We start from the raw sequence: 72,089 nt of genomic DNA, 5'->3' as shown, positions 1-72,089 counted from the left end.
ACTTCGACAATGGCCCAATTACATTGTTTTGCTTGATTTTATGGTTTGAGCCTGTAACCCACATATTTTAGAATTCAATCGCAGATAAATTTACCTGTTTTGATGCCGATTCTTGAAGATTATGACGGCGGAATTATCCCCCGCTCATAATGGCTTGCGTCAAATCTCTTCTCGAAATCTCCACCGTCACGTAATGCCAAAGACGATTTTTGATTGTCCCCGAATGGTCTTCCAACGTAAACAAACTTTTGCTTGCTTGTAATTGAATTGAAACAATCAATCGACCAAACTGCACAACAATGAAGTGGTTGTTTTTGCAAGCTGTCATTTGCCACAACATACATTTATGAAATTTACAGTTTTTCAATATTTGCATGGACTAATTTTACATCGGATTCATCTTTTAAATGCTTTTCATTCATTCAAAGTTGTTGTTTTTCCCAAACATAAAGTTGATTACATAGAATTTCGTCGTTACATCAGATTTAAATTTACATGATGATCCTTTAAATAGTCTTTAGCACTTAATTTCAATTTGCTGAGCATGGTTTTCAAATTTACACTCCGAGCCTCTGGTTACCTTATGCGAGAGCACTTTAGCTTCTCGCGGATAAATATTTTTTTTCGCGAGAATTACATCCACGAACTCCTTGGGTGGCACTAGGATGAAGAACCCAGTCACCACTACCTTGACCGGAAGGTTTTCCGGTGAATCATGCGTGTAGTACAGAATGTTTGCATCTTTCAGCATTTTCTGTACTTTTTCGAAACGCGGACGATCTCGCATGATGATGTTTACGGACGACTTGTTAATACGCATGAGGTATTGACAGTCGGCATCCGCTAATGCCCCCTCGATTTCAACAGCCGGGCGACCAGGCACTGTAATCGGTGGCATTTTTTGTTCGATTTTTTTTCCCACTTGCTCCCCCACGGTGGAGGTATCCTTAGCCTGCGACGGTGTAGTAGTAACACCATCGCCACCACTGACGTCGTCGTCGTCGTCTTTATTGTTGTCATCAGACAACACAGCGAATCCGTTTGAGGTTAGAACCGTCGTCGAGGAAGTTCCCGGCTTGTTGGTGGACAATCCACTAGTTCCAGGTTGATCCGGTTTACCGAGTGCCACCGATCCACGCGTTCGTATGGGGCTACGGGCAGGTACGAAGTTGGATGGCAGCTTCAGCAGGTTTTCCCGATGCTGCTGCAGGAACTGGCCCGGCCACGTCCTCGAGTTGCACTCGAGTTGCCACGGCCGCGGGTGTTCCTGCCCATCGTGCGGGGAAGAACTCGCAATTAATCAACGCACTTTCACTGTAAAACGAGAAAAAAATCGCGGAGCATCAACACAGGCGATGTTGCTGCGAACAGGGTAACGACCCCAATGAGTCTTCTTATTCCAATATTGTCAAACTTACGGACCCAATACTGCAAGAACCTGATTGAAAAAATAGTCAAACTTTGTTGTAAATAACTACGAAGACAATAATTTAGGGGATGAACAAAAAAATATATCGACAGTTCCCGTAGTTTTGAAGATACTAAAATGTCTGTAACAGAATTCTGGGTGCAAAAGCTATGGTTGATGTGTACCGTTAAAAATCAAAAAATGTCATAGATGTGGCGTGTATTTTTGTTTCAGTGTATTTTTTCAGGAAGCCCGTCCAATTTCTTACAAGTTTGTCTTTTACCACTTTTTGATACGACGCAACGGCTTCGAGATACAGTAATTTTTAGATTACAAAATACAAAAATATTTAAATACCTTACGCCCTTCTCAAATGTTATTTTCGAGTACTATTGGCTCCATATACACAAAAATGGCTTATATAGGCCTAGGATAACATGTCTACAAAGTTTCATTGAAATCGGAGAGGGTCGGGTACAAATGTACCAGAAAAATACCTGATTTGAGCTGGAATTGCTCTATATTGTACATAAAATAAGAACTTTTTGAAGTGTCAAAACCATTGTTTGGTATTCCTTTAAAGAATTTATAAAGAAAAAATACAGCAAAGTTGAACTCTTTAAAACTGATTGAATATAAATTGAATTGCTCAAATGATTCAAATCAGTTATGGTCTACAAAATGTTATTTTTCCGTGTCTTCGTCCAAATCCAATCGCAACTAGTTCGGATGATTTGAGCCTTTTAGTGAGCTCCTTCACATACTCCACCTCCCCCAAAAGGATTCCTCCACAAGACACAAATAATTTAATTAAACCCAATCTTAGATTCCGCCAGTCGTCGTCAGACCAGCGACAATCTGGTGGCAAGCACTTGAACCTAAACCCCGCACGCCAGCCAAAGTAAATAATTATTTTGGACGGTCGCTGGCGTCTTGCGTCCTAATCTTGGTCCTGGTCTAAGTAAATTCACTTGTTCTCGAGTTTGTTGTTGTCCTCTAAAAGAGCAGATTCGATTGCGGTTTAGACACATATTGACTGGAACTTTGGAACCGCAACGCCATCACGTCGCAGCCAAAATAGATTAGGATGGAACTATCTGAAGACGATGAGCGTTGTCTTGGAGTTTGGCTTTGTCTAAGAAAGGAAGGGTGTTTTGTTAAGGATTTGTGAAGTAACGTGATTATTGCAACGGGTGTAACTTTGTGGTCACTTTTGTGTAAAGTTTGGAAGACTTATTGAAATCCACATTCATGTCCTGGAGCTTGGTATTGAAAGGGCAGAAAATAATGCATAAAAACAAATTATTCATTCATTACATTCTAACAAAACCAGTTGCAACACCCATCACCACCTCATCTAAAAAGACCAGTCTCAAAGTGGCGTAGAAAACAAGTCACATTCTAATTTGAGCATCCTCATTAATCACACCTTTCGAGTTGAAACGAATCGCGACAAAGGGCTTACACTGGGTCTTTTCTTCAAGGATGTGTTCACAAATTTTCCCGCTGACCCTCGCCGGGTCAGTTTGGCATAAATTTCCCTTCCCAAACCAAAAAAAGGGATGACTTCGTTTTGGTCAGCAACAAATCGCGCACCATCAGTCACCCTTCTCAAACTGGCACCACCAAGGGAAGTCAACTTGCATCAAGTGAAGATGTAAGGATTTCCCCCCGGACAACTACACAGGTTGGGCAATGTGTCACTTTGTAGCAAGTTTAGAACCAGTGTCCCTCTCGATTTGTTGAACACCTCTCGCATCGCTGGTGTCCAGTACATAAAAATGCAAACAGGTACATTCCTGAAGGGAAGTGTCTTTTGTGAAATGGGAATTTATCCCTCCTTGTCTTTTCATTCCCGTCGGGATCAATTTTCGGCAAACTTGACCAGACTGGACAGAGAGAAAAAAAACTGGAAGAACCTGTCCCGTTTTCTGAGGTGGTCAATGACGGGAAAATGTGTTGGTTCGGTTATTAGCCTAGCATTTTTTTTTTTGCTTACTGAAATTTATGAATACATGCGAATGCAAGATACATTTTATTCAAACAATGGATTTTCTTTGTTCAAAGAGGTTTTTTTCAAAAATTTGAATTTTCAAAACTTTTATCGTAAAATCACGATAACTCGTGATGTTTATAAGCAAACCCGATATGGTTATACATCATTTTTTTGTAATTGTTTGCTCTACAACTTTATAGAACATTGTTACACTCTAAATATGAACCCTGCAAAGTTAGAAAAAATACGATATTTTAAAATGTAAAATTTTATTCTAAATGAAAAAAATACACTTCTGGATCAATGTAGATTAAAAAAAACATTAAATTTCCCTTAAAATGACATGTTCCATGTACATGTAACGGAAAATGGCAGTGTTTTTTAAACTTTTTAAGTTTTTTTTTCGATGACAAATACGTATTTTTCGGAATATTGAGTACGCCATCAATTGGGCGTCCAATTTTACATAAAAGAGCAATTCCATGTCAAATAGGGAATCGGTTGTACCCGACCCTCTCCGATTTCAATGAAACTTTGTAGACATGTTATCCTAGGCCTATAAAAGCCATTTTTGTGTATATGGAGCCAGTAACACTCGATAATGACATTTGAGAATATTTTTGTATTTCGTAATTTAAATATTGCTGTATCTCGAAGCCGTTGCGTCGCATCAAAAAGTGGTCAAAGACAAACTTGTAGGAAATTTGACGGACCTTTCGAAAAAAATACCCTGAAAGGAAAAAGCACGCTACTTTTATGAGATTTTTTGATTTTTAAGTTTAAAGTCAAATTTAAAGGTGAGCCCACGATTTTTTTTCGTTCAAAATTTTTGAGAAAATAACCTAAGATGTTACAAAAAGACTCACGAAAAATGCAGGATGGAGCAACTCCCCTAAAAAAAATACAAAGATCATTTACTGAAACTGTTTTTTTTTCAAAAGTGCTCTAAACGTCAAAATTTTCAAAAACCGAACACAAGAGTCGATTCTCCAGACAATTTTACATAAAAGTCTCCATATTGACCATTGTCCTAAGTCCAATCCTTGTGAAGTTACAGCGGTTTTAAAAATAAAAATGCTGAAAAATTAGTTTTTTGATGGTTTTTGGCAATTTCTATATGACAGACTTGATTTTTCAGTCTCGAAAATATTTTTATCGGAAAGCTCGTCCAATTTCCTATAAGTTTGTCTTTGACTACATTTCAATTGGATGCATGGGCTTGCAGTTATAAGCTAATTTACTATCTAGGTTACCGTAAACTGGGGTCAATCGGGACACATGGGGCGAATTGGGACAGCAGTTTTAACCATGTTGGAGCACAATATTTAGATTTTTCTGGTTGGTTTCGGTTAGAACAGACTCAGGCAAACAAAATGTGTACATCCATTTCCAAATTTAAAAGCTTAAAGTGCTCTAAAAACTACTGTCCCTATTCAGACTGTAGTCCCGATTCACCCCAGATTACGGTACTACACTACACTGAAAAAATATTATGTTTTCAGTTATGAGCAATGTAATTAGCTTATATCTGTAAGCCCATACATCCAATTGAAATGTGGTCAAAGACAAACTTATGGGAAATTTGACGAGCTTTCCGTTAAAAATATTTTTAAGACTGAAAAATTAAGTCTGTCATATAGAAATTGCCAAAAACCATCAAAAAACCTATTTTTTCAACATTTTTATTTTTAAAACCACTATAACAGAGATTGGACTTCAAGACCAATATGGAGATTTCTCAAAGTGTCTGGTGAAACGAAACTGTTTTAAGCACTGAAAATAAAAGTTTCAGTAAATGATCTTTATTTTGGGTGAAGCCCACTCCATCCTTCGTGAGTCTTTAACATCTTATTTTCACAAGGTACAAACGAAAAAATCGTGAACTCCTTCATTGACTTTAAGCTTAAAATCAAAAATCTCATAAAGTAGAGTCTTTTCCTTTCGAATTATTTGGTCCGTCAAATTCCTGGTTTGTCTTGACCACTTTTGATACGATGCAACGGCTTCGAAATTCAGCAATATTTAAATTACGAAATACAAAAATATTCAAAACACTTAAGCCCTCCTCAAATGTCATTATCGAGTGTTACTGGCTCCATATACACAAAAATGGCTTTTATAGGCCTAGGATAACATGTCTACAAAGTTTCAATGAAATCGGAGAGGGTCGAGAAAAAAGTACACTAAAAAATTCCTGTTTTGGGCTGGAATTGCTCAAAAGTCCTTTAGGTACCACCTTGTAAATTTTTGAAAAACACCTCTTTTTTCGCATGCTCAAAAATCGAAGGGGTCGTACCGTTCTTCCGTCACGTATTTTTTTAGGAAAGCCCGTCAAATTTGCTACAAGTCACGAGATATCAAAAAACGGACCTCAGATTCGTGATCAGGGACAAAAGTTACCCCTTAGGTCAAAGTTTCACGCAAATCGAGGGGTCGGGGCAACTGCTGTGAGAATTGGCGGAGAATTACCCAATTCGATTTTTTTATTGTTAGCATATTTGAAATATTTATGAATTTTGGTTTTGGTAGCAATCGGGGTAACCAGGTCTGAACAGAAAATAAAATTAAGCAAAACAATCTGGAAAAATCTGGCAGTCACTTTTCTCAAATTAATGAACAAAATGTTGTTCAAAAATTGTGTATTTAAACTTTTATAATTAAAACTATACAAAATAAGCGTTATATAGGCTAAGCACTCGCTCCTAACTCCATCCAAATTTCTGATTTTCACTATTTAAACAACTAATTTTCAAAAACTTTTAATAGAAACTTGTTTGCTCACTTCCTATTGAGCTATTTATCATTTGATTTCAGTGGAAAACGCTTTTAATGAGCTGTAATAAAATGTCAAAGAGCTGATATGGCAACATTAGAGGCACGATGGAATTGGATGCTGTTTTCATACATTAATATAATTTAGTCTGGAAGATTTTGTTGTTAAATAGTCACTCAAAAAATCCAGCAATGCCAATTTTATTTGGTAACCTGGCAACAAAAATGGATATTTGCTTGAACAAAAAAAAAAAAACTATTTCTAAAGAATTTTGAACAAGAGCTATTAGTTTACTCTACCACTTTTTTTTAAACATTTTGGCAAAAGCTGATAAACTTAGTTAAACAAACTTTTAATTGTAAATTTTCAAACTTCAATTCAGGACATTATGTGGCCATTAATTGAATTATAAACTAAAATCTTATAAATGTCACCCGGGTTAACAGTACATTGATCTAGACTCGAATATCTGAAGTCTTCGCAAAAATAGCTAATAGCCTAATTTATCTTTCCAAAATTATAATTTTTGATGAAGTCATGATTTTTCAAAAACATTGAAGAGCACTGTTAAAAAAATCAAAAAATCATTTTAAAAATTGTAGTATTGAAACAATTTGAGGATTATTTTAACTAAAGCTTTTTTTCAATTTTAATCAATGTCCATTTTTAAAGAAAAATCTTCTCTGATAGCTTACAAAAGTATCTTTTTGAATTTTGGACATTTTATAAGTAACAAATTGACTGAAAAATGTGTAATGCAACGAACTTGAATTTAAAATGAAGTTTAATTCAAGTTTTTTTCAATTATTTTTTAGATAAATGATACCTCAGAAACGGTCTCTTTATTTATAAATAATGCACATTTGTGTACAATCCTTTACAAATGTTATATCTGATTTAAATGTATCGTTAGAAGGAAAGTTGTAGTTTGTGATAAGGACTTAATTAAAATCAAAATTTAAAGTCATTTTTTGTATCATCACAAAAACTTGATTTTTTTCATATCGAGTCGTTTGTCTGAATTTTAAATCGATTTTTGATGTCAAAAAATGAAACCTGTGTAAAATTTTCTCAGTTAATCTTTTAGAATGTCAAAATCAAGACTGGCGTTTCACATCAATGAACCATACTTTTTCCTCACCTACAACAAAAAAGCGGAAATTTCACAAAATTAGATTTTTTTTTCTCGTAATCTGATATCATTAACGCCTTTAGACGGGCTTTGATTGAAAAAAAATCGCCAAAATCAATTTTCCAACCAATTTTTGAAATTTAAAAAAGCATTGGAAAGAAGACTCTTAAATTTTTTGAAAATGTATGGGTTGGAAGTTTTACCTGCCATTTTTTAAAAAATGTAATTTTTGATGGGTCAACTTTTTCTGTGTTTTTTTACTAACATTTCATAGACTTTAAGTAAAAAGAAGTGTGCAGTAATTTTTCTAGTACCCCAGACTATGCCTCTACGCATTTATTTACAATTTAAATGATAATGGTGCCATTTTATAGCAGAAAATGTTAAAAACATGCAAAAAAATTAAAAAGTTACTGTAAAAACATGGAAAAATGGATGGGCAAAATGTAATGATAGGCGGTGGTACAAAAAGCCAAATACTACCGAAAACAAACATAAACTTAACAAGATAAATGCAAATTCAAGTACTAAAAATGAAACGAGAAAAAGATAAAACAAGAGAAGTAACGTTTTTCGTAGAAAAAAAGTTGCTCAAAATGACCTCCTGAACACGGGAAAAATAAAAATATTCGAAAAAAAATTTGGGCAGTAGACGGTTAACATAATATCTACTCCAAGAAGAAAATTGCGCAAAGCATCAGACAATGCATTCCGATCACTGATTTGCATTAATGTTTAAAATCCAAATCTTCTTAAAATATATCAGATTTCAATTCCTGAACTTGGCATATTTTTCAGACTAGGCCAGTACAATTTTTTTAATGTTGTGCAGAGATATGCCCAATTTTGGTAAAAAAAAGTGACTTTCTCTAAAATTTCTTGATTTAATTCCCTTTTACAACGCTTACTCAGATAATTTTAATGATGATAAAAAATGATTTGTTGAAACATGAAAATTATATGAAATTTTAGTTGACCCAGCGGCCGGCTGAATAACTCTATAATCAAGAATTAAAAAAATGAAAAATTTGAAGATATTCATGGAAAATATTTTATAACAATCATAAAAAAAAACAAAGTCTGTATGCGAGGTTCGTCTTGTCAAAGGGAATTTAATCAAGACAATGATTTTTATTCTGTTTTGTTGGCTGTTACAAGCTTTGATTTTGAGATAAACTTGGTCCGTAAATATGTTAATTGTAGTCCCTCAAGGCATATTCATAAGAAATTTGATGGATATCAACATGAGTACATCGATATTAAGCGATATTTTATGAAGAAATATTCTATAAAAAAAAATTTCAAAAAAAAGTTGCTCTAGACCCCTTGACGAAATATTTTGCTATACCCCGCAAAATGTTCGGAAAGAGCCCTTCTTTAATGGTGCCAAATATCAGACCTGCCGATTTTTTTAATTTTAAGTTTGTTCATAAGAAACACACCGTGCTGAAGTATCACAAATTAATTGACGTATTTGACTATTTTGAATGGTGAAATATCATCACAAATAATCCAAACGACGATTTTTTAAATCGATTTTAAAATAACAATAATTTGTAATGAGTTCGAGACAGCATTTTGCCAATTTTTTCTACATTTTAATAAAAACTTAAATTTATCTTTTTATATTTATATCCTTTTAGTAAAATATGATTTCCATTGAATTAATCGTTCCTCTGTGAATTATACTTTCCAGATTCCAATCTTCCAATCGCCAAAAAGGGTGCCTTGCAGCTCTCGAGGACCCTTCTGTCCATTCTGTCACATAATCCTGCTGCAACCTGCGTCGCCGTATTTCTTTGTTGCAACAAGCACACCTGGGGACTAGTTTTTCCCTCTTTGCGACTGGCAGACATAAACAATTTAAGCAAATTTTACGATATTTGATGATTATTGAAGTCGCACGCCGTCCCTTGCAAACAGCAGCCGAAAGAATGAAATATGAAGTAAAGGATGAAGGTTTTTGTCTATACTGTTCTTCCTTTTTCAAGAGAGGGAAACTGCCAAACTTAAACATCGATTCCCACGTGGATTTCACTGGCAAGTTAAGGTGATGCAAGCAGCAAAAAAGTGAATCCATAAAACGACGGGAGTGGTCCCGTAAAAAATACAGTGCTGCACAAAGTGCAATAAAATTTTAAGTCCAAAACAGAGGGAACACACAAAAAAGACGAGGAACTTAAAAATGGGTGACGAAATTGAATTGAATTTAGGAGCTCATTTCCACGTTGGAGATTTCGCCGGTTTTTTGCTCCAAGTGTTTGCGGAAATTTCTGTTTAAGGCGGAAAAAGCGCAAAAGTACAAGGTTGTCTGTGTTGGACTTTTGAACAAGCAACGGGAAAAAGTTTCCATAAAAGCTGCATCGCAGCAACTGTAATGAAACTTTGCTCGTTTTCAGTCCGGTTAAATAGTTATTTGCCACACGGGTTTTAACTGCTTTTGTCGGATCATTTTCCGCTGGCAGCACTCGTGACAGCGAGGGTGAAAATTGGACGATTTCCTTGCAATTGCAAAAGCAGTGAAACTTTTTGATGAGCTGTGGAAAGCGAGTTGTAAAACATGATTGGAAGTTTTAAATCCTGCTTTAATGGAAGGGATTAAAGTGATGTTTGGTATTGGATTTAGTACTTGTATCATTTGGCATATATTTTTGTATTTTTGTATTGAATGAATATTTATTCATAAAATTTTTACTTTTTCTAAAGCAGTCAAATATTTAAGATGCTACAAACCATTCAAAAACCATCTGGCAAGTCCAGAATAACTCAATGTTGCCTCCAGGACATTTACCCTCCGTCAACACAGGAAGTTCAAAGCTTAACTTTTCAATTAGTCCGAATTTACACAATCCAATAAAATTATTACCCATGACCAGCACCAGTTGTTGTTTATTTGCTTTCCGGATTAAAAGTACACACTCCATCCTCATTTCGAAAACCTTCCGGAAAAACTGGATCAAACCACGTTTTAAACAATGTCCCTTGGACAAAACTTCCACACGTGCCACTCCCAAGTCGAACCCTTGGATTCCTTAACAGCGGAAAACTTTTTCCCCCCTCGAAGGCATTCGAAGGTTTCGCCACAAGAATCTCCTTATTACAATGTCATCACACGGGAGGACGCTACAAAATGCGCATTTAATTAAAATCATCGCTTTTCCCCAAGAAAATCACTAATGCCTCAAGAAATCTTAACCGCTTCGTCATCAAAGGATAATTATTTTCCCGAGGAAAATCGGGATCCTCGAAGAATTTTGCCCCTCCCCCCACCCATTAGTGCTAGTTTGGTGCCATTAATTGACTTCTGGTCAAAGGGAAAAAGGGTTCTGGCATCTTTGTATCTTCTTTTCGACAGGTTCCGATTGTTGTTTTTGAAAGGGTCAAGTTTTTGGCTGGCGATGAGATGGCTGATTTTCCCGGACAGGGCAAAAGGATTCCCGGATTTCGGAGATAATGGATTCGGAATGTGAAATTATGCAAATGAAGCTGCTAAGGGCATGGAAATGACTGTTTAATTTCTATTGTGATTTGGATGGAGTTATCTTGAGATGGGAAAGGATTTTTCCTTTATCTTTGAAGTTTTCAATGTGTCATTGACAAACTTTGAAAGAAAGAGATCCAACAAAAAATTGATACTTAAGTTCCTGAAGAAGATTTTTTACAAATTTAATTTGCTAATTTGCTAATTTGTTAATTTCTTAATTTGTTAATTTGTTAATTTGTTAATTTGTTAATGAGCAACTCTCTACGAAATCGGCCGATTTCGACCATTTTTATTTTTTGTATTTTTTGATTTGACTCAAACTTTGTGGGGGCCTTCCCTATGACCAAATAAACTATTTTGCGTCATTGGTTCACCCATACAAGTCTCCACACTAAAATGGTATTTAAATATTCGAACAGCTGTAACTTTTGAGTGAATTTTCTGATCAATTGTTAAGGACTTTTGAGAAAAAAATAGGTACACGGAAAAAAAAATGCAGATTTTTCCATCAACTTTTTTTTTCACTAAAACTCAATTTCCCAAAATACATATCTTTTGATTTTCGAGATTTTTTGATATGTTTTAGGGGACAAAAATCCGCAACTTTTGAGCTATAGAGAAACATGGTCAAAAATCTGCCGTCGAGTTATGAATTTTCGAAAAAATAGTGATTTTTGGAAAAAATCGAAGTTTCATGCAAAAACAAGTTTGACATCATTTTTTAATGCAAAATTGAATTTGCAATCGAAAAGTACGCTACAAATTTTTTGATGAAGAGCTCCGTTTTCAAGATATAGCCACCGAAAGTTTGTTTTTCGCGAAATATTTGTAGTTTTTCAATTTTTAAATATAGTGACCAAGAATGACAGTTTCTAAAAATATTTTTTTTGAAAAGTTCAGAAAATTTGCTATAAAATTGTCTAAGAGGCATTGAAGATTGGACCTCGGGTTGCTGAGATAGAGCCGCTTTAAGAAAAAGAAACACGAAAATTGAAGTTTTCTTAATATCACCAAAAAAACACACCATTTTCTAATGACGATATCTCAGCAACTATTGGTCCCATTTTCAATGTTGATACATGAAACATTCGTGAAATTTTCCGATCTTTTCGAAAAAAATATTTTGAAAAATTTTAAATCAAGGCTAGCATTTTAAATAGGCGTAATATTCAATGTATGGCCCTTTAAAAATTTCACGAATGTATCATGTATTAACATTGAAAATCGGGCCATTAATTGCTGAGATATCGTCAATAGACAATGGTGGGCTGTTTGGGTGAGACTTAGAAAACTTCAATTTTCGTGTTTCTTTTTCTTTAAGCCACTGTATCTCAGCAATCAGAGGTCCAATCTTCAATGTCTCTTAGACAATTTTATAGCAAATTTTCTGAACCTTAAAAAAATATTTTTAGAAATGGTCACTCATGGTCACTATTTTTAAAAATTGAAAAACTGCAAGTATTTCGCTAAAATCAAACTTTCTGTGGCTATATCTTGAAAAGGCCTTTATCAAAAATCTGTAAAATCTGTAATTCAATTTTGCATTAAAAATAATGTCAAACTTGTTTTTGCATGAAACTTCGATTTTTCCAAAATCACTATTTTTCAAAATTCATAACTCGGCGGCAGATTTTTGACCATCTTTCTTTATGGCTCAAAAGTTGCGGATTTTGTCCCCTAAAACATATCAAAAAATCTCGAAAATCAAAAAATACGTATTTTGGGAAATTGAGTTTTAGTGGAAAAAAAGTTGATAAAAAAATCTACAATTTTTTTCCGTGTACCTATTTTTTTCTCAAAAGTCCTTAACAATACCTACAACTTTGCCGAAGACACCAAATTGATCAGAAAATTCACTCAAAAGTTACAGCTGTTTGAATATTTACATACCATTTTTGTATGGACAGCTGCCAAAATTGTATGGGTGAACCAATGACGCAAAAAAGCATATTTGGTCATAGGGTAGGCCCCCACAAAGTTTGAGCCAAATAAAAAAATACAAATAAAATCCATTTCCGGTTTTGGTAGAGAATTGCTCTAATTTGTTAATTTGTTAATTTGTTAATTTGTTAATTTGTTAATTTGTTAATTTGTTAATTTGTTAATTTGTTCATTTGTTAATTTGTTAATTTGTTAATTTGTTAATTTGTTAATTTTTTAATTTGTTAATTTGTTAATTTGTTAATTTGTTAATTTGTTAATTTGTTAATTTGTTAATTTGCTAATTTGTTAATTTGTTAATTTGTTAATTTGTTAATTTGTTAATTTGTTAATTTGTTAATTTGTTAATTTGTTAATTTGTTAATTTGTTAATTTGTTAATTTGTTAATTTGTTAATTTGTTAATTTTTTAATTTGTTAATTTGTTAATTTGTTAATTTGTTAATTTGTTAATTTGTTAATTTTTTAATTTGTTAATTTGTTAATTTGTAAATTTGTAAATTTGTTAATTTGTTAATTTGTTAATTTGTTAATTTGTTAATTTGTTAATTTGTTAATTTGTTATTTTGTTATTTTGTTAATTTGTTAATTTGTTAATTTGTTAATTTGTTAATTTGTTAATTTGTTAATTTGTTAATTTGTTAATTTGTTAATTTGTTAATTTGTTAATTTGTTAATTTGTTAATTTGTTAATTTGTTAATTTGTTAATTTGTTAATTTGTTAATTTGTTAATTTGTTAATTTGTTAATTTGTTAATTTGTTAATTTGTTAATTTGTTAATTTGTTAATTTGTTAATTTGTTAATTTGTTAATTTGTTAATTTGTTAATTTGTTAATTTGTTAATTTGTTAATTTGTTAATTTGTTAATTTGTTAATTTGTTAATTTGTTAATTTGTTAATTTTTAATTTGTTAATTTGTTAATTTGTTAATTTGTTAATTTGTTAATTTGTTAATTTGTTAATTTGTTAATTTGTTAATTTGTAAATTTGTTAATTTGTTAATTTGTTAATTTGTTAATTTGTTAATTTGTTAATTTGTTAATTTGTTAATTTGTTAATTTGTTAATTTGTTAATTTGTTAATTTGTTAATTTGTTAATTTGTTAATTTGTTAATTTGTTAATTTGTTAATTTGTTAATTTGTTAATTTGTTAATTTGTTAATTTGTTAATTTGTTAATTTGTTAATTTGTTAATTTGTTAATTTGTTAATTTGTTAATTTGTTAATTTGTTAATTTGTTAATTTGTTAATTTGTTAATTTGTTAATTTGTTAATTTGTTAATTTGTTAATTTGTTAATTTGTTAATTTGTTAATTTGTTAATTTTTTAATTTGTTAATTTGTTAATTTGTTAATTTGTTAATTTGTTAATTTGTTAATTTGTTAATTTGTTAATTTGTTAATTTGTTAATTTGTTAATTTGTTAATTTGTTAATTTGTTAATATGTAAAATTTGTTAATTTGTTAATTTTTTAATTTGCTATTTTTCATTTGGTATTTGTGAAATGAGATTTGATCTTAAATAAACTGATTCTAATCCAAATCATACTGTCTTAATTTGATGAAAATTCGCTGACGATAGTTCAAAGGAATCCACTATCATGCTATCAATTATCTTGATTAATAAATTGCAAAAGTTTTCCCGTGGCTTAGCAGAAGATTTAACTCAACAATCCCACTGCAATCATCCATCGAAAGCAGTTTCATATCTGCCTTGGAGCATCATTCATTTAATTCCGGTGAAAGTTCTCTCGCGAAAGCTATTCAATTTAATCAAACTCGTCTCATCCTTGGCGCGCACTAATATTTGAAAAGGATGAGATCGTCACTACTGAGGAACGACGAAAATTTCTTCCCAGTCGAGAACTGATATGGCAAGTGTATGTGCTTTAATAATTAATCGTTCTTGGGCGATGAGATTCGTCGCCTGTTTGGTTTATCGGAGATGAGAACAGATCTGTTTTTTGTGTCAATTTTTTTTTCGTTTTAATTTAAAAAAAATGAATAAACATTAAAATTAAATTTGCTATCATTTTGTTCGAATGTCAGAAAATTCTCTTGCCTGACTCCAAAATATCCCAATCCAATTTGCATACAACATATTATTGGCCCATGGCAGCCAGCATTCCATTCCGATAGATGTCTCCTCCTTTTCCTCCACAGTGCAGTGTCATCCCCCAGGGAACGGCAGCAACACGACGCGAGAAGAGAGATTTATTGACCAACTGTAGATTATTTAAAATCGGTGTGACATGTTGGCAGGTGGTTTCAATCTATTTAATGCATTCCGAGACTTCACGGTGAATGGCAAATGGGAGAGTGCTGCTGCTGCATGTTGCTGATGGCCGTCCTTTCAGACAGGAGGACGAATATTTGTCATGTGTCCGGCGTTCCGGAGGTTTCCGCAGGACATGACACACACCTACTACGTATGTACTCAACAGGCGTGCATTGTTGAACCTGCTGCTGGAGGGACAAACATATATCCTTGGCATGACATGACAACTTGCGGTGGTTATGCTGGGAGCAACATTGCAGTTTGAAGGCAGAATCTTCGGTAGTCCACAAACAGGAAGGAACAACTATGAGGCTTTTAAGAATGTTATATTATGCCTATTTTATCAAACTAAATTTGAGAAACTATATTTACATCAAATATTTTGCTAATGTGACACCAGAATTGTATATAACATCAGGATACCCTCCTAATGATCATTACCGCTGGAGATTGATTAAGGTAATTACCGCTCGGTCCATTCAAGCGCAACCGAGCAGGGACACTTCATTTAACTCCAATAAGTCGTCCTCGTGTACACACTTCAGCTGGGGGAAAAAAACGTCATCTGGACAAATAATACCAGCAGCATCCAAATCCTAAAAATGAGCCAAAGTGAGTACGTCCTCAAGCTCGTGTGGCAAATTACACCCCATTTTGTTGGGCCACCCCATCCCAGTTCGTCACGGCAAATATTGACAGATATCATTTTGGACGTATTAATTGTAATAAATATGTTAACATTCATCTCATTGCTTGGCACCAAAAAAACGTGCACCCCTCGTTCAGGACGATTCTTTTTCCCCCCTGTCCCTGAAATGAGTACATTAATGTTCAATTACTGCACGGTCCTCTTTCCAGTGCTGATCGATAGACATTACATTAACATACTGGTGATAATGTACAATTGTACGCCAAAAAAAAAAACCCGAGCCATGTTTTTCAACTCTTTGAAAGGATGCGTCATTTGCTTGCTCACACACACACACACCCTTCCCTTGTCATGTTTTAACTCTTGTCAACGAAAAAAAAAGTTATTTAAACTACTCAACTCTCGTCATGTTTTACCATATGTCATTGTTGGTGGCTCGTGCCGGGCTGCCCTAGCAATGTGGCATTTAAATTTGTTGGACTTTTTATTTGCTTTGCCGCTGCAGGTTTTGAATGAAAAGTGCATCGGTTCAGCACCCTTTTTCACAATTGAATGCAATTGCGTTCTTGAGTGCTGAGTGATTGGAAGGTGGCTGTCAATTGATGATTGATCATTTTGAGTGTATCGACGATTTGTTCAATAAAAAATATATTCGCACTTCATTATTTCGATAGCGGTGTGCTCTAATGTTCTAACTGAAAATTGGGCCAAAATGAGTTAATGATGCCATCTTTTAGCTAATTAAATTCCCTACAAAACGCTTCTAACAGATCTGAAAAATTCGTTTCCTACGCGGAGATATCGCCCTGCAACCATTTGTACTAACTGACATTTTCGAACGCATCATGGATGTGCTATCTTATTTTCCATCATGGCTTGACCTTTTGAAAACACGCAAATCCATAAAAATACGATTACACTATAATATTATGGTAAATTGCCACTATAATATTATTGGTAAATTATTCAATTTTGGTCCATCCGCGGTGAACCTCATCAGATCGTATTTAGAAAACCGACGCCAAACCGTTTTCTGTGGAGATCTACAGTCAGTAAGCAGCATCGTAGATTCCGGGGTACCTCAAGGCTCGATTGTAGGGCCTCTGCTTTTCTGTTGTCACGTTAACGATCTACCACCTGTGCTCAGATATTGCTCGATTCAACTCTACGCGGATGATGTGCAACTGTACATTGGTCGACTGGGTCCATGCTCCCGAGAACTCATCAGGATGGTCAACGAGGATCTCGATAGGATTGCTGTTTGGTCGCAACGGAACCAGCTATTTGTCAACCAAGCGAAGAGCAAAGCGCTGTTTGTGCAGGGTCGTCGTAGAAACAAAGCGCAACTCGATCTGCTTCCTCGTATCACCATGAGCGGCCAAGCCATTGAATGGGTAGACAGTGCGAAAAATCTGGGTTTCATCTTCCAAGCGGACCTGCAATGGGACGGACTCATCCAGCAACAGTGTGGAAAAATCTATGGCAGCCTACGCACACTCCGAAGCTGCACATCCGCTGCTCCAGTCAGTACGCGTCTTAAGCTGTTCAAGTCGCTGATTCTGCCTCATTTTCTTTTCGGAGAGCTGCTACATGTCAACCCTAGTGCTAGTGCATTGGATCGGTTGCGTGTTGCGCTAAATTGCTGTGTTCGTTACGTTTACGGCCTCACCCGATATGATCATGTCAGTCACCTACAACGGAACCTGGTTGGTTGCCCTCTGGACAAGCTGTACGCACACCGCTCGTGTCTATTCCTACGCAAACTACTCACCACGCGCTCCCCACCAGAACTCTACCAGAAGCTGCAGCAGTTCAGAGGCCGCCGCCTGTTGAATTTGATCATTCCCGCCAACAGAACTTTGACTTACTCCAGTTCCCTGTTCGTTAGAGGTGTGGTCAACTGGAACATGGTGCCAACGGAACTCAAACACGGGGTATCGCAAGCAACATTCAAAAGAAACTGTTTAGAGTTCTGGAACAGGGAGTAAACCAAACAAACGCCGGGAAACGAGAGCAGCGTAAGAGCAGCGCGCAGCGTGTAACCACTGTCGCGCCCGGAGGTCCCGGAGCCCCCTAACCACAAGCTATAGGAAGAGTGGCATAGGGACAACCCTCCGGCTCCTCCGGGGTGCCTGGAAAACACGACACGCCAGCTGAAGAATCCACGGAGGTATCCGAGTGACCCGGGCCCCCTAACCACAAGTTACAAGAAGAGTGGAATAGGGACAACCCCCGGGCACTCGAGTCCCCTGGATGAGGTCGCATAAGGGCAAACCCCATCCCCTCGGATGAAGCATGGACTACGCATGGACACCTCAACTCACTACTCGCAACTCAAGAGAACACCGAGAAGAACGACATCAACCAAGGAAAACCGTTTAGTTAATAAGTGTAATATTAGTTAGCAAACACAGATGATACCGGAGGTAGCAATTAAAAAGGTGCAAACCTTACGCTACCAGATTAAATAAATAAATAAATAAATAGATTCTGTAGGTTAGTTTAAAATGTTGTTACGTAGTTTTCTTTGCATGGACGACCCCTGCAGTTGTACTAAGAGTGCACAACGACTTGAAGAATGTTTCAAATTGGCCTTTTGGGTTGGGCTAAGTAGGCAATGGGTTGGGGAAAATTATTGTTACGTCGTTTTTTTTTGCATGGACGACCCCTGTACGTGAGGTAGGAGTGCACAACGATTTGAAAAATGTTTCAAATTAGACTTTTGGGTTAGGCTAAGTGGGTAATGGGTTGGGGAAAAATGTTGTTACGTCGTTTTTTTTACCTGGACGACCCCTTCAGTTGTGCTAGGAGTGCACAACGACTTGAAGAATGTTTCAAACTGGACTATTGGTTGGGCTAAGTGGGCATTGGGTTGTGGAAAATTATTGTTACGTCGTTTTTTTTCATGGACGACCCCTTCAGTTGTGTTAGGAGTGCACAACGATTTAAAGAATGTTTCAAATTAGACTTTTGGGTTAGGCTAAGTGGGAAATGGGTTGAGGAAAAATGTTGTTACGTCGTTTTTTTTACCTGGACGACCCCTTCAGTTGTGCTAGGAGTGCACAACGACTTGAAGAATGTTTCAAACTGGACTATTGGTTGGGCTAAGTGGGCATTGGGTTGGGGAAAATTATTGTTACGTCGTCTTTTTTTCATGGACGACCCCTGTACGTGAGGTAGGAGTGCACAACGATTTGAAAAATGTTTCAAATTAGACTTTTGGGTTAGGCTAAGTGGGTAATGGGTTGGGGGAAAATGTTGTTACGTCGTTTTTTTTACCTGGACGACCCCTTCAGTTGTGCTAGGAGTGCACAACGACTTGAAGAATGTTTCAAACTGGACTATTGGTTGGGCTAAGTGGGCATTGGGTTGGGGAAAATTATTGTTACGTCGTTTTTTTTTTCATGGACGACCCCTTCAGGTGTGTTAGGAGTGCACAACGATTTGAAGAATGTTTCAAATTAGACTTTTGGGTTAGGCTAAGTGGGAAATGGGTTGGGGAAAAATGTTGTTATGTCGTTTTTTTTGCCTGGACGACCCCTTCAGTTTTGCTAGGAGTGCACAACGACTTGAAAAATGTTTCAAACTGGACTTTTGGGTTGGGCTAAGTGGGCAAAGGGTTGGGGAAAAATGTTGTTACATCGTTTTTTTTTGCCTGGACGAACCCTATACGGCACAACTGAAGGGGTCGTCCATGTAAAAAAACGACGTAACAACAATTTTCCCCAACCCATTTCTCACTTAGACCAACCCAAAAGTCCAGTTTGAAACATTCTTCAAGTCGTTGTGCACTCCTAGCTCAACTGCAGGGGTCGTTCATGCAAAAAAAACGACGTAACAACATGTTTCCTCAACCCATTACCCACTTAGCCTAACCTAAAAGTCAAATTTTAACATTCTTCAAGTCGTTGTGCACTCCTAGCTCAACTGCAGGGGTCGTCCATGCAAAAAAATGACGTAACAACACAACCCATTACCACAGCCCAACTCAAAGTCAATTTAATATTATTCAAGTCGTTGTGCACTCTAGCTCAACTGCAGGAGTCGTCCATGCAAAAAAATGACGTAACAACATTTTCCCCAACCCATTACCCACTTAACCCAACTCAAAAGTCCAATTTAATATTATTCAAGTCGTTGTGCACTCCTAGCTCAACTGCAGGGGTCGTCCATGCAAAAAAACGACGTAACAACATTTTTTTTCAACCCATTACCCACTTAGCCCAACCTAAAAGTCAAATTTTAACATTCTTCAAGTCGTTGTGCACTCCTAGCTCAACTGCAGGGGTCGTCCATGCAAAAAACTACGTAACAACATCTCCCATAGTTGATGTGCACACTTGGCACAACTGTATGGGTCGTCCATACTTAAAAATATTACGTATTTAATTTATTTAGGGCACATTTGTTCTATTCAATACATTCATCGATTCCATTGCATGAGACACACTTGTTCCAACTGCAATTCACCATAAATCTAAATAACGGTTTGTGCCTTGGATACTATTCGTTTTTGAAAGGTCGTATGATATAATTGAAATAAAATAAACTAGCTAAAAGTTTTTACAACATCATTTTCTTATGTTTTTAGGAATACATCAACCTAGTATTCGTCATAGTTGATGTATTATGGATGGTTTTACAATTATATTCATAAAAATATAATTTCACTAATTTTTCATACAAAAATTTTGATTTAAATGCTATTTTTTCAAAAGGTTAATTTTCCTACCAAATTCAAACTAAAATAAGTGTTTGAAAAAGTTTTGATATAAAATGTTTTTCTTACGCTTAAATTAACCAACTCGTGAAAAAATAACATTGAAACAACTAATTTGAACTATTTTAACAATTAAATTACTTTGCACGCTTTTGTACCAAAGCCCTGTGCACGTTTGTGCTAACTCATACAAATTACCTCCCAAAACACACTTGTGCCAATTGCAAGCATGATTTTTTTTCGTATTTTCTCTGCCAAAATTTTTCTAGCATTTCAAAAGTTTTTATATTTCACAATGTCTTTAAGTAATTTCAGGTGCATACTTTAAAATTGTTAGAACAATTGTTTGTCGAATAGTTTTCCAGAAACAGTAATTCAAAGTTTAAAAATCGATTTTCTCGCAACTACCAAAATGTCAGTTAGTATAAGAGAGCACACCGCTATCGATTTGTAATTTTTTTTCTTTGTCTCAGTATAAAAAATAAGAAAAAAAGGGATCCTATTGAATCTAGTGAAGAAATTTTCTGGACGATTTTTGTGTATTGACACTGTCTTCAGCAGATGATGGCTATGATTAGAACTTCACAGAAAAAAAGGTACACGAGCAATTTCATGCCAAATAGAGAATCGGTTGTATCCAAACCTCTCCGATTTCAATGAAACTTTGTAAACATTTTATCCTACCTTATACAATTGTATGTATAGAGCCAGTTGCACTCGAGAATGACATTTGAGAAGAGCGTAAATTATATAAGTAATTTTATTCTTCGTGATTTAAATATTTATGTATCTCGAAACCGTTGCATCGCATTGAAAAGTGGTCATAGACAAACTTGTAGGAAATTTGACTGCTTTATTAAAAAATACAGTGAAACAAAAAACACGCCACTTTTATGAGATTTTTTATATAAATAAATATTTGTTGGTGATGTCACGATTAATTTGTTTCATCAATTTTAACCATTTAATAAATCAATGATAAAAAATTAGGAAGCTGCTTTTCTGGTGACATCTAGAATTTTTTGAAACGAACTTGATTTTCAATTATGTGAATCTAAGATTTTTTTTAACTTTCATTTTTAATTGGTTAAAATTTATGAAAATAAAAAAAAATTACTTGTTTTCACCAGAAAATGGGATCTAAGGCGTCTACCGAGCAAATATTTACAACCATAAAATTCACTAAAAGTAAAAGTGTCTATTTAATATGCTAAACTGCCTTACCCAAAGCATTTTCAGTCTGAGTAGTCCAAGATGTCCCCTACAAGCCCCAGGTCGAATCGAGTTGGTATCTGGACAGAACACTTTTTTATTTGAATTTGAAAATTGTGCATTTTTAAACTAAAATGCCAATCGCTTTAGATTTAACCAATTGTAATGCTTCGCCCTGCGTTTTGTAGGATTTTCAAGCCCTTTCAGATGCATTTTGAATTTTGAAACTTAATTAAGGTTTGTCCAAGTTACAGCCTTTTTAAGATTTTTGACGTTTCTGAACCATAAAACTTGTTGATTGTCCCGTTGATCTAGAGTGCTTATATTTTGGCAAGAAGCTAGTATTATATGTACAAACAATCCCTGAAAATTTCAGGCAGATTTATGAGGTCCAAACGATGTCCCATTGAAAGGGGTATGCCCTGTTCATGGACTCGCTCTTTTATCGAAAATTGATGTAATGATTTTTTTTTTGCCGTTTTAAAGTTATAGGGATTTAACATACAATTTGTTTAATTATTTTGAAATATTTTCAAAAAAAAAACTGCATTGTTGAACCTGAGAAAATATCCTAAAATTTATCTTCCAAAACATAATCGATCGGTCTGCTAGTTGCTGAGTGAAAAATAAGTTTAACATACGATGTCTCTGTAACTTTTGGTTTGGTTTGTAATATTTAAAATGCAATTTTTTGCCTTTTTGAATAGAAATATAAAAAAATCTTAATTAAAATTTAAATAAAAATCATCAATCTTGAATGATATAATTTCCTTAAAAAATAACAATGAAATAATCCCTCAATCTCCATACAAATTTGGGTTTGCCATACAGAACTGCTTTGAAACTATTCGAAAATACATATCTTAAGAATGTATTTTCTGGTTGTTTTGGAGCTCCGCCAATGTTGCAAGTGAAGCTTTTATTTTTAATGTTTTTTTTATTTACCAAATTTTTTGATGATGATTTTAATTGGTTTTAGTCAAAACAATGTTCAACAATTTATTTTTCGAAAAAAACTGGAAAAAATAAATGTATAATATTAAGCATTTTTCTTGAAAAATTAAACAAAAAGTATGTGATCTATGCTGATTTCACAAATTGTCAAAAAATAATGATTATACAGACTTTCCTGAAGTTTCACAATTTTTCTGATCTGTGGTCCCAAATTTAAAATTTGTAAAATGATTCAAAAGCCCTTTTCGATTCAAAATACACAAATGAACGTTATGAAAGTTGTTCTAAATAGATTCCAATCAATTTCACAAGGATTTTCATTAAAAATTAACAATATTTTTTTGCCCTCTGATTGAAATAAAATTTGATTGGCCCAGGCTGGATATTTACAAAAAAAAGAGTTTTCGAAGAAAAAATCTAATTTTACAATCGAGGATATCTTTTATTGTAATTATTGATCAAATGTTCAATGTCAAAACTGAATTCGATAAATTTTCTCATGCTATTTGAAAAAAAATATCAGTATTTTTGATTTTCTGAAACATTTCAGAGCAACTGAAACCATATTATGGGTAATTCTCTACCAACTCACACGAAATCGGGAAAAGTTACCCCGACCCCTTTTCGATTTGCGTGAAACTGTGTCCTAATAGATAACTTTTGTACCTGATCACGAATCCGAGGTCCGATTGTCCTTGTCGTGAGAAGAATCCCCGCAAACCATGCATTTTGGAACTATGGCGCAATGATCAGTACCGTGACCGAATGCCTGGCAACGCCGGCACTGGGTCAGATTCTGGCCATTACCGCCATGTTTCTTAAAATGCTCCCACTTTACCCGTATATGGAACAAAAACTGAACTTTGTCCAAAAGTTTCAAATTGTTGATTTCATTTCTGTTGAAATGAATTAGATAAAATTGTGAAGTCAAACCAAAGCGAGAAATATTCCCGTTTGATTTTTTCTTCATTGGTATTACTTGGGATGGGGCAAAGCCAAGCAACACCTTAAGTTCGTTTTTGAGCTCATCCACCGACAAGTCGTTGGAGAGACCTTTCAAGACCGCCTTGAATGGCCGAGCATTCTTGGTCTCATACGTGTAGAAATTGTGTTTGTGGTTTTTCAAATAACCAACAAAAGTTTGGAGATCTTGTAAAGATTCCGTCAACAAGCGACATTCTCCTCTTCGACCAAGCTGGAACGAAACCTTCAAATTGCAAGTTTCCTTGCAATTCTTCAGTTGCGTTCGAAAGCTGGCCAAATCGGAGACGGAAGTCACAACAATTGGCGGAGCCTTTACTCGTTTCTCGACGGCAGAAGGCTCAGTACGAGGAGAAGGTTCCTTGTCATCAGTTTCGGATAAAACACCGAAACTGTTTGTCAATGGAATTGGAGGATTGACCTCACATTCAGAATCAGAATCAGACCTCAGAAGAGGCTGTTTTCTTTTTCTGTTTCCGTTAGCCGGTTTAGCGTTCAAACGCTTCACCGACGTAACGACCAAATCTTCAGAAGATTTGCGTTTACCTTTGTTTTGACGCATTTTGCAAGCAGAGTTCTCTTAAAAGATGGCTTCGTTTGTAAAATACAACAAAATTTCAGGCGGGGTTAGTCTTGAAAAGACTGTTTAGAATTTTGGAAAATAACTCAGGTAGTCTTTAAAAAGACTGTGAATTTTTTTTGAAATAACTCTGAGCTTAGGTAGTAAAAAATACCGCAGCTCTAGTGTCCGTTCACCACGAAGGTTCGCAAGACACTGTCTATTTAATATGTTAAACTGCCTTACCCAAAGCGTTCTCAGTCTAAGATGGTAGTCCCAGATGTCCCCTACAAGCTGCAGGTCGAACACTTTTTTATTTGAGTTTGAAAATTGTGCTATTTTTTCACTAAAATGCCAATAACTCCCTTTAGATTCAACCATTTGGGATGCTCTACCCTGCATTTTGCTGCATTTTTTAAGCCCTTTTAGATGCATTTTGAATTTTGAAATTAAATTGAATTTTGCCCAAGTTACAGCCTTTTTACGATTTTTGACGTTTTTGAACCTTCAAACTTTGTGTCCCGATTTGCCCCACCTCCTGTTGAGTTCGATTTGCGATGCCTTTTCGTTGGGTCGCAAAATTTTTCGCGTCCGTCGCAGTGTGTTTTTCGTTTTTTTTTCGCGTGCGTGTGTGCGTGTGAAGGTGCGGCTGGCTTTGACTGTCCCGATGACAGTCAGTTCGACTTGCGATGCCTTTTCGTCGGGTCGGTAAATTTTTCGCGTCCGTTGTCGATGTGCAACAACAACAAAACCCTATCATACCATTTCATCTCGATACATCGTAACCAGGCTTGCCACAAATACAGATTTTTTTGGCACATACCAAACACTCAATCGAGTATAACTTTAAAGAATAATTATCTTATCAAAAACTGAACATGTCAAAAGATGCTAACAATGTTTATCTTTTTGGCCAATTTAACAAAAACTGCTCAAATTTATTTTAACTGTAAAAAAATCGTTTGTGTTTCGGGCCTGTGCTGAAAAATTTGTATTTTGTGGCAAGCCTGATCGTAACTCGTCGTTCGCAAAGTTAATCAGTACCTCACTAAACATCAATCATTCAAAACTCGTGAAATCATCTCAAGTTAAAAATTACACTGTTTAACCCTTCAGTTTTAATTACAAATGATTTTGGTTCTATCTTTCCACAGCCGGCTGTCTAAGACTAGACCATTTCATTTAAAATTTAACAACAGATAAACGGGAAATGTCTCATCCGCAGCCTCCGATTGCTTGCCTTGAGAATAATACAAAATACCGTTCAACAAACACTATGATTTTGGGTCGCATCATCATCTTCTATGATGAATCCTGACCAAACACCCTATCCTACTAACAAATTTTCAGGTTCCTGGCGCTTGTGGGATGTAAGCACAGAGTAAATCAGCTGCCCTAGTAGCAACCTGCGCTAACTAACATTCCCGTCCCTTAAAATCGAGATCTACAAACTGACATGGCGGGCGCCGTTGGTGGCCAATGACTGTTACCTATTCGCAACTGATCTAGCTTTAGCAATCATGGTGTTTTATCTTTTCAGCGCATTCATACATGCTGTTGATAAGGGAAACACCACTAGATCGTCGAAGCCTATAATCAGTAGTGCTGAAAGGATACTACGGTTCTGTTCAGCAACGGAGGGGCAACCATGGGTGATCTCTCATGCTCATGCTCATGCTCATGATCACGAATCCGAGGTCCGTTTTTTTGATATCTCGTGACGGAGGGGTGGTACGACCCCTTTCATTTTTGAACATGCGAAAAAAGAGGTGTTTTTCAATAATTTGCAGCCTGAAACGGTGATGAGATAGAAATTTGGTGTCAAAGGGACTTTTATGTAAAATTAGACGCCCGATTTGATGGCGTACTCAGAATTCCGAAAACACGTATTTTTCATCGAAAAAAATACTATGAACACTATGAAAAAATGACCCTTCTGGGTCAATGTAGATTCGAAAAGTACATTGAATTTCCCATAAAATGTCATGTTCCAAATTTTTGTACAGTCGAGTAACGGAAAATGGCACAGTTTTTAAAACTTTTTTAGTGTTTTTTTCGATGAAAAATACGTTCTTTCGGAATTCTGAGTACGCCATTAAATCGGGCATCTAATTTTACATAAAAGTCCTTTTGACACACAACAAAAAATCCGATGGTAAAATTGCATGCAAAAGCATGCACATCACTAGAGGGTGACGACTCTCGAGATTTTCAATTTCCCGGGAATCGAGAGTTGAGTTTTGCTATTTCCCGGGAATTCCCGGGACCCGGGATTTTTTTAACTAGCCAATAGTGTCAATAACTTAAAAAGAAAAGTAAAAAACGTTTCTTTTAATGAATTCAGAAACAATTAATTCATACTAATCCAATGAAATGTAAATTTATGTAACCCTTGTTTTAAGGAACTTTTTCTCCATTTAAATTTTTTACCTCAAACTACAAATACAAAATCGTTTCTTGAGCCTTTTTGGGACTCGAAATTGCAGTTTAAAATGTTTACGAATCTTCATTCGCACTGAGTTATTTTTCAAAAGTTGGACAAACTTATTATTAGATTTTTTGAAAGTAAAAATATAACTAATATATAATTTTCCATTTATGCAATATGGCATTTTTGCAATATGATAAATAACGACACAAAGTAAAAACTTTAAGTTGATTTTTTCCTTCTTAAGATCAACTGTAAATGTTCACAATTAGCGGACACTAACTTCACAAATTATGCCTGATTTTTATTCCCAACATAAATATAATTTAATATGCAAAATACAAAATTACTTATTGACATCAAAAAAGGCAATTACCTCGATACAACGAGAATTAACAAGATTATGAGTTTTTCTATGCTTAATAGAGGATATGGAAATCAAACTTATCTTGAAAAGGTTTTCCTTCTTAAAAATAATAAATATTTCATTCCTGGTGTGTTACTGCTTTCAAGGTAAATTTTGGGGTCCACATTTTTTGGTTACTCTCAGTTGTAGTTATTGGATTTTTTTAAAGGTTTAAATTTACATTTTTAGAATAAGAAGGTTAGAGACGCATTGGTTTATTCAAATTTGAGAATCGAACATTGAACATTCAATATTCAATCCAATTTTTTTCAATCCAATGAATTTTTCAAATGTTTTTCTGATTAAATTTTTAATTTTGGGTCGATATTTGTAAGTATAAAATTTCCCGGGAGTCTCGACCAAATTTCCCGGGAATCGAGAGGTCCAAAAATGGCCAATTTCCCGGGAAATTTTTCCCGGGAATTCCCGCTCGTCACCCTCTACACATCACCTTCGTCAAAATAAACACTTATTATTACACACTGCATGTACAATTTTTGCAACACACAAAAAAAAGATGCAAACGACTGGATTCAAGCCCAGCACCAACAGCAAGGACTGGCGCCTTAGCCCACTCGGCCATCAGACCGATGTAAATTTGAATGGATAAACGCATATATGAGCTTGACATTTCTGTCAAGTAGGTTTCTCATACTGATGGGCTACATATTTCAGAGTATAAAAGCACATAAAAATGCATAAAATAATGCAATATTTATTTTACACTCAGGCCTTTTACACGTAGCTGGATTACTACTTTTTTAGCTGTGCACAAAATGTCTATCTCATCACTGTTTCAGGCTACAAATTCTTGAAAAATGAAAGGGGTCGTACCGCCCCTCCGTCACGAGATATCAAAAGACGGACCTCAGATTCGTGTTCAGGGACAAAAGTTACCTCTTAGGACACAGTTTCACGCAAATCGAAGAGGGGTCGAGGCAACTGCTGTGTGAGTTGGCGGAGAATTACCCAAAATTGCGAAAACGACAATTGGAGAAATTACTCCAACTGTCGTTTTCGCAATTTTGGATAAAACTCGCTGTTTCGATTATTTTTTCTTTCCCATCAAGAGTATACATCCATTATTTCGTTCTTAAATCTGATACCACCTTCGATTGGTCGATTGGTGGTCGCCAGAAAAGATAAATTTTGATCTTTGATCAAAAAATCATCGTCATAGCGGAAATAATCGTGCTTCGTCTTAAGCTACAGTCACAGCGATTTTATAAACTAGCAGATATTAAAAGTGACGTTACGAAAACGCAATAAAATCTCAATTTACATCCGCTACAAAAACCTACTTCAACTTTTCCAGTTAAAAAACAACTGTCTTTTTTTCCAGCCAGCATGACGTAAGTGCACCTCACTGCTAATTGAATATTACCTCTCCAGAGGGAGCTCGTGTGTGGGTATGTATTTTCCGCTACAGCAAGCATCCATCGTTATTAAATTTGTTCTGGCTTTACTAATGAAGTGATGTTTGCAAGTGACATGTATGGGGAAAACTATACTCTGCAGTGTTGACTCTCTTTCTCTCTCTTTCCAGCCTCGCATAGGCCAAGTGGAAGAGTCCTTGGGAATTTTCATCAAACAAAGAAGAGGCTGCCGGGTTTTCCGGTTCGTTGGAAGAATTCCAATTAAAATTATGTTCTGCAACGTTTGCAAATTGGTGCGTTGATTGCCCAACTACATGGAATTTGTGGGGCTGTTTACCTTTTTGTCCTGTGCAACGGAATGCAAATCTTAATAAACTAATAGCTTCCGGTGCATGTATGTATGTATGTATGTATGATCCCCATACCCGCAGGCAACTTGGTCCTGGAACACATGTGAGCGCTAGGTGAACAATTCGATCATCTTTTACTCCGTAATCTGTACACCCACGTGCATAAGTTTTTTTGCACGAATTTTAGTGCTACAAATACCGGCGCGAAGAATAAAAAGAAACCCCTTTCCCCTCCCCAAGCGCCGGAAATTTGTAGCGGGTGTAGGGACACTTTGTATAGACGCCCTTGCTCCCATCACGTCACTGAGGGTATGGAGCGACGAGAAATTAATAAGCATGCCCCCCTAGTCGAACCTTCATTAGAGAAGCAGGCAATCCACAACTCACAGCGAACGACCAAGGGAACACCCTACCGCGTATATAGTAAGATTGGCGTGGTTGGTCTTTAATGAGTTGTAAATATGTTAGAATATATGAAGAGTTGCCTGTATTAAAATGGAAAGCTCTCACCAAATGAATTAATCTTCATGTTTTGTTGAATATCGAATCTTGTTAAAACTTAGTGCACCGAAAAAACTTCTGCAAACTTGTTTTCTTGAGTTGCTAAAAACTAATAGCTTCCGGTGCATGTCCCCACAAACACAAGACGGAATTTTTCTTGTTTCACTACTTGCAGAAGTCCTGAAGTCCTGAGAGTGCTCGGAATGCCAACCAGGTCAGCTTCGACTCAGCAGCAAACAACAGCCAAAAGTGAGTGTCCTTTTCATGCTGCCGCGACATGATTTATGGCTTTTGGCGCGAACGCGTTTGAGATAAGGATCATCCTAGCTCTTGGCTTGATTTGGCTTTTTGACTGAACTTTACTTGATGAAAGAAACTTGGTAGGAAATCATAGAATGTAGGGAATTTTCACGTGGTTTGATGCAGACGAGCAGATAACGATAAATGAGTTCAAGAAATTTGTACCTGGAGCCTGGATGAGTTATGTTTGAAAATAATCAATGAAATTATAATTTTGAGAATATTTTGAGCAGAGAAGTCTTTTTCATACATTCCCATCACCAAACAAGGTTTGCGTGACTTCGATTGGTCACTTAAAATACGCCAGCCAAGCTCCATTGTCACCGAAAAAGGTCAATCCCAAATCCGTGTCCCACCCAACGAGGAAACAGAAAGGACCCAACTCCAATCCTTGTAATTATAGAAACAATGCACAAACCCTCTCACCAGACGATAATGATTTCCCAGGCAAAAGCGTTCAACTCTCACCTGACCTGAGCTGAACGTCAAGCCACCAACCAGACATCATTTGTCAAAACAGTTGATGGCCGCTCGCAAAGTCACGCGACATTTAACCGCGCCGTGTCTTAGTCACTAATTTGGTTCCTGGACTAGCTATCCGCTGCTGGATGGAATGTCCTTTCCGAAATGTCACTGCACTTTTCAGGTAGGTCCTTTTGTTTTAACGCTCGGTAAAGGTCGCGAACGGACAGTTAATTGTACGAAATTGTAGGACTGAACATTTCAACCAATTCACTGGTACAGGCTTCCATAGATTAGAACTCACCTAAAATCGATTTGAAAGATTAAAACATTTAGGGCTTTGAATGCAACAGATTAGTGGAAAGCTTCGCTGCAGCAATTACAACATTGTGAACATGCTTATTCAACCGTGAATGTGATGCAGAAACTAAACTGATTTTTGAGTAGGGATGTTTTACAGTCTTCAGCAATGCACAAAATATTCCTCTCGAGATGGTCTTTTGTACAGGCTTGAGCTTCGATCTTTTTTCAAGTTTTATTGAAATTTTCTCTACTGACTTATGCTCTAGAATTTCTCAAACTATTTCGAAATTTTTGTTTTTGTATTTTTTTACTTGGATAAAACTTTGTCCGTGGAAAAAAAAAACTAGAGAATTCCTGAGATTTCCAGTATACAATATTTGTAAATTTACCGGAAATTTCAGAAAATCAAGCGTTAGTTAACTTATTATTAACCTAAACTTAAAATATTAACCCGTTTTTGCCAGGAGATTTTCATGTTTTTGTTTACCATGTTTACTTGCTTCACCAAATTGGATACAATTTAAAATTGGTATCAGTTAATATCCTAGTCAGGATTGAATGAAGAATTGGTTCTATTTGTTCAATAGATTTCGATGAAAAATCATTTTGCTGTCAAAAATGTATGGAGTACCTGGTGCTACTATGATGTTTATTTACCTTTTATTTTCAAACATTTTTTGTGCACTTACAAATCATTTATTTAGCTGAACTATTTAACATAAACAAGCAATAAATGTAAGGATGCAACAAAAAATCGACCAAATAATATATCGTAAATATCTGATACAAAATTCGCTCCGAAAATTTTAAAACTGAGTTAAAACTAAATTGGTACTTCAAACATAAAAAACCACAGGCAGTTAGATTTTTAAGGCTCAACGGTTACTATTTCTTCAATAAATAAAACCCATTAAGACTTGTTCTTCAAATACAGTATTTTTTTTGTAAAATAACAATAATAATAACTAAATCGTGGGTCTCGTGGCGCAGGGGTAGCGGCTTCGGCTGCCGATCCCGATGATGCAATGAGACGCGGGTTCGATTCCCGCCTTATCCACTGAGCTTCTATCGGATGGTGAAGTAAAACGTCGGTCCCGGTTTCTCCTGTCTCGTCAGAGGCGCTGGAGCAGAAATCTCACGTTAGAGGAAGGCCATGCCCCGGGGGCGTAGTGCCAATAGTTTCGTTAGTTTCGTTTAACTAAATCTCTGAATTTCTCAGGAAATTCTTAGAAAAATAACCATTTCTAGGCATTTTTGTTACCCCGGGAAATGGGACGCTTTAATGTCCTGTGGCAAAGAAGCCATCTTCATCAATAGTAGCAACAAAAAAAAAACATGAACAAGCCAAAAAAGTTTTTTGAATTGTATTTTTGTTGTTATAAGTTATCAAATTTTGTAATTTTAGACGAAATTATTCAATAAGTTCCTTGAACTTATTTTTTGCCCGTTATCGACAATTATCGACATTACCAATTGCTATTTGCTGGTATTAAAAAAAAATGACGAAGACGAAATTATTGAATAAGTTCCTTGAACTTTTTTTTTTGCCCGTTATCGACAATTATCGACATTACCAATTGCTATTTGCTGGTATTAAAAAAAATGTTCAAACGAGGATCGAACCAGCAGCATATTGGTTGGTAATCTGATACGTTACCACTGAGCCGTGGAGCGCTTGATGAAGTGAGAGGGATAGAGTAGAAGCACGCTGACAGTAGGGCATAAATGATATATGAGCTCGCTGCAAAAACTGTTATAACATGTAATATTTTCTGTAGCAAATTCACTGTTGCACATTTTGATGTATATATTTTCCTATGGGTGTACATTGTACAATTTTCTATATTTGACTTTGTTGATTGAACAGCTGGTGCTGGGATACAGCCATCTAATAAGCCCTTTTTTGCAACTTTTTTTATTACATATTAGGCCGATGCAAATATTGAAAAAAGTTTTTGTCCCTCGGCCCTGGCCGTGGTCAAGGGGGTGGGGGGCAAAAAAATATAAAAATATAAAAAAAAATAAATAGCAAGCCATAGTCTTCACATTCAAATGAAAAAAGTGTTTTAATATGCATTTTACACTAGTTCAGTTGTTTTGCAATCATTAGTTTTCAAAAAATCTAAGATCTGATAAAAACAAAAATTGTATCGAAAAAAAAGATTTTGCATCGAAAATTTTCAAAAAATCTTAAGATTTTTTAATAAACCCAAACATGCTAAAAATGATTTTAAACGCAGGAGAATGTATTTTAATTTGATTTCTGCTGGTTGCACTTGAATTTTCATTGAAATTTTTAAGTTTATTGTGAAAATATTTTTTTGGCCCCCTGATTTTTCGGGCCAATTTTGAAGGGGGGGGGGGGGGTGACAAAAACTTTTAAAAATATTTGTACCAGTCTTACGTTACCATATTAAAGTTCTTAATATTTTATCAACAAAATATTAGCCTCTGTTTTGGCACTTTGAAGCATTTCAGGGTTTTCTCGAGAACTTTGAATAGTCAAATCGAGTCTGTACAATATAATTAAAACTGAATACAAAGACGACGCTCTCTTTTACTTATGCAGATTTAGTTGAATGCTTCAATAACTCATAAGTTTTATTTAAACTTTGAAGAACATAAAAAAATTATGATTGAAGTTGCTATACTTCATAAAAAAATTGATCTATTTATATGTATTTTTAATGCTGCTACCAAAATGTGCAAAACATCAAGTAGTTCTGGAAAATATTTTTTTTCCTAGAATGTTGTTTCATAAATTTCATTAAATTTAAATATACTTAGATAATATTCATGTTTAAAGTGATGCCGTTGCAATCCTGGTGGGCGGTGCCTATACTGTAAAAAAAGTAAAATCCAATTGTTTTGAAGTCAGTCACTTTATATTTTACGAAATTCCGCAAATTCTAGCTTACATTGCAACAAAAGCTTTTATTGTTTTTAGGAAACTTTTTAAAAAAACTGTTTTCTACAATCTTATTGAGTCGACATTGTCTAAAATTGCCATAACGTATTCAGGCAAGCATTTTTGGAATCTACACAGAAAAAAAATGATGGTAATATTCATCAGGAAATGGTGACAGATTTTGTGGCTAAAAAAATGATGAGTTTTACCCCAGAAAATAATGAATTTTCATCAGTTTTTGATGAATATTCATCAGGTTCACATTTTTACACATTTTTCATGTAATATTACTCAAAAAAGAGGTAGTATTCAACCTACCAAATTTTCAACATTCCAAAATTCAACTTTTTTTCTGTGTAGTGTGGTATTAAGTTGTATTTTTGTGGAAAAAAAAATGTTTAGCATTAACGGGGAGAGGATTGGTGTGCGTTGCAGTTGAAGAGTCGCGCGTGTTCGGTTGCTGGTCAAAATTCGCGATTTTTGCTCGAATTTCGAGGGTTTGGTTTGCAATGGTGGTGTCAGTCGATCGGTGCATATAGGTTCTTCGTGGAAGTGGTGGAGTTCGTTGGTTTTCCCGGTTAATTTGTGCTTTACGCGATGTTTTCCTGCGGTCGGTGGTGCATTTTTTCTCGCAAGCGTCGACGGAAGAGGGATCTGTTTAATAGTGTTGGTGTAATGGGAATCGAATTGTTCAACTTGCATACAAGTTTTGCGTGTGTGGTTGTGTTAGTCAGACGATGACCGTTTGGGTTTGACAGATTGGGTGTGAGTGTATTAGTAGTGTGTAACATAAAATTCGTTCGTTTTTTTGTGCTGATGATCTTGGGGCAACCGAGATTATGCTGAAAAAGGTTAAAAACGCCCCTAAAATCCTTGAAGCAGGTAAACCACCCACGCGCCATTATCTGGGGGCCTTATTCAGATTAAACAGAGATTAGCGGGCAGGGTATGTGAGTGTGGAACGGGGAGGGACAAGGAAGAGGAAAATTTGCAACAGCGCTCATCACCACGATCGAGAAGAAAGTCTTATTTAAGCAGCGGGCTTCTGAAGAGTAGAGAGCAGATCCACTGCTTGCTTTCCCCGCTTTCGGGTTGAGAAGAGAGGGATAGTGAGTGCCTCTTACGGCGCGCGCCGTTCTGGTCGTATTGGTGTGCAGTGATTGGGGTGGCCGAAGTGGACTGCAGTTAGCAACTGCAACTGCGTTGCTAGCAGCACGAGAAGGATGCGGCTGATCAGCGAGAGGGTGGGAGGTGCTGGACGGCGATTCTGTGCCACCCCGTCGCTCGGTGGGGTGGAGCGGCAGCGATCGAGAGACAACTACATGCTAGGCCGTGACCCGGGTGAGAGCGTTCTGTTTTATGTTGTGTTTGTGTTTGTGGCAGGAAGAGGATGTTAGCCGTTTTGTATGTATGTATCTTATATTTTACATATTTTTCCCCACTTTCCCTTTTCTTTTTCTTCTTTCCTTCTTTCAAGTCGCGTAAAAAATAATATACCGGTCGTTAAACGAGAATGTCTAACTCGAGTTCATACGTCGTTTTTATGGATTCGTTCTCCTCTTACTCTGATCTTATTTTTCCGATAATTATAAATATAACGTAAAAGATATAACTACCTATAACGACTTCGGCTTAAAATGCACCATTCGTGATAGTGTCACTTTATTAATAACTGCTCGAAACGAAAACTTTCAGTTACTATTTTCGCAATTCTGTCGGTCTCGTGGATTACTATTTTCGGATCATTTCGTCATAAAATCCTGCAACACGATGAAATCATTGCAAACCTCACTATAAAGTTTTGATATAAATCATTTGGAAACCACAGAAAATACAATTTAATATATTTCTTAAATAGTAAAAGGAGGAGCCCTTCTCACAGCGTCGTTGCTCGGAAGGCACGCCGACGGGGATTGAATGATAATTTGGCGCCGCGTTCGAATTAAAACTATTTCTAAATCAATGATTGTGTATCTTTCCGCAGCCGGCTGCCTAAGATTTTTAAAATTTCAACAGATAAACAAATTGCTTATGGTCGCATCACCTACCACAGTGAATCCTGACCTCATACCCATCTTACTAACCCTCAAAACTCATGTGATACTTTGTCGGAGACGCAGTCGATTTGGCGGTCCCATCACTCAAGTATCGGACTAACATTCCCATCCACTTCCCCGTGTCTTACCACTGGTCGTGGCCGGCGTCGGTATTGATCAGCATGATAGGGACCTTTGAAAATTGCGAAGGGGTGATGATTGGTTCCTACTTTTCATCTGTGGTCCACGGAGCAATTTTTGGGGGTCCTGGTCAATAACGAAGTAGCAGCTACGGGTAGACACCAATGCTATGCTATGCTATGCTAAAAAAAATGTTTAGCATTTTAACGATTAAATTGAAACTAACTCTGTACTTTTACGAATCTTCTTGACATTTGTGTTCAAATTATTTAAACTATTTTTTGAAAATTTCAAAGAATGTTATAAAACTGGGTAATATAGGATTTGAAACATTTTGGTATTCATAAATTGGCTTAATTTGATGAAAAATTTGACGAATATGTGTAAACTTTCTGTTTTAGCTTCAGGTGGTAGAGTTTGTTCCAAAGCATCTTCCAAAACATGAATTTCACTTAAATATTGTTTAGTTTTGGCAGCCGATGCAAAAACCAAACCTATATTTTATCTTCTTCCCCTTTAAAATTGACTAGGCGAAGTTTTGGTGACGAACACAAAAATTACGTTTTTCTCGAATTACATCAGCCGAATTTTTAATTAAAGGGCAGTGAAACAGTAAACAAATTTAAATACGATGGTTTCTCATTAATATAATTTATTTGAAAATCATGTAGAAAGTTTTTTAACCCTCTACAATTTTTAACGCATTTTTTACAGTTTAAATGATAATGGTATCGTTCTATAGCAGAAAATTTTGACATACAAGCAAAAAATTGAAAAGGGGACTGTAAAAACACAAAAAAAAAACTAGATAAGCAGAAGGTAATGATAGGAGGTGGTAGAATAAGCCAAATATTATCAATTATAAACACACTTAACAACTTAACAAGATAAATGCAAAATAAAATACAAAAAATAGATCCAGAAAAATATAAAACTAGATAAATTAAGTTATTCGTTGAACAAGTGTTGCTGGAAATGATTTTTTGAACACGGGAAAAATAAAAATCTTCGAAAAAAAAATTGGGTGGCAGAGGGTGCCACAAAGTATCATGATTAACCTAAATTGGAAACATCCCTAAAGCATCCCCAAACTATTAGCGTCCCATTTCCAATAGGTAATAGGCTTCCCAAATTGGCCTCCAGGCGAGATTAGACTACCCACTCCCAATGAATCCAACGTGTAAATTTACATTCTAGTTGACGAGACGTGGCTGGTCACAACATTGTGTAACACCACCAAGCCAGCAGCACCCTGTCATTCATCTTCACGGTGAAGACCGCCAATGAAGCACGACCGTCGATGACAACAATGTGTCATGGGGGGAAGAAGACGCGTCTGATTAGGCGTCATTTGGACGCGACTCTGTTACACTCTCTCTCTCCAGAGGAGAAAACTGCTTTCCAAACCAGAGGTGCACTATAGTTGGGATGCACTTGGACCCCCCGAAACCAAAGCGCTGCGCTGCACTATAATCCGGCTGGTTTAATTGAGTTACAATTGGAAATTGAATTTTACATAATAATACCAACCTGGGCTCGGATTGGCTTGGAGTTACAAAGCCGTAGGAGATTAGGAGACGTCTCCGCAGGCCGGTCGGATCAATCAGGATCCCATTAAGGGTGTATTATTCATGGGCTGACATTTAATTGAATTTTACAAGCGAAGTCGGTTGAGATTTGTAATTGCATGCAGTTGCAGTGATGCACGCTCCTAAACTAGCTAGTTTGGATGAGATTTGGAAAATTGTGTTAGATTATGAGGCTTTGAAATGTTGTACGTGTAGACCTGTTTTACTTCCGAATCAAGGAACTTCACTGAAGAAAGGCTATAATATCACTCGAAAATGAACTTCTTAATTTGGCGTCCAACACCTACCTTCACATGTACGTATTGACTCAGAATCACGGTCTGAGCAAATGTTTGTTTAAGTAGGTATGTTAATCAAAAAACTGTCAGTCGATTATCTCCGGACTGGCTAAACGGATTTTGACCGTTTTGGTCTCATTCGATCCGTCTTGGGGTACCATAACGAAGTTGACTTTACCCGAGCAGGGGTAAATAACACGGGAATACCAAATTTTGGTATTACTTGGGCTAATAACAGCGACCAAAATGTGCCCTTGGTTGCCCAGTAATAGATGGTAAAATACCATGAAATCATACCAAAGTCTTGTATGTGAAAGGGCACAACAATACCAAAACATGTTATTCCAAAGGTAAAATAATACCACAAAATAAAACCATTTCAATACCAAGTTGAGGTCTTCTGGATTTTTAAACATTGCTTGAATACCAAAACTTGGTATTGCCATGGTTTTATTTTTAGGTATTCCAGCACCCTTGCAAAATCATATTTTGGTATTTCTGTGGTCTTTCACATATATGATTTTGGTATGATTTCATGGTATTTTACCATCTATTACTGGGCAACCAAGAGCACATTATGGTCGCTGGTATTTGAACAAGTAATACCAAAATTTATTTTCATACCATTTTAGTGCAGCAGTTGCAGTTAGTGAAAAACGGAAATTATTCATATGCAACAGCCAAATCTACTCACCTGATGATTCCATGTTGTTATTAGTGATATTCTTCACCACACCGAATGCATTTGTCATTGATGAACGGTCTGTGCTTGAAGTTCTTGAAGCTTCTGAAAAATAACAAGATTGAAAAATAAGTATTATTAAAATGAAACCGGATTGAAATTCACCAAAATTCAATGATCTGTTGATTGACTCGTTTTTCAAAATATTTGGTTATCCTGACTTAAAGAAATTTCAACGTTTTTGAAAAAAATATTAGTGAGTATAAATATCACAAAAAAAATAAATCAGCTTTAATATTTTTATGTTTCAAGTCATTGTAGCGCAAAATTAATTATCTCGCCAAAATTTAAAAAAAAAATCCATAGTTTCAGAGAAAATTGATGAAACACTTTAATACCAAAATAATACCAAAATGTGGCATCCTAACTTAGAAAATTTTCCACAATTTCAAGTCATTTCTGTAGGGGGTATATCAAAAATGTTTAAAATCAAGTTTGAAATTTCCGGTTTTCATCATTTTACATCATTTTAGCGCAAAATTAATTATTTTGTCAAAATTGGTCAAAATTTTCCCATAGTTTCAGAGGAATTTGATAAAATACTGTAAAACCAAAAGAATACCAAAATGTGGTGTTCGACCATTGACAAATTCTGCAATTTTGCAATATAAAAACAATACCTTAAATTGGTATGATACCACATTTTGCTCTTGCATAATCCTTTAGACAAATTTTCAAGGGTCCAGGAATACCAAAATTTGGGATTTATACCAGAGAAAGGTATTATTATGCATTTCCCTTGTTACCTATGCTCGGGTATAGCTGGTACTGCCATTGCTAGTACCAACCACTAGTGTCTTCCTTTTTATCTGCAAGGACTTCGCCGCCCTGGGCTCCTAAGTGTATGAAAGTATGGCACGGAGCGACGGCGCCGATTACCCTGGGATACCATAAGTCTTCTTTAAATCATGATGTTTTGTAAAGTACATCACAAGTTATGCTAACAAACGATTAAGACTAAAGCCCAGAAGATTGTAAAAAGGGTGTTTTTTGTAAGAAAACGCGTCATGTTATATATTTTTGGAAATGTATTTAAACGAGCCCAAAACATCAAAGATCTGATAACCCTACCAAAAGTTATAAGCACTTAAGTGTTATTTATACACTTTTGAGGATCTTAGATATTTGGATGAAAACGTTGTCTTGATCTACAAGTTCGCATGTTTTAGTTATTTGGTATAACATTGAAGTTTTGAGCACTCTAGAGCTCGGTACAGGCCTTTAAAGTTAGACTTTTTTTCGAAAAATCATCTCAAGTTAAAAAGATATATATTGCACCTCGCAACGTCCGCGACGCCATTTGGTTTTGCTGAGGCCGATTAATCGAAGGTTGAATATTAGTCTTGATACCGAAAAGATCATACAATTTCAGAAATGATTTATTTTTTAATATTAAAAATTGGATCGTTAGTTGGTAAGATATTGCAATAGAATTTTGAATGTTCGGATGAGAAAAAATAACCTTAACTTTTCTTGTTTATTTTTCTTTTAGGGGAACAGCATCTAATTCCAGCGTGCCTCTAATGTTGGCAGGTCACTACTTTGACATTCAATTAACCTTCGGGAAGTCGCGTGTTTTCGCCTTTCTTACAAGTGCCCTTACAAACTGTGTACAAAGTACACGTACGCGACCTCCGGTGGGTTAAAGCTAATTAAAAGCGTTTTCAACTGAAATCGAGTGACCAATAGCTCAATAGTAAGTGAGCATTGCAAGATACGATAATTTCCCTTGTTTGCTGTGTTTCAGCAACCTGAGGTAAAGTATTCAATGTCTCTAAGGCAATTTTATTTGAAATTTTCTGAACTTTTCTAAACCAATATTTTCAAAAATGCACAATCATGAACATATATTTTAAATCGAAAAACGGATTTGTTAAAGTTCAATTCAAACTTGTGCACTTTCCCTAAAAATCAGTAAAGTACTTTCCAACTGTAAGTTTGATTTTACATTACAAACTGAAGTCAAAAAATTTGTTGGACCAAAATTTCAATTGTTTCCAAAATACAAATTTTTCCAAAAAAAATCTCGGCTCAACGGCAAAATTTTTGTCCATACTTCTTTGTGGCTTAAAAGTTGCGGTTTTTGTCCCCTAAAATATACAAAAAAAAATCAAAAATTAAATAATTCGAATTTTGGGAAATTGAACTCTTGAGAAATTTAATTTAGAAAGATTTCAGTGTAACATTTCTTTCTGAATAGTCCTAATCAATATTTATAACTTTGAACAAGACACCAAATCGATCAGAAAATTCTTTCAAAACAGGACTCCGTGGTATGATTATTTGAAAATAATAATGATACGCTGAGTGCAAAAAACGGGAAAATTACTAAAACTAAAACTTTTACTAATACTGAGATAACTATAAAAAAGCGGTGACCTTTAAATTTGTTGGTAACAGAAGTTGGGTCTTTCAAATTTTAGTTTTTTTAATATTTTGCCGTTTTCGTCATTTTCCTGTTTTGTGCGTCAAAACCCCAGTTTTTTTCATAAATCTTATCTTGGAGTCCTATTGATTAAACTTCAACATTTATAGATATAATATGCAAAATTGTCCGAGAAATCCGATAATAATATTTTCAGACAAAGACTCTTTAGTCAAGATACATTTAAAAAAATTGCATTTCATGTTTTCATACGACCTTTTCAAATATATGGCTAGATTTTTGATACTTCAAAATATTTTTGCCTTCCTCACCTTATTGAGGAAAGGCTATAAAATCACTCGAAAATTGAACTTCTCAATTAGACCTCCTAGACCCACCTTCATGTTTACCTAGCGACTCAGAATCGAATTCTGAGCAAATGTCTGTGTGTGTGGTGGGATGTTGATCAAAAAATTGTCACTCGATTATCTCGACATTGCGTGAACCGATTTTGTCCGTTTTGGCGTCATTCGATCCGTTTTGGGGTCCCATAAGTCGCTATTAAAAATTATGCAGTTTGGTTAAGTACTTCAAAAGTTATGCTAAAAAAACTATTTTGACAAAAGTCCGGAAGATTGTAAAAAGGGTTGTTTTTGGTAAGAAACCCCGGCATATTATACATTTTTAGAAAGGTATTTAAAAGACATTTCCAACGCGACCAATACATTGAAGATCTAACAACCCTATCAAAAGTTATAAGCACTTAAGTGTTATTCATACACTTTTTGGAGGCCAGTTCTCAGATATTTAGATGAAAACGTATTCCAAATATATCATGCGACCTATCTTTGGATAGGTAAATAAAAGACCTTCCCACGAGCGTGTCTATTTTGGATAGCATTACCCTTTGAATTAGAGGAAGGCACCAACCACCTAAGGGTGGATTAAGTAACGTTTTTTTTTCTAAAATCCCAATCAATCACTTTTCATTTTCGTCCAGGAGAGCTCAAATCAGTAGAAATAGTGTGGAGTAGTGATTTTTTTAAATGTGACATTTGCGAAAATCGTAAAATATTGCAATATTTCAGACCATCCTAACACGTCATAGATCACCCAAATAGCGAAACAAAAAAATAAGGGTCTTATTATTTCGGCCAAGGAAGCCACAGTCCATTTTTTTCGAATCTGGCTGTTTTTGTGGGGAATTGCTGGATAATGGTATTACGTACCATTTTTGTATTGACAGCTGCCGGAATTGTATGGGTGAACCAATGACACAAAATGGCAGTGCAATTAAGGGCAAAATTTTAAAGATAACTTTTTTTAACATATTTACCTAAAATCTTCCCTTTCGCTTTAAATTTGGACTGTGCTTTTTCGAGATATTTAATTTGCATTTTTTTTACCTTAAAATGGCTGTAAGTCCAAATTGACTTGTCAAAAAATAAAAATGGTTATTTTTTATAGCTCTATAAAAGTGCCTGAGCTTAAATTTTCTCTTAAACTTAACCCTGAATTGCCTCGTTCAAAAAACCTGATTTTTGAAGGTTCGCTCAGATGCTTTCTCTAAATTTGGTCGTAGAAGGCGTGGATTGCCAGATAAAATTTTTGTGTCTTCGACAAATTTGCTTAGATTGGCAAGCCCAACAACTTTCTTAAGACAAAAAAACCTAACATATTCCTGAAAATATAAAATTTTGAAAATCACCTTAATCGTGAACCATCCTAATTTTCAACTAATCCAAAAGTTGCTTATTTGCAACAACTATTCTGAAGATACATAAAAATTAAAGATAAATCAAAATATTTTAAAAGTGCAACCATCTTATAGTTTATTTCCAGCATTCTTACAACATTCAAGCTCAAATTCAATAACCCCAAAATTTCTAGCAGAAGTATGAAGATTTTGTTAGAATACGTTTCCAGAACTCTGTAAAAAAATTGTATTGGTCGGTGTCATCATATTTCGGAGAAAAAATGAAACAATGTTATTTTTTTATCGAAACCACATCTCGCTTTTGTCTTTTTTATTCAAACTCAACTTGCTCCATCAGTCGACAGTTCAACGCAAAATTACATTTCATTACGCGGGCGCTTTTTGAGCTTTTATTTTTGTTTCAATTAACTAAATTCAAATAAGTTTTTATCGCTTGTGTTTGTGTGTACCAGGATTCCAACAGATAAAACTAAACCGACAATAATTGTTTAAGTATTTTTTTATTTGTTTTTTCTTCACTTAATTTTTGGTCTAACAAAAGTAATCTTCCGCATTCTGTTATGTACAAACGATTCACTCGATCCTTAAGTAGTAGCAGCTTGTTTTGATTGAAATATTTTGTATATTGTGGGTTGTTAGCACAAATCCTTACAGTTTTACAAAATGTTTACCTTAACTCTAACGTATCTTCGCCCAAGTAGGAATTGAAATTGATTGTAGAAGTGTTTGTTTCATACGCTGCTTGTTTCTACTAAATGCTTTCTTTGTGTATATGCTAGGGTCTTTCTTCTTTAAAATCTTACAGAACTCTTTTTTGTCAATTTTTAAAATAAATATGTACAATATCTCTATTTCTCTTTGTGTGCTTTTTTCGCTCTTTGTAAGTGTGTCTTTTGTTTTGTTTTCTACAGTTGCTGCTTTTTGTGTGTTGTTTTTAATCGATTCGATTCAATATAAAGATGTACTCCGATCCATAGAAATGTCACATTTAAAAATTAAGAAAAAAGAAGTTGCTCAATATCACAATGCGCTTTTCTTTGTTGCTTTTTGTTTTGTTTTTTGCTTTACGTCTTAATATCTAAGATTCACAATACGCTTTTCTTAACAAACTAACAGCTTCCGGCTCACTACTGCCGCTTTTCTAGATGAAATACAGTTAAAAATGTTTGTGTGTTTGTATCAGAATGATAATAAATAGCCCCTTCAATCGACGAGGGGTTTAAAGAATTACAATTGCTTAGAATCTAAACCTTAAAATGGTAGGTTAGAGGGCTTGCTTTGTAGTTTGTCTTTTGATCAGATGCTTTGGTTCTCACAGCGTGACTTATGACGAATGCTCGCTGCTCGTATGTACAGAAAGTGAGCCTTCAAAATTGCTCCGTTGTTGTGCCTTTGCGGCTTCTTGCAAAATTCTTCCAAAAAACAAACAAAAGTGAAACCATCCTCAACAGCCAACGTTCGACGCTCACGCACACCATTTCTGCCAACCTTAAATTGTTAATTGTTTTGTTCCGACGAGGAACTGCCACGATTCTCCACCAGCCGCCGAAAAAACACGCCAATGAATCATCGTCGTTTGCGCAATCTGCGAGAGTGAGAGAAAAAGAGAAAGCAAGAAGTTAGTCTCGTCCCCAAACGTGTCCGCTTCCCGCAGAACTTACCTCCTCGCCGGTAGCACCAAAATTCACAACTCTCGACGTCCTAACCCAATCGGGGACGCTTGCAGCTTCTGGTGTTGGTGATAACGGGAGAATCCGCTCCACCAACACCAACGCCGCCGCCGCCTGACCTTGACCCAGATTCGTCTCTCGCTCTCTCCTTCCGGCTCACCGTCCGCTCGCGCTTTATCCTAGTAGTGTTTGTAGTATTCGTAGTAGTAGTACTGGTAGTGGTGTAGTTGCTAATCCTGGCACGTTTTTGGCTAACGTTGCGAACTTGGGCAAGTTCTGCGTCCTCTTCGAGGACAAACTGACGTAACCGTCAGTGGAGCAGCCGAAGCAGGTAGTGCAGCTTTTCGCACTGCACGCAAGACGGTGGCGGGACTGACGTGGTCGTCGTTGTCGTCATCTGCTGCTCTTGAGCTAGAATGGCTGTGTTTGTGGAGGGAGAGAGAAGGAAGAGAAAGTGTTAAAACTTTAAATTTGGTCAATGTCAATATTTGGAGAGTGAGGTTTTGTGGGGATGTAAGTTTGAGTCATGGGAATTTCGTAATATTGTCATATCTTATCAGGAAATTGTGATGAAATTTTATGAAACAACGTCTTGAATTGATTTTCAATTCAATTCTTAATTACCGATTTCATAAATGTAAACATAAAGAAAAAATCATGTTTGTTTTTCCTGATTTGACCCAATAACAATAAAATATTTGATTTTCTGAATAAAACATGACTCATTAACGACATCATTCTAAATTAATTCAAGCCAATGTAGGTGAAATTCTTGTATGTTTGGCAGGTTAAGCACTCGCTTATAATGTTTCAACTTTTGACATCAATTACAAATTAACCAATAACTTAAAATTTTATTGAAAATCAAATGAGATTTAAAATATTGCATTGCATTAAATATATTTTTATGCATTGCTAAATGTATCTTGTTTCAAATCAAAAACTTTTTGTCTAATAATTTCAGACAGTTAAAGTCGAATGTTTGGTAAAAGAAACCAAAATTGTCGTAACAGTATTTTTCAATTAATTGAAATTTTGATTCACATGATTGGTGTCTTCGGAGTTGTAGGTATTTATGATAACAATTCAGGAAAAATGGTTATGATGACAAAGTTATGCTGTTTTGAAAAAAAAAAATACTTTTTGGAAAAAAAAATTACAATATTTTTTTTAATCTCATTTTTAATAAGATTTGCAATAGAAAAGTTCTTCACAGATTTTTTGATAAAGTGCATCGTTTCCACTAAAAGTAAAATTTTAACTAAAAAAAACAAGTTTTTCGATTTTTTAAAGTTTCCATGGTTGTCCATTTGAAAAAAAAAAATTAAAAATTTCAATAAAGTTGCCCAAGATTATTTTGAATGAGGATTGCTAAAATATAGCAAATAAAAGAAAAAAAAATGTTAAGTTTTTATGTCTCATCAAGATACGAATGTTCCTATTTTAATTATGAAAAATAAAACATTTGTGAAAGTTTCTGATCTCTTCGAAACCAATATTTTATAAATTTTGAATCAAGACTAACATTTTAAGATGGCTAAATATTAAATATTACGCTTATTTGAAATGTTAGAGTTCATTCCGAAACTGGAGAAAAAATATTTCTTCAGAAAAACATAAAATAATTAATTTAGGACACTTTTTGACACTTCAAAATAAAGCTGATGGTCGCCATAAATATTTAAGATTTAGTATGAAATAATTTCATCCAGCAGAATTATGTAAACAAATTCAATATTTCATATTTGATGGTTAGAAATCGGAAAAAATCAAATATCACTTGTCAGATATTTTGCACAAATATCATGCTTGAATTTAAACTGAGTGATAAAAATGGAGATGACTGTCCAAATTCTCTATTTCATATCATGATTAATAAAATTTTCCATCACGTCAACTAAAATTCCACTCTTCATCAAAATTTCACCACCTGCCTGACCGCCACACCTCTTCATGAATATTTTATCACACCACACCTTCACCATTTCTTCCACAAAACATCCCGCACAACTATCGCAAAATCCCGATAACTCACCGTGCCGGGCGTACGCCGCCAGTATCTGGTGAAAGGCCGCCACCAGCCGGTGCTGGCCGTTCTCGGCCGACAGCCGAACCTGTTGCGACACGTTCGTGCTTGCACCAACATGATGATGATGGTGCGGGTGTTGGTGTTGGGGCTGCTGGTTCGGCTGCCCCAACTGGTTGGCCGGCTTCCACTGGCCCTCGTCGTCCTCGTGCACCGAGGGAACGTTGAACGCCACTGCCATTGTTTTGACACTTGTATTGTTTTCGAAAACGGTTTTTGTTTTGTTCAAGATTTTAAGGAATTTTTTCCCCCGATAAGTCACTGCTTGGGAAACCACAAGTTTCGCGTTTTTCCGCCTAAAGTTTTCCACTGCCAAGTCCTGGTTTGCTAATCACCTTCCGTCACGAATATCCGAACACAACGCGCGCCTGCTGCGACGACCAAACGCACTAACTTTGTCTTCCTGACTTGCAATCAAAACAAAGAACTTGCTCGTTTTCGATTCGACTTTTTGCGAGAGAGCACTCCGTATAAAACCACGTCCTCTTCCGACGACTGCTGAGATAGAACTAAAACTGCAGTCCGGCAGTAGCGCACACGAAACTTCGTAGCAGCACCACGTGTTGAAACGTGTTCCGCGATACACAAGAATCAACAAGCCGTAGCAGGCCATGCCGAGTACAGCAGAAACACGAAGTGAGCACCCGACTGCGTTTGGTGGTGTTGGTAGCCGGCGTGTACGGACACGAGCGTTCGGGTTGCGACGCGATAATGTAGCGCGACATTCGGAGGTTTGCGCGGGAAAACTGACGTGACTACGTGTTGCGGTTGCAAACGGTGTGTGCTCAAAATGTGTTAGTGCTTGTTATGACACGAACTCATACATGTTGAGCTTGCTCAACAAATCAAACACTGCCAGCAACAACTCTAGAGAGTTGGGTGAATGTTAAAAAGGACAGTATTTTTCGGCAAAAGAATAGGGGTGTAAACGAAAGATGGAAGATATCTTGGGCGAAGGACTCATCGGTTTCACGGGTGTTGCAGGATTGGAGGGAACGTTCCGGAGGAGTTGCCTTCGGAAAGCTAAACATGCTTGATTGGGGTGAATTTGTTTATTTTTGGGAGAAAAATGGCTACGGTTTGTAGGAAACCAATAAAAAATTATAAATTTCGCAAAAAATGTTCAGTAGGTAGATTCTTATCCATAAAAAAAGATAAATATAATTTTAAGAAATAATTATGTTTTGCTGTAGCAATTTCTTCCCTACTTTTAAATCGTACAAAACTTTCAGTGCTAAATTTATGCCTGTCTGTCAAATGCAATTCTTTTATGAGTAGCATTTATGGTAAAATTGTCCGATTTCCCATGTCTCATTGAGAAACGTTTATAAATATCATATATCGTCGCCGTCGTGCTAACTTGTCGTACGTGCATTTTGGGCCAAATTGAGTTAAGAACGCCATTTTGTGCAGCTCACAATGCCTCATCTTTTGACTTTCACAGATCCTCAAAATTCGATTTCAATCCTGAGATATTCCGAAAAGCTCCGAAATTTTTTGTCACTTTTCATACGAAAGTAGTTCCAATCTTGTCGTGCTATCTTGTCACTCCCTGAAATTTGATGTAAGTGCGACAATTGGCCAAAGGGATTTCAGGTCAGAACGCGTTTGTCGCACGTACAAGTTAGACTACCGTAAACATTTGTAATTATAACTCGGGACTCCAGCAACCAACTTCAACCAAACTTCGGGACAATGCACAGAATGGTCAGCCAAACAAAACGTGTTTGTTATTGTTTACATTGCGTGCTTTCGTTTTTGTTTATTCTAGGTCAAACGTTAAATTGCGTTTTTCTCGAAACGTCGAAATGGTGGGTGCGACAAGATAGCACGACGACGTCGATATGGAACAATTGAAAATCGTGTTATTTTTCTGATTTCAATGTCTCAAAAACATCAAATTTAGAGTTTTTTTTTAAATAAAGGTCGAACGAACAAAATGTTGAATTTAATTTTTGTTTTTTGGGTGTTTGATATAATGATACATGAAAATTAATAAAAAAATCCCTTGGAGGCATTTTTATCGATTTGGTGTCTTGGACAAGATTGTAGGTATGAATAAGGACTGCACTGAAAATGATTTTTAATTTCACTTTTGTCACTGAAACTTGATTTGTAAAAAAACAATATTTTTTTATTTTCTGATAAGTTTTAGGGGACATCAAATGCCAACTTATCAGAAATTTCCAGAACGGTAGAAAAATCTTTGACCGAGTTATAAATATTTGAATTAATACTGATATAAAAAAAATGGAAATATTGGTTGCAAACATTTTTCAAATTCATTTTTCGATGTAAAATCGAATTTACAATTAAAAAGTACTTTCGTGGAATTTTGATAAAGTGCACCGTTTTCAAGTTATAGCCACTTTTAGGTAACTTTTTTGATAATAGTCGCAGTTTTTCTTTTCTTTTAATTAGTGCCCATGTTTGCCCACATTTGATACAGTCATCCCACATATTCGGAACGGTTTCCAGATCGGCCAATGTTCAAAAAATCATAGCAAATCGATAATTGAACTCAATGATTCGCTTTTACCTTCATTTGAAAGCTTTTCTTGCGATCTTTCAAATGCTGTATCGAAAGTCTGCAAATTTTAACTTTTATATGAAGTTTTTGAAGAATTACTTTGACCCTTGAAATCCACAAATTCGGAACACTTTTTTCTTACGAATGTAAACAAACTTTGGATCTCTCCAAGAGTACATATTTATTACCAAATAATGACTTCACACACTGAAACCAATGAAACTCAAGCTTAGTGATGTTTTATACATGGTTTGATAACTTTTTTTGTGAAAATATCAGTTAAATTCAGGTGTTCCACAATTGTGGGAGGCACAATAACATCCCACAATTATGAAACAGGCCATTTGGAGGCAGTGTTTTGCTGCACTGGACAAAATAGTGTTGTAATGAAGTTTTTTGTTCAAAAAGTACTACTTTTACTAGTGAAATAGCAAGATAATGTCCAAATGAAGGTTCTAAAAAAAGTAGGATCGACAGAAAAGCTACTTTTGGCATGCTTTTGACAAATTATCATAAAAGTGTTCCGAATTCGTGGGTGTTCCGAATATGTGGGATGACTGTAAGAATATTTTTGAAAAGCTGAGAAAGTTTTCTATATTTTGCTTTTTTGAACTTTGTTGATACGACCCTTAGTTGCTGAGATATTGCCATGCAAAGAGAGAATTAATGTTTTCCAAGTGTCACCCAAACAACCCACCATTTTCTAATGTCGTTATCTCAGCAAATAATGGTTCGATTTTCAATGTTAAAATTTTAAACATTCGTGAAATTATCTGATCTTTTCGAAAACAATATTTATATATTTTTTTAAATCAAGACTAACATTTTAAAAGGATCATACATTCAATATTACGCCGTTTTCAAATGTTAGTTTAGATTTTAAAAAATGAAAGTATTGTTTTCGAAAAGATTTTTTTAGCATGTATCATTTTTTTAGCGTAGTCCTTATTCATACCTATAATAACTTTTCCGAAGACATCGATCAAAAAATTACTTCAAAAGATACAGATTTTTGAATTTTCAAAGATCATTTTTGTATGGACAGCTGCCAAGTTTGCATGTATAGTTAGGCACCAAAAAAGTTTCAGCCGGATTAAAAGTAAGCAAAAAAATCGATTAACCGAAATCTCAGAGAAATGCTCTTGTAAGAAACGCCATAATACGCGACTTTCAAAGGGTTAACTGAGGATGTAAAGGTTACCTATAGTTAATAAAATAATAGTAATTATTGTAGAATCAGGATCTTGCCAAACAAATTGTTTCTTCGTGTTTTATTATACAAAATTAAAAATTATCTTGCAAAAAACAAGTGTAATTTTTTAAGCAAAAATTAAAATTTTAGTCATAAATATTATTTTAATAGATGTAAACTCAAAACATATTCTTTCTTAAAAAAAGGAATGAGAATCTATCACCAAAGCAGCATTGAGATTTTCGGGTTGGATTTTGCTGAAATTTTGCAATATAAGAAAATATGCTAAACCAGTTATTTATTTATTTATTCTTGCATAAACAGACAGCTACGCAAGGCCAAAACAAGCAATATATTTGTATGTTTGTAAGATTTTTTTGATGATCGAATTCTGTTGTCTTATTTTGGGTTGTTGAACTAAAATTTTACCTCAAAATGCCCTGAAGTGATTTGGAAATTTTAAATTCAATCTAGCGGCCAAAATGATGGTGATATCCGTAGTAACATTTCAATAGGGCGAATCTGCAATTGTAAACAAGCAGTCTATCCCTTTCGCTCAAGTGACAGTTCACGTCAAGTAAGAGGGGGATAGACTGCTTGTTTACAAACGCAGATTCGCCCTATTGAACTGTTACTATGGATATAATGGATATAATCGCTTCGCTTGGAGACTGGGAAATGGGATATTAAAGACAGAAATTGTTCATTTTTTAAGAGGATGAGGAAAATTCTCCTGTCACCATGTAAGCTTCGCTTGGAGTTGGATTGTTATTCCAAAAATTAATGGTCCAAGGGCCGAGTTAAAAAGCGCCCTGTATTTTTTATCGGAAACAAAGTAGGGAACAACTGTGCGGAAAACTTTAAAAAATATTCGGTTGCTATTCTAGCGATTTTTTGCAAAATATTGCAACCCTCATCTAAAACCATTTCAATTACTGTTATCGTAAAATCACTACCACTCAATTTGAACTGAATAAAGAACGAAGAAGAAAGAAGTCAATAAAACCCCCGAACGCCCGCCTCAAATAGAGTCAGTTTATTTTACTTTTCAGTTTCATCTACCACTTGAGCGCGAATGCGCCCGAGATTGATATCTAATTTTTCCCTCTGCTCTGTTAATTTTTTCTAATGTCAGCGAACAAATTGAAAAATAAAAATCCAATTTTCCACTGAACTGACACTGGTGCAGTAGTCTGTTGGCAGTGGTTTAATACCCAAACAAACAAACACAGCGACCCGGAGCCGTGCGTCGCCATTTATTTGCTCAAATAGAGTCAGTCAACATCGGGCCATTGTTGGGAACAACAACGGCTCCGAATAGCTGCAACTTTGTTAATTGCCAAACGCCACCGCCCGTGAGAAAGAGCGCAAAAGAAGAGGAAGAGCACGGATTACAAGGGCCCTTCCCCCAGGGAACCGGTCCCGGGGACGACGCCCGTGCACGTGGTACCCGCATTTTAAAATTTGAATAAACACTAATAAACTACTTATTTTATTGCAGTTTTTTGCTTGACGCTGCTACCGAACGAACACCCCTTCGAACTGTTCCCACATGACAGGGACGGGGAACCCGTTTTTGTGGCCGTCCTGCTTCTTCCCGTTGCATGCGAAAAGGGTCATCGAAGAGGGCCCTGATTTTTCAACTTGGATATTGTGTTTAGTTTGTAAATCACGATGCGACGCATCAGAAATCAGAGCAAGTCTTGGGTTTCGGCAGGGTTGCCAGGTTTGGTTACTTAATCCGGTACTGTCGATTCCTTCGGTTCTGCAATTTTACTGTTGATTTCCTTATACTCAGAATTGATATCGGGGAAATATAACAAACTTCAAAGATCAACAGAAAAATCTCTAATTCTGGCAACCCTGACCTTCAACCCCGCCGCGCCAACTTCGATCGCGACGAGGGAGTGAGCAAGTGAGTGAGGTTAGGTGCAAATGAAGTGGTCGCGCCGGCCCTTGTCAATACGGCGCAGAGGGAATCTCCCTCGGGGATCGACCAGCCACCAGCGGTGGCCACAGCGTGTGAAAGTTCTTCCGAAAGTAAATACAACTTTTTGATTAGATTAGACGGACAACTATTAGTGCAGCAGTTACGGGGAAAACAGTAGGGGGAGTGCCCACGGGAATCTGTGGCCGGCCGAGCAGGGATTGTCCCCCTCCTCGAAAATTGGGAAACCTTTTTTTTTCGCGTACACTTACCATACAAGGTAATTAAATCGTAAGACAATGGCAAAGTTATTGACATTTTTCATAATTACCTGGTTCGACTACGCGCAAAAAAAAATTAACTTCACAGCTGACTGCTTCTGGTCTTGGTTGGAAGAAGCGATTCCCACGGGGAACCCGCTCGAGCGGGAACACTTGCGAGAAAGAAAGTTCCCATCGAAGACGCGGTCTCCCCCAATTTCTAAGACGCGATCGAAAAAAGTGTAGAGGAGGGAATCACTTCTTGGACCTGACGAAAAAAAATCAGGTTCACCAGAGGCGTAATTAACCAGGCTGGTGAGGTGGAAAGTGAGGGTGACCCTTTTGAGGTCGGCTTTGACTTTTTTTTTTGCCTAAATCAAAACAACTTGAATTTTCGGTTGAGAGAACGTGAAACGTCAAAGTGGCCAGGCCTACCGCGTCAAGCTTACCGCAGAGATGATTCGTTGAATTGGAGTCAGCGTTGAAGTCGGTATAGTTGGAAAGCTGGAAGGGAAGTCACTGGTGTACTGAAAGGGTCAAATCAACAGCAGCGCATCCCAGTCGTAATTATATTTGGACATCTTCGTTTCACCTTACTCCCCCTGCCATCACCGAATGTCACCTCAATGCCTCAGTCCACAATCCATCAACCCCAAGCCCAACCAGCTCAAACAAACCCAAGATTCGATTAGAGCGCGAAAAAAACCCTGCCCTTTGTGGGCACAGACACAATACAAAAGCCCGAGAACCTGTGGCCGCCGCCGGTGGCGACCGTAAAATCGTTAGGAAAACGACTTCGCTCCAATTGATTTCACGGCTCAGTTGAACCCTCGGCCCGAACCTGCCGTCTTGTCCTCCTTGGAACTTCTTGCTTCGATTCCCGGGGACTACTTAAACTAATTTCGTTTAATTATATGGTGTACGCAAACGAGCTGCTCGCTGGCAACGCCTGTGTCGTCCCCGTCGACAGTGACAGCCGAATTTTGGTCCGAAAAATCGAACGAGAGAAAAAAAATCATTCAAAAGAAGCTCTTAATTTCCTCTTATTGTGTGTTGTGGGATCTCGACGGGTTCGCCTCGATTCGCCTTCTTCTTATGCATCTTCTTCTGGAGTTTTGTGTGTGTTGTGTCGTAATCGCAAACGCACAGCAAATAAATTACCCTCCCCGGGTTTGTGTGTTGTTGTTCCTCGCAACGGGACCAAAACGACGAAGAATCAAAGCTAGAACACGACAACTCGAGAAAGTTTAGCGCGCGGCGTCCGATCTCTTGTTGTCGGCCCGAACCGAGTACAAGAAGAAGAAAAGTATGCGATGGACGGAGAACGACGCACACGTGCATTGATCGAAGAGTGCGACGACGGCGGCGGGACTTGACTGGAGAAGAAGAGGTTGGGACGTAATGAACGTGGTGTGGCACATGGTCGTGGAGGAGATGGAGGAGAGGTAGCAAACAGAAAGAGTCACTAGCTGTTATGATTACGGTTTATTTTGAAAGTTTTGATCTCAATTACGCAACAGAAGAGGCTTGTGTCAATAATTCATCAATTTTAGAAAAACTCCCAAAAAATATGCGAATTGAATAACTTTAGCCAGATTGTACACGCAACACTCATCCCACATATAAGGCTTTCTAAGCGCAGCTGTCATCGGGCGGTAGGCCTTTAATACCAGCTATAAGTCACATGACACAAACACTTTTACTAGAAAGAGAAAACAGATATGATGCAATCATACCAACTTCTGTGGCACTCAGAAGTGTGAAGGTGGCGACTAGAAAGGCTTATTCGGAACATTCACACCGTACTGTTTTTAGGACCTTAATTTGGACATTCTCTTACTATTTCACTAATAAATACAGTCCGCGCAGAAATTATCATTTTCAAAGGCTAACAACTTTTAAGCAAAAAATACCAAAAATATTGTGTCTTCGGGAAAGTTTTTTTCCAAATACAATGAAAACCTTAGTTCCGAGTATTGGTATGAATTGGATAGTTATAACGCCTTCCACAGGTAAAAACTGAAACAATTGCATACATTTTGACGATTTTTTCCATACAAACTTTAAGGGCTTAGAACAGGCCTGCCCAACATCCGGCCCGTGAAACCATTTAATCCGGCCCGCGAGGGATTTTCAAATTAGTTCAAAACAGTCCGGCCCTTAGGGACCATCCACAAACCACGTGGACACTTTTTTTGGTAATCTCAACCCCCCGGGCCCCCCCCCCCCCGCCCCTCGTGGACAATTGTCCATACAAAAAAATCTTTTTTGTATGGAATGTGGACAATCGCCATACCCCCGCCCCCTAAAGGGCCCACGTGGTTTATGGATGGTCCCTTAAGGCTGTCCATGAAATATTTAATAAATGAATAGAGTGTCTACATTTTCACATGCTATAAAAAAAATTTAATCTGGAATATTCAGTTGTTTTTGTTTTGCTTTTGCATTAAAATATTGATAATTTAATGTATTATTTGGATTTGTAGTTTTTAAATGATTTTGGTACATAATCAAAAATCCATTATGGTTGAAGTCAATTCTTATACAGCAATTCCCCACGAAAACAGCATGAAAAAAAAAACAGAATTGCTCGGATCGGGCTCGAAATTTGCCTGGGGGTTCCCTGGCCGAAATAATTAGACCCGTATTTTTTTGTTTGGCCATTAGGGTGACTTTCGCCGTGTTAGGGTGGTCTGAAAAATGGCAATTTTCGTCGATTATCGCAAAAACCACTTTTTCGAAAAATCATAACTCCTCGCCATTTTAACCGATTTCAATTGTCTTATACGCAAATGAAAGGTGATAAGTTGGCCTTTCAAAGAAAAATAGTAACAAATTTCAAAAATCTAGCATAACATATGAAAAGGGCGCATGAAACTTTGAAATGCCGTTTTGACGGTGTCTGGACCAAAGAGCCTATGTCTGGAAATATTTTTATCGGATTCCCCGAACATTTTTACATAAGTAATAACATAAGGAGGAGTAAAAACATTACATAAGGAGGAGTTCATAAACAGGATTCCGAGATATGTTTTTTTGAAAATAAAATCCGTGGTTTTCGACGTGCCACGCGCAAAACCGGAGAGTGACGAAATCGGCAAAAAAACAACTTTTTTCACTAAAACTGCGATAACATTAAAATTTTAGCGATGACCTATAGATGTTTGGGTACCAACATTTTCGTCTTTAAAAGACGCAACTTTAAATCGGTTAAAATGGCGAGGAGCTATGATTTTTCGAAAAAGTGTTTTTTGCGAAAATCGACGAAAATGGCAATTTTTAAGACCAACCTAACACGGCGTAGATCACCCAAATGGCCAAACAAAAAAAAAATCCGGGTTTAATTATTTCGAGCAAGGACCCCCCAGAAAATTTTTGAGCCGATCCGAGCACTTTTGTTTTTTTCCATGATGTTTTCGTGGGGAATTGCTGTATAATTTTTCATTCATATTTTCTAAAATGAAAAATATTCTGAGAAAACAAAATTATTCATGTCGTATAGATGAGGAATACATGAAAAAAATAATACTTGGATTGGTGTCTAAATATGTACAAAAAGACACTCAATTTGAATTTCTTACAGTTTTTGCTGTGTTTACTTCAAATTGAAAATTTTTATAAGGAACTTGATAAAAAATATTGTTTCAATAACGAGTAAGGAAAAAATAATAAGAATTGTGAATTATAAACTATCCAAGGAAGGAAATTGACATGCAACGATCAACGATTTTTTTATGTTAATGATATTAGGGTATTAAATTTCTATCGACAAAACAGTTACAAAACAATTTTAAACAAAACAAAATAAAAATAAAATAAAAATCAAATAAACGATTTCAGTAAGTAGCCTAGAGTTAGCCCGGATTTGGACCACCCTAGTAGCATACAAAGTTACAAAAATAATATTATATTTTTTAAATATTATTGATCCGAGCCAAACCAGCGTTTATGACTGAAAGGCTCGTTAATAAAGACAACTAACCAACTAAATATTATTAATTGTTCTAAAATAATCCCCTCTGAGTAGAGCGTCCAATTTCCCGGGAAACTTTTTCATTGTTTTTTTTTGTGGTTTTATTAGGCCACATGATTTAAAATAGAAAAATGTTTTAAAATGCATTTTACACTAGTTCAGTTGTTTTGCAATAATTAGTTTTCAAAAAATGTAAGATTTGACGAAAACAAAAAAAAAGCAACAAAAACTTTTTGCGATAATAAACATCGACAATTTTCAAAAATTCAAAAGAATTTTCAAAACAACCCAAACATGCTAAAAAATATTCAAAACGCAGGGGAATGCATTTTAAATTGATTTCAGCTGATTGCGCTTAAATTTTCATTCAAATTTTGAAGTTTTTTGAAAATATATGTTTATTGCCCCATGATTTTTCGGGCCGACTTTGGAGGGGGGGGAGACAAAAACTTTAAATAAAATTTGTACAAGCCTAAATTGAATTAAACAAAATTATGTTGAGTTTCTTAAATTATTTTTGTTTTTTTCAAAGCATTTTGAAAAAATAGTATCAAAATGATAAGAAAAAGTAATCTGCTTGAATTTCGGGAGTTCCCGGGAAATTAACAAATTTAATAAATACGGGAAATCCCGAGACGGGAAATCAGACGCTCTACATGTGAGTTATTGCGAAACGTACATAAAATTTCCTCTTGCTTTTTGACAGTTGATTAAAGGGAAATATTTTCTCAAGTATTTTCGTTACGTTGTCAATCAAATGAGATTTTTTAAAACTTTTTCAAACAAAATAAGAAATAAAAACCAAATAAAATCTCCCCAATCATCATTTTCAATTGATTTCCCGTTCCCATGCCCTGTACCTACTTACAAAAAATATCAAGCAACAGATGGCACCTTCCTCTCTGTGTATGGTAATTACACACCGCACCCAAATAAATAAACCCGAAAAAGAAGTAATCACCGAGTCCCACAATTAATTACCGGGGGGCTCCACCTCTCGCGAGGGTCCAAACACCGTGACCAAAGCTGTTTGCCGATATCCTCCCAGGTGGACGACGACCCTTCAGGTGTTCGTCACACTAACTAAGACGTTACAGCCAAAGAGGTGTAATTATTCGGGAAAAACTGATTGTACCACCTACATTAGTCACCCCGATGTCGGGCGATCTTTTGTATCTGTCATTATTTTTAACGACGCACGGTCAAAACAACAGGTGTGAATTTTCGTAATCCTTAAACGGGAAAAAAGGATGAAACGCTGTTTGTTTTCCCACCATTATGCTAAAAAGGGCTGATTAATGTAGTCCCGATAGGATTTCTTACGAGGTTCCGTATGGGTAATTGTACCCCTCTAATAAATAACCATCACCGACTTATCTGTGGCCTGTGATCTTTTCGGATTGCTTTGGTCTAGGTAGGCGAGCGATTTGAATCAATTTCCATACGAAAACACCACGCGGTTATGGTTTATTTGGTATCCCTCACTTTTTTTCTTCGAAGGGGTCCAATTGGGATATTTGATTACAGTCTGACAGCTACTTGCGCCCCGCAAACTGACAGACAGTTCAGATCGGTGCAATATGATATCGATGTAACGATATTGTGTTCACCTTTCGCTGAATCCCCTTGCCCTCCTGGTTACCTGGCTGTAACTCTTCCTGACTGTATTTAATCACGGTAAAAGCAGGTTATTACTCGTCATTTATTATTCACTTGTGTACTTCTTGATTCTTTTTTTCCACTCTTCCCCTTTGAGCTAGTTGGTAAGTCTTTTATGCAGGTGATGATACCAGCTTTCGTGATTGAATTGATGCACCTAACCGTCACTCGACCCCCCTTGGAATAGTTTCGGGCTGTGAATCCCCTCGGAATTTCCCTCCAGACTTTTTTTTCATTTGAGGTTATGTGTAACCGATAGGTGAATCGGAATTTTCGGGGCTTTTATTTACGCGCATTTGCATTATGGAAATTTGTGGTGCTCACCCTTTTTGTAACGCAGACAGAAGAATAGAACCTAAAGGTTGTCAACTGGTTTGTAACGAGGATACCCACCGGGGACCTGCCAACTGCCAACAGGTCTTCGTCTGGATGATGAATTGATGTCGCGGAGACAAGTGTGAATCATGGTGTTGTGGCATAAGGTGGAAGGGAACTGGTTTTTATCGGAAAAAGATCGTTATTTTGATCGTTATCTTCTTCAAAAAAAAAAAACAATTTCCAGCATCACAAAATTCAACAAAGTATTAACAAAAACAAAAACAATCTTCAAACATCCAATCGCCTAACTAAGAGAGGTCAACTGAATCACCTGATCTGGATGAGTCACGTTCAGGTTTGGCGAAAGGGGCGTACGTGACTTGGCCACTACAGTTCTCGGCAACTATGCAGCGCCTTTCCGCTTTCGGTTTAAATCCCTCATTTGAAGACTGAAGAGCAAAACAGAAAGAAACAAAACACTGTCGAAGTTACGATCATTCTCGCTAAATTGGCTTTACTTTTCTGATTCTGTTTTGTTTTGATTCTCGTTTAGATTGCTTTCGGGGTTTGAAAAAAAAAATAATAAAAAAGTAGCAGACACTTTCACTGAAACTAAAAATTGTCAAAATGGTCAAAATTGTCCAAATGGTCAAAATTGTCAAAATTGTCAAAATTGTCAAAATTGTCAAAATTGTCAAAATTGTCAAAATTGTCAAATATGTCAAAATTGTCAAAATTGTCAAAATTGTCAAAATTGTCAAAATTGTCAAAATTGTCAAAATTGTCAAAATTGTCAAAATTGTCAAAATTGTCAAAATTGTCAAAATTGTCAAAATTGTCAAAATTGTCAAAATTGTCAAAATTGTCAAAATTGTCAAAATTGTCAAAATTGTCAAAATTGTCAAAATTGTCAAAATTTTCAAAATTGTCAAAATTAACAAAATTGTCAAAATTGTCAAAATTGTCAAAATTGTCAAAATTGTCAAAATTGTCAAAATTGTCAAAATTGTCAAAATTGTCAAAATTGTCAAAAGAGAGATTGCTGCAAACCAGGTTGGATGAGCATATACACACATATGTCAAAATTGCCATGGAGGAAAAACGGAAAGGATTTGTCCCCCATTTCAAGTCAGCAGTAACCGAACACATCATCGAGGAAAAACATAACATCACAGCTAGCGACGCGGTCATCTTAAGACACATCACTAACCCATCGAAGCTGGCTGTCGCTGAAAGTTTGGAAATCTTCAAGGCAGGCAACAAACGTTTACTCAACAAGGATTCAGGTAACGGCTCAACGTGGCTGTTTAAGCTGTTACCTATACAGGCACAAAAGAATAACGAGGAGGTAGTACCTACAGTAACTACAAATATGGATAACGTCATGATTCGAATTCCCGGACGCTTCGAAACCCGGACACCTCATCTTGTTTTATCAATTATTTGAATATAAGTTCGCATTATGTATGTCAAAACTGTGTTATTTGATGAATTCTAACATAAACTTTCATTTAAAGTTTGTTTGAACGCTGTAGATAATGTCAACACAAATAAATAAAATAAAACTATAATATTACCAAAAATGCGAAACATTTCACGTGAAATATTTCAAAGGCGTCCGAAGCACCGGGAAAGCAAAGCAGAAATTTATGGTTTTGATTTTATTAAATTCTAGCAAATTTTTATATAAAATATCGAATGTTTTGATGTTAACAGCTTATTTGAGACTTAAAGAATGCCATTCACTAACATTTCAGTCCAAATTTGTGCGATTCATTAGCAAAATCGAGTGTCCGGAATTCGAAGCAAAAGTGTCCGGATTTCGAATCAGCTTTTGTCAGTGTCCGGGATTCGAAGCACAACAAGTCATTTTAATTTTCAAATTCAGATGAAAAATAGTTAGAAAAGACATATTTTGCATGCATTCTCTTAAAACTGAGTATTAATACTACATCCTGACGATAATTCTTCATTTCCAACTTATAACATGAATTTTTGCCAGCTATAACGAAAATGATATGCTACTAAGTGTCCGGATTTCGAATCATGACGTTACACCAGCGATGAACCTTCAGTCGAGAACAGAACACTGATGAAGTCTGCAAGTAGTAGACGAAATACGTATCTGTCAAGATATTAAAATATATAGCGGAATTAAAAGGAACAACTCGTCTCTTTGTATTCACAGTAATGCATTCTGCTAAAACGCTCAACCAAACCACAATTGTTCAATTTGTTCAATTTGTTCAATTTGTTCAATTTGTGTTCTGTTCTCGACTGAAGGTTCATCGCTGGTGTATCCATATTTGTAGTTACTGTAGGTACTACCTCCTCGTTCTTCTTTTGTGCCTGTATAGGTAACAGCTTAAACAGCCACGTTGAGCCGTTACCTGAATCCTTGTTGAGTAAACGTTTGTTGCCTGCCTTGAAGATTTCCAAACTTTCAGCGACAGCCAGCTTCGATGGGTTAGTGATGTGTCTTAAGATGACCGCGTCGCTAGCTGTGATGTTATGTTTTTCCTCGATGATGTGTTCGGTTACTGCTGACTTGAAATGGGGGACAAATCCTTTCCGTTTTTCCTCCATGGCAATTTTGACATATGTGTGTATATGCTCATCCATGGAGGAAAAACGGAAAGGATTTGTCCCCCATTTCAAGTCAGCAGTAACCGAACACATCATCGAGGAAAAACATAACATCACAGCTAGCGACGCGGTCATCTTAAGACACATCACTAACCCATCGAAGCTGTTACCTATACAGGCACAAAAGAAGAACGAGGAGGTAGTACCTACAGTAACTACAAATATGGATACACCAGCGATGAACCTTCATCGTTGGTGGAGATACGTAGATGACATCTTCTGCATCATCAAAAGGGACTCACTAACAACGGTACTGGACACCATAAACAGTGCACGCAGGAGCATCAAGTTCACTTACGAAATGGAAGTCGAAGGAAAGTTACCTTTCTTAGACATCCTGATCCTAAGAGAACCAGGTTGCCCATCTTCGTTTTCTTTCGAGATCTACAGGAAGCCAACAAACACCAGAAGAACAATCCCAGCCACGTCAAACCATTCATTCCAACATAAAATGGCAGCATATCATTATTTCATACATAGGATGACAACTTTACCCCTCAGCGAAGCAGGAAAACAGAAAGAATTGGAGTACATATTTGAAACAGCGGAAATCAACGGTTACAGCAGAACAACTATCCAAGCAATCATCGATAAGAAAGAAAGAAAACTGCACAGAACTTCACTCACAACCCTTACGCCATCAGCAGAGCCACTGCGAAGAGCAGCAGTAGAATTCGACTACAGGATAACACGCCCATTACGACAAAAACTGGCTAAATTTGGCATCGATTTAGTGTTCAGCAGTAGAAACAGCCAGTTGGAATCCATCTTAGGTTCAACGAAAGACCCCATACCGACTTTAGGCAAACCCGGCATCTACGAGGTATCCTGCGGCCACTGTGATATGAGCTACATTGGACAAACTAAGAGATTGCTGCAAACCAGGTTGGATGAGCATATACACACATATGTCAAAATTGCCATGGAGGAAAAACGGAAAGGATTTGTCCCCCATTTCAAGTCAGCAGTAACCGAACACATCATCGAGGAAAAACATAACATCACAGCTAGCGACGCGGTCATCTTAAGACACATCACTAACCCATCGAAGCTGGCTGTCGCTGAAAGTTTGGAAATCTTCAAGGCAGGCAACAAACGTTTACTCAACAAGGATTCAGGTAACGGCTCAACGTGGCTGTTTAAGCTGTTACCTATACAGGCACAAAAGAAGAACGAGGAGGTAGTACCTACAGTAACTACAAATATGGATACACCAGCGATGAACCTTCAGTCGAGAACAGAACACTGATGAAGTCTGCAAGTAGTAGACGAAATACGTATCTGTCAAGATATTAAAATATATAGCGGAATTAAAAGGAACAACTCGTCTCTTTGTATTCACAAATTGAACAAATTGAACAAATTGATCATTTAAAGACATTATTTAACGATTGCAATTAAAATTACTGCAACTATTTCAACAAAAAACACTCTCTAACGGCTAAAACCACCAATTCTACGCAATTCTTCCATTTGCAACTTCACACACTTCTACTTTGACTGTGATTGATGAAATTACCTCCACAAACATCGCCTGGGAGAGGCCACAACCTTAAAAAAAGGACAACCTGCCGTCAGCAAACCATCGAAAACAAAATCGCTTTGCATAAATTATTTGAGGAAAAATTCCCCTGCACCTCTCCTCATTCCTCATTGTGGACGGATAATAAAATGAACTAAGAAACGGGCCCTGCCAACGACGAATTTGAGCGGGGAAATTGCGCGGGAAAATCTGTCGAAGCCATAAAACACCAGGCACCAGAAGAAGAAGAAGCCTTGGGAGTTTGGGGTTGATTTGAAATATGCAAATTAAGATGAGTCCACCGTGGTGGTGCAATAAAAGAAGCAGAAGCTGGAAAAAGTTTCACCAGAATGAAAATCGAGAGAGACTTTTGACGCGGAAGAAGTGGAACCTTGATGAACGGTCTGTTTAAAGGGGAAGAGGCCGGGGATGATGGAACGACTTATCTTTCGTTTATCGTGGCGGCTTGTTTTACAACGTGGATCAAATTTTATGGCATTAGCTTGCTGTAGCGTTTGACGGGGGAAGGAGAGGTTGATGCTATCACGCAAAGAGTGCTAACGCTTAGTTAGGAGGTGGTTCGGGGGGAGGGTCGTGGTTTTCCAGATTGATGTTGGCAACTAATTGAAGTGGGGGACTTGAACAGATAAATGGTGGCAGCCGATGTGATTGATACGGTGCTGCGATTAGGGGTTTGTAATTGAGAAAATTTGGGAAACAAATTCAAGAAATTTAAAAGAGCAATTCCATAACAAAAGAATCTATTAAACAGTTATTTTAAAAAATACCTCAATTTTAGACTAAGAAAAAATTCTACGTGACATGGAAAAAAGAATCTAAACATTTCATGCAGGGGTAAAAAAATGTAAACATAAAATTACATTAATATTACATAAGTGAACATAACTTGAAACAAGGTTGCCAGATTTTCAAGCATTTAGACTTGTTGAACAACGCATGAATATAAAACAATATAAAATACAACCTGTTCCTCGACCTCTCATTGCTTAGCATTTGCTCTTTCCTTTTTTTCATTCTCTAAATTTATTTATCCTGTCCTCAACTGACAAAAGAACAGGAGAACCTGCTAGACAGACTAATCCCCGTTTGGCACCACCACCAGACAAGTGAATCTCCGCACCATACGGCACGGATGCCGTTGTAAAGTGTCAACTCAGGGATCAGACTGGACCAACCCACCACCGCATCACCATCCGGAGATCCGGTGACAAGTTGACAGCTCGATTGTTCCAGAACTGACACTTTTCGTTTACCCTCCGAATGCCAAATGGGTGCACCACACTTGTGGTGTTAAAAGTTGAGAGATGAAAAAAAAGTTAGGGATCAAGTTTAATTACTAAACCTGATATTGGTCTATTTTTTCGGAAACCTTTCAACTCCAAGGGGTGTTGAGGGCCAACACGTTCAAGTTATGCAAATCTACACGGTACTAATCGTGCGTAATCCCAAGTTGAACGGATCAACAAGTGCGTTTCTGTTACGCTTCCAAACACATGTGTTCACACCAAACAAGTCGTCCTTTTGGAACCTGCCTGGCCCTTTGACGGTTGAAACATAATTTACGGACTAGCTCCAACTTTTTTTTCGAAATTTATGCAAACTATTCACCAGCGTTAACACGTGGAGCGCGCGCGAGAACGAATGAAGCGCATAAATTTCCATAATTCCCTCATGTGTGACGACGACGACGACGACCAAGAGTCCGCAAGAGTCTTCCGAACTTCTTCTGCAGTTGGCGACAGACGTGTCTGGTCCGGAACGGACTCCCGCCAAGTTCTTCTACGAGGTAGTAGTTTTGCCTTTTTTTTCGGCGTTTTGTTTTGGTTCTTTTTCTTTCCTCCTGGCAGCAGGTCGGAGTCGTCTAGTTGAATCCGGTCGAGTGATATGAATGCCAACGAAGTTCATTCGAAGCGAATAAAATTTTGCTGCTTGAAAGTTTCGGGCAAAGTGAGTCAATAAAGAGCTCGAGGACTTTGTGTGTGTGGGAAATGATGAAGATCTGGAAGAGCGTTGAGTGGTGCTTGACTTTGGCAAATGACTTCCCAGATTTGCAAGTTTAGTTGAAAACAATTGCTCGGGATTTGGCACACGTTGAACGGTTATATTTCATGGGAAATTGAATCAAACTTGTTCGTGGAAGTTGTGGGCATTCGCAAAAAGCACAAAAAAGCTTGCGAAGTTGATTTTGTTTCTTTATTGATCAATTTGTTAAACTTTCAACCTCTAACGAACCAAAAATCAACAACCTATCAAATAAACAAATAAACAAATAAACAAATTAACAAATTAACAAATTAACAAATTAACAAATTAACAAATTAACAAATTAACAAATTAACAAATTAACAAATTAACAAATTAACAAATTAACAAATTAACAAATTAACAAATTAACAAATTAACAAATTAACAAATTAACAAATTAACAAATTAACAAATTAACAAATTAACAAATTAACAAATTAACAAATTAACAAATTAACAAATTAACAAATTATCAAATTAACAAATTAACAAATTAACAAATTAACAAATTAACAAATTAACAAATTAACAAATTAACAAATTAACAAATTAACAAATTAACAAATTAACAAATTAACAAATTAACAAATTAACAAATTAACAAATTAACAAATTAACAAATTAACAAATTAACAAATTAACAAATTAACAAATTAACAAATTAACAAATTAACAAATTAACAAATTAACAAATTAACAAATTAACAAATTAACAAATTAACAAATTAACAAATTAACAAATTAACAAATTAACAAATTAACAAATTAACAAATTAACAAATTAACAAATTAACAAATTAACAAATTAACAAATTAACAAATTAACAAATTAACAAATTAACAAATTAACAAATTAACAAATTAACAAATTAACAAATTAACAAATTAACAAATTAACAAATTAACAAATTAACAAATTAACAAATTAACAAATTAACAAATTAACAAATTAACAAATTAACAAATTAACAAATTAACAAATTAACAAATTAACAAATTAACAAATTAACAAATTAACAAATTAACAAATTAACAAATTAACAAATTAACAAATTAACAAATTAACAAATTAACAAATTAACAAATTAACAAATTAACAAATTAACAAATTAACAAATTAACAAATTAACAAATTAACAAATTAACAAATTAACAAATTAACAAATTAACAAATTAACAAATTAACAAATTAACAAATTAACAAATTAACAAATTAACAAATTAACAAATTAACAAATTAACAAATTAACAAATTAACAAATTAACAAATTAACAAATTAACAAATTAACAAATTAACAAATTAACAAATTAACAAATTAACAAATCAATAAATTTAAAAAAAACATCAAAATTGACAAAATTAATATGTGAATCATATTATTTTCTATATCTATATCCTAAATCCCTCACATCTGGTCAAAGTCCTCAAATTCTGATCTAAATCCCCAAAATGTGTCAATCAACCGTCTCAAATCACACACACAATTTTGCTTTATTTAGTCACCAAGCAGGGGCCGATTCTCGCACTTGGCGACCAACACTCAAAGTAGAGCATCGTCGCTGTCATCGTCCCTCCAACAAACCAATTACACAGCGTAACAAAAAAAAATTTTTTTATTATTAGCAGGACGATTCAAAAAACTCCCCGAGGGATCGGCTTCCTGAACACAATGCAACCTGGCCCATGTCTTAATTGTTACCCTAGCTCGAGATATTCAATGCAGAAGTTTTGCATGTGAATCACCCCCCGTCGAAAAAATATTTTTTATTTTGTTTTCACTGTAACTTAAGTTCTATTAGGTCTTTTTAGATGCTTCTGGTGTCATTAGACGGTAAATTGTTAGAAAAACCCAAAATATGGTCCCATTGGTCGGTTCCCGTAACCGGTTCCGGTGGAAATCCGGATTATTGGCCAAAATTGTGCGAAATCTTCAAAATTTTAAAATTTGTTGCTCTTTATGCGAAAAAAACATACTATTGCTTCAAAGAATCAATACAAACTCAAATAATGGTTTGTCCAAGCATATCCGAAGGTGTTTTATCGAAAATGTGGCCATTGAGAACCGGTTCTGGCCAAACCGGATCCGGAAACTAGAAAACATTTAAGCAGTTTTTTTTTCCAAATTCCTATGTGTCAGACAATTTAGAAAAAAACAAATGTGGTGTTGAAGCATTTTTTGCTACTCCATATTTTCAGTATCCCTATATATGGCCAAGGGACCAATGGGAACCTGTTCTGATTGTCCCGGATCCGGGAAACAGTGGTCACATGACATTTTTATTGAATTTATTAAAAAGTTGTTTTAGTTACCAGAATTTCAAAATTCCTTGAAAAAAAAATCTGAATTTATTCATAGCTCGAATCAGAAATGTGGCCATCGGGAATCTGTTCTAAATGTTCCGGATCATGGAACCAGTGGACACTTGACAATTTAATTTAAAATTTAAAAAAATAAGTTATTTTTTTTAAATTAACCTAAATTTCATCAAAATTAGATTCAGACATGTAGCCAAATGGCCAACCGGACCCTGTTTATATATTCCGGATCAGGGAACCAGTGGACAAAATTCAAGATTCCTGGAAAACAAATCAGATCAGAAATTTGGCCGAGTGGCCAACCGGAACCTGTTTAAAATGTTGTTAAAATATTGTCAAATATTTTAATTAAGAAATTTTCAGGATTCCTTAAAATGAATCTGAATTTATTTAAAATCAGATTTATAAATGTGGCCAATGAGAACCTGTTCTAAATAATCCGGATAAGGAAACCAGATGACACTTGAAATTTTAATTAAGTTTATTTAAAAAAAGAGATATCGAATTTATAAGGTTCCTGTTTAAAAAATCAGAATTTATTTAAATTAATTTTTACATTTTCATTTAATTTATTTTAAAAACATAGTTACTGGATTTATAAGATTCCTGTAAAAAATTAAATTTATTTGAAATCATTTGGAAATTTTAATCGAATTTATTTTAAAAATAATTACACGACTAAAAAAAAGTATCTGATTTTAAATAAATTTAGATTCATTTCAGTAAGTTTTGAAATTATCCTAACTAATATATTCGACAACATTTTAGCAACATTTAAAACAGGTTCCGGTTGACCACTTGGCCACATTTCTGATTCTGATTTTTGCAGAAATTTATTAAGTCAAATAATTTTATTTAGAACAAGTTCCCATTGGCCATTTGGCCACACTTAAGATTCTGATTTTGAATAAATTGCGATTTTTTTCAGGAATATGTTAAGTCCAGTAACTATTTTTTAAAATAAATTTAATTAAAATTTCAAAATGATTTTCAATAAATTCAGATCTTATAAATCCGGGCCAGGTCTGATGACGCAGTGGTTAGCGTAGTTGTCTCTCACCACAGTATGGCCTGGGTTCAATCTCAGAAGGACCCGGTGGCATTTTTCGAGACAAGATTTGCCTGATCACGCCTTCTATCGGATGGGGAAGTAAAACGTCGGTCCATTTGCGTAAAGAGTTTTTGAGTGACTCACCACACATAACCTTCGGACGCCTAGAAATGAGCTTTGCTTTTTATTATAAATCCAGTAACTATGTTTTTGAAATAAATTTAAATTAATTTGTCAAAAAAAATTTAAGCAAAGTCAGAATTTCTCCGGGACTCTTATAAATCTAGTTACTATGTTTTTAAATAAATTTAATTAAATGCCAAACTAATTTTTAATAAATTCGGATTTTTTAACAGGAATCTTATAAATCCAGTATTTTTTTTAAATAAAATTAATTAAAGTGTCAAGTGTCAACTGGTTTAGTGATCAGGATTACTTAGAACAGGTTCCAATTGGCCATTTGGCTACATTTCTTATTCTGATTTTAAATAAATTCAGATTTTTTTTTCCAAGAATCTGTTAAGTCCAGCTATATTTTTTTTTAAATAAATTTAATTAAAATTTCAAAATAATATTAAATAAAATCTGATTTTTTTAACCGGCATCTTATTATTCCAGTAACTTTTTTAAAGAAATTTAATTCAAATGTCAAGTTTCCACTGGTTTCCTAATCCGGATTATTAAGAATTAGAACAGATTCCAATTGGCCATTTGGCCACACATCAAATTCCGATTTTAAATAAATTCTGATTTTTTCCAGGAATATGTTAAGTCCAGTAACTATTTTTAGAAATAAATTTAATGAAAATTTCAAAATTATTTGAAATAAATTCTGATTTTTCGAAGAAGCTTATAAATCCAGTTTATTACAATTTCAAAATTATTCTAAATAAATTCAGATTTTTTGAAGAGTCTTATAGTTCCAGTAATTATGTTTTTAAATAAATTTGATTAATTTGTCAAAATTTTTTTAAGTAAAGTCAGAATTTTTCAGGGACTCTTATAAATCAAGTAACTATGTTTTTAAATAAATTTAACTAAAATGTCAAAATAATTTTAAATAAATTCTGTTTTTTTTTTTCAACAGGAATCTAATAAATCCAGTATTTTTTTAAAAAAAATTCATAAAAATGGCAAGTGTCAACTGGTTTCATGATCCAGATTATTTAGAACAGGTTCCAATTGACCATTTGGTCATATTTCTTATTCTGATTTTAAATAAATTAAGTTTTTCTCCAGGAATCTGTTAAGTCCAGTTACTATTTATTTGAATAAATTCAATTGAAATTTCAAAAATAATTATAAATAAATTTTGTTTTATTTTAACAGGAATTTTAATATTCCAGTAACTTTTTAAAATAAATTTAATTAAAATTTCAAGTGTCCACTAGTTTCCTGATCTGGATATATTAGAACTGGTTCCCATTAGCCATTTGACCCATTTCTGATTCTGATTTTAAATAAAAACAGATTTTTGTCAGAAATCTGTTAAGTCCAGTAACTATTTTTTTAAATAAATTTAATTAAAATTTCAAAATTATTTTAAATAAATTTCGTTTTTTCGAAGATTCTTATAAATCCAGTAACTATGTTTTTAAATAAATTTAATTAAATGCCAAAATAATTTTTAATAAATTCTGATTTTTTAACAGGAATCTTATAAATCCAGTATTTTTTTAAATAAAATTAATTAAAGTGTCCAGTGTCAACTGGTTTCATAATCCGGATTACTTAGAACAGGTTCCAATTGGCCATTTGGCCACATTTCTTATTCTGATTTTAAATAAATTCAGATTTTTTTTCCAAGAATCTGTTAAGTCCAGCTATCTTTTTTTTTAATATAAATTTAATTAAAATTTCAAAATAATATTAAATAAAATCTGATTTTTTTAACAGGCATCTTATTATTCCAGTAACTTTTTTTAAAGAAATTTAATTCAAATGTCAAGTTTCCACTGGTTTCCTAATCCGGATTATTAAGAATTAGAACAGATTCCAATTGGCCATTTGGCCACACATCAAATTCCGATTTTAAATAAATTCTGATTTTTTCCAGGAATATGTTAAGTCCAGTAACTATTTTTAGAAATAAATTTAATTACAATTTCAAAATTCTTTGAAATAAATTCAGAATTTTCGAAGAAGCTTATAAATCAAGTAACTATGTTTTTTTAGATAAATTTACCTAAAATGTCAAAATAATTTTAAATTAATTCTGATTTTTTACCAGGAATCTTATAAATCCAGATTTTTTTAAAATAAATTTAATTAAAATGTCAAGTGACAACTGGTTTCATGATCCGGATTATTTAGAACAGGTTCCAAGTGGCCATTTGGCCACACATCAGATTCTGATTTTAAATAAACTCTGATTTTTTCCAGGAATCTGTGAAGTCCAGTAACTATTTTTAGAAAAAAATTTAATTAAAATTTTAAAATTATTTTAAATAAATTCAGATCTTTTGAAGAATCTTATAAATCCAGTAATTATGTTATTAAATAAATTTGATTAATTTGTCAAAATAATTTTAAGTAAAGTCAGACTTCTTGAGGGACTCTTATAAATCATGTAACTATGTTTTTAAATAAATTTAACTTAAATGTCAAAATAATTTTAAATAAATTCTGTTTTTTTTTAACAGGAGTCTAATAAATCCAGTATTTTTTTAAAATAAATTTCATAAAAATGGCAAGTGTCAACTGGTTTCATGATCCAGATTATTTAGAACAGGTTCCAATTGACCATTTGGTCACATTTCTTATTCTGATTTTAAATAAATTAAGTTTTTCTCCAGGAATCTGTTTAGTCCAGTTACTATTTATTTGAATAAATTCAATTGAAATTTCAAAAATAATTTTAAATAAAATTTGTTTTATTTTAACAGGAATTTTATTATTCCAGTAACTTTTTAAAATAAATTTAATTAAAATTTCAAGTGTCCACTAGTTTCCTGATCCGGATATTTTAGAACTGGTTCCCATTAGCCATTTGACCCATTTCTGATTCTAATTTTAAATAAAAACAGATTTTTGTCAGAAATCTGTTAAGTCCAGGAACTTTTTTTTAAATAAATTTAATTAAAATTTCAAAATTATTTTTAAGAAATTCCGAATTTTCGAAGATTCTTATAAATCCAGTAACTATGTTTTTTAAATAAATTTGATTAATTTGTCAAAATAATGTTAAGTAAAGTCAGAATTTTTCAGTGACTCTTATAGATCAAGTAACTATGTTTTTAAATAAATTTAACTAAAATTTCAAAATAATTTTAAATAAATTCTGTTTTTAACAGGAAAAAAATCCAGTAATTTTATTTAAATAAATTTAATAAAAATGTCAAGTGTCAACTGGTTTCCTGATCTGGATTATTTAGAACAGGTTTCCATTAGCCATTTGACCCATTTCTGATTCTGATTTTAAATAAATTTAATTAAATTCTAATTCTGATTTTAAATAAATTCAGATTTTTTTTCATGAATTTGTTAAGTCCAGTAACTATTTTTAGAAATAAATTTAATTAAAATTTCAAAATGATTTTAAATAAATTCAGATTTTTCGAAGAATCTTATAAATCCAGTAACTATGTTTTTTAAATAAATTTGATTAATTTGTCAAAATAATTTTAAGTAAAGTCAGAATTTTCAGGGACTCTTATAAATCAAGTAACTATGTTTTTAAATAAATTTAATGTCATAATAATTTTTAATAAATTTTGCTTTTTTAACAGGAATCTTATAAATCCAGTAATTTTTTTTAAAACAAATTTTATTTAAATATCAAGTGTCAACTGGTTTTATGATCCGGATTATTTAGAACAGGTTCCAATTGGCCATTTGGCCACATTTCTTCAGTTTTTTTTTCAGGAATCTGTAAAGTCCATCTACTATTTTTTTAAATAAATTTTGTTAAAATTTCAAAATAATTTCAGATAAAATCGGTTTTTTTTAACAGGAATCTTATTATTTCAGTAACTTTTTTTAAATAAATTTAATTAAAATGTCAAGTGTCCAGTGGTTTCCTGATCCGGATTATTTAGAACAGGTTTCAATTGGCCATTTGGCCACACGTCAGATTCTGAATTCAAATAAATTCTGATTTGTTCCAGGAATATGTTAAGTCCAGTAACTATTTTTAGAAATAAATTTAATTAAAATTGCAAAATGATTTTAAATAAATTCAGATTTTTCGACGAACCTGATAAATCCTGTTACTATGTTTTTAAAATAAATGAAATTAAATTGTCACAATAATTTTTAATTAATTCAGAATTTTGCCAGGAATTTTATAAATCCGGTGACTGCGTTTTTATTAAATAAATTTAATTAAAATGTCAAGTGTCCACTGGTTTCCTGATCCGGATTATTTAGAACAGGTTCGCATTAGCCATTTGGCAACATTTCGGAATCTGATATTAAATAAATTCATATTTTTTACAGGAATCTTATGAATCCAGTAACTATGTTTTAAAACAAATTTAATTATAATGTCAAAGAAATTTAAAAAAAAATCTGATTTAAGTTCAGGAATCATATAAATCCAGTATTTTTTTTAAATAAATTTAATTAAAATGTCAAGTGTCATCTGGTTTAATTATCATTTATAAATCTGATTTTAAATAAATTCAGATTCATTTTAAGGAATCCTGAAAATTTCTTAATTAAAATATTTGACAATATTTTAATAACATTTTAAACAGGTTCCGGTTGGCCACTCGGCCAAATTTCTGATCTGATTTGTTTTCCAGGAATCTTGAATTTTGTCCACTGGTTCCCTGATCCGGAATATATAAACAGGGTCCGGTTGGCCATTTGGCTACATGTCTGAATCTAATTTTGATGAAATTTAGGTTAATTTAAAAAAAATAACTTATTTTTTTAAATTTTAAATTAAATTGTCAAGTG

General features: G+C 35.1%; 1 protein-coding gene across 1 annotated transcript; it reads right to left on the bottom strand.

The window, feature by feature from the left end:
• Positions 1-42,263: 42,263 nt before the first annotated feature.
• On the bottom strand, positions 42,264-46,313 carry LOC119765392. The gene is made up of 3 exons (XM_038249162.1): positions 45,695-46,313; positions 43,651-44,079; positions 42,264-43,574 (listed from the first exon to the last, which is right to left on the bottom strand). The coding sequence occupies exons 1-2, from the start codon at positions 45,924-45,926 to the stop codon at positions 43,970-43,972; spliced, it is 342 nt and encodes a 113-aa protein (XP_038105090.1). The 5' UTR covers positions 45,927-46,313; the 3' UTR covers positions 42,264-43,574; positions 43,651-43,969.
• Positions 46,314-72,089: the final 25,776 nt, after the last annotated feature.

The sequence above is a fragment of the Culex quinquefasciatus genome, chromosome 1, assembly GCF_015732765.1.
Source record: "Culex quinquefasciatus strain JHB chromosome 1, VPISU_Cqui_1.0_pri_paternal, whole genome shotgun sequence".
In the NCBI taxonomy this organism is placed as follows: Eukaryota; Metazoa; Arthropoda; class Insecta; order Diptera; family Culicidae; genus Culex; species Culex quinquefasciatus.
This window is presented reverse-complemented; position numbering and strand designations above follow the sequence as displayed.

Coding starts and splice junctions, on each gene's coding strand:
- LOC119765392 (XM_038249162.1), bottom strand. CDS start 45,926: ATGGCAGTGGCGTTCAACGTTCCCTCGGTGCACGAGGACGACGAGGGC. Junction 44,080..45,694: donor GGCGGCGTACGCCCGGCACG/GTGAGTTATCGG, acceptor CCACAAACACAG/CCATTCTAGCTCAAGAGCAG.